The 72,089-nt window shown below is 41.2% G+C and overlaps 1 long non-coding RNA gene across 1 annotated transcript; it reads left to right on the top strand.

Annotated features, from left to right (window-relative positions):
* The first annotated feature begins 30,562 nt into the window (after window positions 1–30,562).
* LOC130453757 (uncharacterized) lies at window positions 30,563–46,911 on the top strand. Its single transcript, XR_008911296.1, has 2 exons — window positions 30,563–30,992; window positions 44,780–46,911. It is a non-coding gene; the product is annotated as an uncharacterized LOC130453757 (long non-coding RNA).
* Window positions 46,912–72,089: the final 25,178 nt, after the last annotated feature.

Genomic DNA, 72,089 nt, shown 5'->3' with positions numbered 1-72,089 from the left:
TTTTTTTTAATCCTCTCTTTGGCATTAATAAGCCCTTGACAATCTGTCTCCAGTGTGTCTTTCCTGGATGATCACACATTACTGCAATAAAATGAGATAATATTAGCAAAGCACTTAGCATAGTGCCTGGCACATAGTGGGCACTTAAAGCTTATTCTTTCCATTACTCCCCAAATAGACCCAGGGATTATCTTCTCCAGCAGAGGTGGAATATTTACTATTCCCCTTTATGTGGTACATCTCCCACTACCAAGCCTTTGTACTCATTGTTCCTTTTATCTAAAATGTTCTCACTTCAATTTTCCCTACTGGAAGTTCTATTTGCCTTAGAGGTTCAGGTAAAATGCCGTCTCCTTCAACTGTCCTTTCCTTGATGCCTCCCGACCTCTCAGTTGCTAAGGGGCTCTGGAACTAGAATTAACTTTTCACTCATTTTGAATATATTTTATATTTACTTATTTATGAACACATATTTTGCCTTTAGAATATATGCTCCATGAAGACAGGGAGTTTTACATTTGTGTGTTTTTCTCTACCTCTTACACAGTGGTAAGCAATTACTATTATTATTTTTTAAACCCTTACCTTCTGTCTTAGAATCAATACTGTGTATTGGTTCCAAGGCAGAAGAGTGGTAAGGGCTAGGCAATGGGGGTGAAGTGACTTGCCCAGGGTCACACAGCTAGGAAGTGTCTGAGGCCAGATTTGAACCTAGAACCTCCTGTCTCTAGGCCTGGCTCTCAATCCAAAGAGCCACAAGCTGCCCCCATAAGCAGTTATTAAACATCTTATAAATACCTCCTAATTGATTGTTTGAAAAGAACTGTGGTTACTAAATATCTAACCCAATGGAATCTCCTGTCAAATCCAGGAGGGGGGAGGGAAGAGGGAAAGGAGACAATATGAATCATGTAAATTGGAAATTTAAGTATCAATTTGTTATTGTAATAAAATAAAGACAAAATATAATCAAAAGAACTATATTGTCATCCATATATGCTTGTGTGGATATAGTGGGATAGTTCCAGGCCAACATGGATCCTGGTCCTTTCAGTATCTGAGTAACTAGAGATATGAATTCCCCAGGCAAGGTGGGTAAAAATGTGATCAGGTTATCACATAATGAGCAACTATCTGACTATGCTCATCAGTGCACTTAGTTAGCCAAGATGGTGCTTGAAATGACCACCACCAAAGCCTTTCATCTTAGAAGGATAGACCAAAGCTTGCAATCTCCCAGCGTAGCCTTCAAGAATTAAGGGTAATATCCATATCCAAATGGAATTGTCAACTGGGAATCTGGAGACCCCACATTTGGTCAGCTTGAAAGCTGGAGACCCCAAGTTTACCCTTTGTCCCAAGAGATATCTTCTGCAGGGAGGTCTCAGACTTAGCCACTTCAGACTGAATAATAGACCTTAAAGTAATTGATGATCAATTTAGGTAGAGCTAGCAGACCTAATTAAATGTTAAGTACCCTCTTATTTAGTTTCTTCCATTGTATCAAGGTCCTTTCCTGGATAGCCCAGTCCATGGCTAGGCCCTTTCCTTTTATCCATTGTAAAGCTTCAGCCTCTCCATGATAAGACTGCCTTCCTTGTAACCACAGTAATGTCAATCAATCATACTTCCCTTTCCTTATTTCCCCAAAAGGTATGTAAATTCCCCAAATTCTATTGTTCTTTGGAGGATAATCTAGTGTGGTTATCCTCTCAGAGATGCTGTTGCCAGAGTGCCAGAAACTTGACTCTGGGTGGTTGCCAAATATTGAACACTATCTCTTTCCTGATTAAAGACTTCTTGTTTCTGACTACTTTAGTAGTTCTGTGTTTTTCCCCTTAACACAGTATTAGAGGAGTACTATAGTGAAGAAATAATATTCAAAGTGAGAATTCATGTTTTATCTCACTTGAAGTACTACTGAAGCTTTCCTCACAAACTTGTGAGATTGTCAGAGCTCAGGTATCATTGTTATTATTGTCGTTGCTGTTGTCATTATGCCATTCCTTTTGGGTTTGATTAAGTTGCATCAGGGTCACTGGTGGCTGCTAAGTATCTGAACCACTACTTGATGTGCCTGTTGCCTCTCCAACTAGAATGTATAATTCAATATATCAACTTGAATATATCACATGCCTTCTATATGCTATGCACTTGCAAGACACTAGCAATATAAAGATGAAAATGAAATTTTCCTTGCCTTCAAGTTTATATCTTAGGCAAAAAACCTGAGTATATGTAAATATATGGAGAATGTATACAAAATCAACATGAAGGAGTTTGGGGTGGGGAGGGGTACCTTAAGGGCAGGGAATGTTTTCTTTTGTCCTTCTGTTCTTAGAATACAGGTCCTCGCCTAAAGTAGCTGTTTATTTATTAAGTGCTAATTGTTTGATTTCCCACATTAATAAAACAAGATTTTGAGAGACCTGGAACTTGTTTTTTCTACTAATTATGAGAGTGTTTTCACAAGAGGTAGCTAGGTATCTCAGTGGAAAGAGTTCTAGGCTTGGAGTCATGAGGACGTGAATTCAAGTCTGGACTTAGATACTGCCTTGTGGTATGACCTTTGGCAATTCACTTAACCTTCGATTGTCTGACAAAATGATCCACTATAGAAGGAAATGGCAAACAGACTCCCGTATCCCCATAAAAACCCCATGGATAGCTGTGATCCACAGATTCACCAAGAGTTGGATATTGTAACTGTGAAAAATGTGGGTTTCAAGACTGTGAATTGCCAAAACTGTAAAGATAATTTTTAGTGTCCTGATTTTAGTCAAAAAAATAAGTGGTTGCCATGGGAAAAATTCCCAAATATGAAAATACCCAAGTCAGCTGGGTTTTATGGATATTTTAATTAATACAATTGAAGGAATTAAGGAAAGGGAGAGAGAGAATAAGAGGAAATAGTATGAAGGGCCTAAGCCAAATGGCCTAGGCCTGAGCCTTAAGAAAGACTAGTCAGTCTTTAATCACTCACCACAAGATCGTCCTAAAGCAAAACTCCAGTCCTTCACTGAAATCTTCAACTACTGAACTGAGTTCAGAGACCCAGCTCCTCCAACTAACTCCAAACTCCAACTGACTTCAGAGACCCAGCTCCTCCAACTAACTCCAAATTCCCACTAAGTTCAGAGAGCCAGCTCCTTTTAAAGAAAAATTTCTCTTATGTCACCTCCCCTAAATTTTGACATCTACTAATCACAGTAGACGTTTTCCCCAGGACTGGCCATTCTTAGTTCACACCTTCTTTTGTTCTCACTTTCTTTGAATAGACTAAAACTTCACACCTCTTGCCTTTTATAAGTTGCTTAACCTTTTTAGCGATTAATTTAATCTTTATAGGTACTTAGCACCCTTTTGTATTAGATCTAAAAATAGACCAACTAGCTTAGGGTTTTTGCTTCATTATAAGTATGAGTTGGCGACTTTTCAATGTTCAGTAAGGAGTTTACAACTTTATCTTCCCCTAAGGCACTGTCTGAGCAGGGTGGAGTAATTTTAAAATTCCCAATACATTCCTGATCAAGTACCTTCATTTGTTACAATAAGGGAATAGCCTTAACCAAATTTTCTAAGGTAGAGTCTGAGCAGTTTTTAAGATTCACAATATGACTAATCAATAGCAATAAGCTTTTCAATTCTGCTAGATCTCCTCTCAGGGTGTATGGAATAAAACTAGGAATTCAGATGTGAGGGCTAATTGAGTCCTTTTCAGAGCCACTTTCCTCCTTTGAGATCTACCTGCCACCCAACTTGTGGCTCCAAGAAGATGTAATACACACAATGGCCACACTCCAGTAAACCAACTCACCAGGTGGGCTAAACTACATTGAGGGGGCCAACAAGTCTCAATCCATTGGTGAGTTAAGCAGTTTCTACCCCACACATGTAAGGACTTAAGCTGGAAGAATTGGCAAATGAGAATAATTTATTCCAACAGCCATAAAGGAGGGGAAAACAGGAGTCTTCAAGAGTTAGAGACTGGTCAGACATCAGAAGACACCAAGGTCATCCACTGCATCACAGGGCTTCTCCAGTCATCCTGACTTTTCTTTTGCCACTGGACTTTGATAATTTCAGAAGAGAGCGAGGCTAATAATTCTGTGTACCTCTGCCTCACTTAATTTCAATTTATGCATGAGTCTAAAGACATCACCCATTAATGTCATTTTGATCATTAAATATGAAGAACAAGCAATATTTCCTTATAAGTATAAAGGATTTGAAATAACAAAGAGTATCAGATAAGTGCCTTCTGTGTGTAGAGCACTAGCCTTGGTACTGAATACTCAGGAATTCATAGGTATTCTTTGAAAAAGGGTTTTTGTTCTCTCCCCATCCCCCAAATTTCTCTGCAATACAGAGACTCTAATTTTAATCTATTGAGGCAAAACTCAGAAATGCATGGTTTACTTTCTACCTGTGCAACATGGCCAAATAATATACAGACACCAAACTGGTAATTTATCCCTGCTGTGTTTTCAGCAAGAACTCAAAGAAGCTTGCAGAAAATATAAAATTTCACCACTTCTTTTATTACAGAAAAGAGCTTTACTCAGCTAGATTGGATTTAACAAAACAAGGAGAATTTAAAGGTACATGTTGTCATTGTATATCCTAATTCATAAGAAAAAATTGAGTCACTTCAGAATTGTCCTCTCTCTATAATATTAACTGGATTTCACAGAACAAGAATTGTATATGATCATAGATTTCAGTGTTGGAGAACTCAGAGGTTGTCTTGTTCAATTCTATCACCCTGTTTTGTTTTGTTTTTAAATTGAATTTCTAAGAGAGGAAAGGACTTGTACAAGATGTCAAACATTATAAATGAATAATCTCAGGATTTGAGAGTAGCATTTTTTTACACTCAATCCAATATCTGTTATATCACATTAAAAAAAATCAACCAGCAAGCATTTAAGTGCTTCCTGTGTGTATTTTACTATGCTCTGGTTATAAAAACAATTAAACACTGGGGAAAAAAACTGGTGAAGCAATCCCTTCTATCTACTCACATTCTACTAAGAACCTATTTTTTACTAAACTGAACACACTATGCAAAATAGAAATAAGGTAATGGGGGAGGTGGTGCTGTCTCCTTGGGAGAGGAAACCAGGAAAATCCTGGTTTGAGCTGAATCTCACAAAGTAACCAAGAATAAGAGGTAAGGTCAGAATGCATTAAAAGCATTGAAAATTGCCAGGACAAAAACATGAAGAGGAGAAGTCGTAGTTCAAATATGAGGGACACAAAGGTTATTTTAGCTGGACCTTTGGAGGAGGTGGAGCTTTAGAACAAATTTGATTTTTCTAACATAATATATCTTTTCAAATATTGATATGCCCTCACCCACTCACTCAAGCCTTCCATTCTACAGGCTGTAATTCTATAGAGAATTCTACTCATAATCTTCATATTTCTCTGGTTTCAAAATTAACTTGTCAGGGGGCAGCTGGGTAGCTCAGTGTGTTGAGAGCTAGGCCTAGAGATGGGAGGTCCTAGGTTCAAATTTGACTTCAGCCACTTCCCAGCTGTGTGACCCTGGGCAAGTCACTTGACCCCCATTGCCTAGCCCTTACCACTCTTCTGCCTTGGAGCCAATACACAGTATTGACTCCAAGACGGAAGGTAAGGGTTTAAAAAAAAATTAACTTGTCAATCTTAAATTTAATGATTTCTTCAATCTGCACCAATGCTTTTTCCATCCTTACTTTACAACAACCTTAATTTTACAGAACTCCTCCCTTTCCTCAGGAATCAAAACAGTTGCCACTTGCTGCATGAACTCTTCCAAGATTCCCATAGCTCTTGGTATTCTCTCTATCATCAAATGTAGAAAGAACAATCAGACATCTCTTTTTTTTTCCTCCCACATCATTTTCAGCCAAAATTTACACTGAGTCTTGCTTTGGGGAAATTAATAGTATTGATAATATTTTAGCATCCTCTATATTATAAAAAATGAGTTTATATGATAATCTCTTACAACTCCTGACTTCCATATCATTCTGCTTGGTGATAGTTTACTGCCTAATTCTTTTCCAGCCCTCACATTTACCTTAGTGTGGCAAATGATTTATCAGTTAAACTTCCCCAGAGAACAATGATATTCTTTCTTGATGTCTGCTCTTTTATCCTTTTCTTATTTTTTCAACACGATTAACTCAATTCAATAGACACATCATATCTATTCATTGTTATCCTTTCTTTTCATTTGATATTGATTTTGATCATTTTCCTATGAAGTTGAAAGGCAGACTGAATATATAGAGGACCATTTCAGGAATGAATTTCACAGTGACAGTGAGTCATTGAAGTCATTAAGCATGGTATTACATAATCATTTGTATCATTTAAAGGATCTTCCCAAATTATTCATAAAGTTTTCCATTTCCTATTCCTGCGGAACAGATATATCATAAATGCATTTAATACAATCCAAACCAGAATAAAATGCATATGAGAGGGCAGCTAGGTGGCTCAGTAGATGGACAGCTACGTCCAGAAATGGGAGTTCTTGGGCTCCCATTTGACCTCAAACACTTCTGCCTTATGTGACCCTAGGCAATTCACTTAGCCCCCATTTTCTAGCCCTTACTACCTTTCTTCTTTGTAACTAGTACACACTATCAGTTCTAGAATGGAAGGTAAGAGTTAAATAAGTATAATTGAGAAATACTTAACAAAATAAATGAAAATACAATAGAACATAGACAATGTTTATATATGGTTTTTTAAGTTAATGTGTGAAAAACAGGAATCCTTATTTATGATTTAGTGGTCCTGTTTCTGCTCTAGAGTACCCATTGGCAAGAAAGCTGAGATTATGCCCATGATGATCTTATAAGCACTTATCGTTAATTATTTCATGGGAGATGTGTCCAAGGAAATGTTTCTTCTTGAATTAGGACACATTAAAAAAAATAATCTGCCAATCCAGGCAAATGAGACATCCTTACATCAAACCATAGCTTCCTTTGTTTACATTTATAATGAAAACATCAACAGAAATGTGACATAGATAGAAGAGTTCTCAGAAACAAACTAACCTCACCTTCTTATAATATGTACAAGGAAACAGAGAACCAAGGATGTTAAGTGATTTTCTGAAGGTAGCACAGATAGTGTCAAAGTTATTATTTCTGACTGTCAAGGAATTATTCTTTTTCATTCTTAAGCAGTTCTTCTAATAGTAGGTCAACTCACTCAGAGTTGGATTTTATAGTTGGGAATACTAGAAGCCAAGTTCACATGTATAGATAATCTTTAAATTAACTTTTTTTAGCACTTTCCTGCTCTCCTAATAACCATAGTTATGAATTTAGATCTCAAAGGGACCTTAGAAGCTATCTAGGCTAACTCCCTCTTTTTCAAGTTAAGGAAACAGAAGCCAAAGGGGTCCAGTTGTCCAAGAATACAAAGCCAATAAGTGGCTGATTTGGAATTTGAACTTAGGGTTTTGATACTAAATTCATTGTGGATATTTTCAATGTTATTGTTGTTCTGCTTTGTTTTTCAAGGAAGATTCCTTTTTAAATGTTCATTCTATGGATCCAGATAGGATTCTGTAGCCAATGCCTCTAGTTTTCCTCATTTGAATTATTCATTTTGTTCTTCCAGAAGTTTTATCTGGGAAAGCTTCCCATCCTTCTGAGTTAATTCCCTTGAAGGCTTTTATACCAAGATTTTATAACTAGGTTTGCAAGTGGTTCCTTGCAAATATTTTCCTCCAACCCCCTGGAAAATAGCTATTCATGAATCTAGATGGTATCTTGACTATATACAGATTTCTTACTCTCTATAACTACAATAAAATGTCCTTTCTCTAAACTCAAAGCTTCCAATTCTATCATTCCACTAGTTTCTCTCTGCAAGGCAAAATCAAATCTAGCACAACAGTCCCAGTGTATGGTATCTTCATTTTTTAAAGATTAAATTATCATTAGGAAAATTTAAGCTACTATATATTATTCTTAACTCTAAATAGAGCTTTTGTCTGTAATTAGATTACCTATGCTCATAAATGCAGCATTTCCACTTAGTAATTATGTGACCTTGGGTAAGTCACTTATCCTTTCAGGTTCATAATCTTCTCATCTTTCTAAAATTAATGTTTTCTACTAGGTAATTTCCTAGCTTAAACAGTTCATGTCCTATATTCTTTGGGCCTATCCAGTTCTTGATTCTATGATTGATCCTAGGATATCTCAAGATCAATATGAGCCAGGAGAACATCAGCTATAATATATCTAATGTCAAGAGAACTCAGTACAAAACAGGCCATGATGGTGGTAGGGAGACTGGTACTCAGTAGATGATATGAGAATAGCAGGTGAGGGATAATTAAAGCTTTGAAATGAAGATTCCCATGAGTTTAGATTTGGACATGGTAGCTCTTCCAATCCCCCAATAACTCCTTTTTTTGTTTTCTCTCTGGGTGAGTGAACTAAAACTGGAAAGAAAATCAAAAGATTGGAAATCGAAATCAAATGAATGACACTCAGGGGATCCAGGAACTGTGCTGTTCAAACCAGAAAGCTAATTTTAAAAGAATCGTGAGTCATTCGATCAGATCCTTTGCCTCTAAAGCAGCAAAAATAGAAAGAGGCATCATGGATCATAGGTAGTCAAGGTACCTGGGTAATCCCTTTGTTTACATTGGGTTCCATCCCCACTTAAGTATGCGTGTATGTAATAGAAAGAGAGGGATCGTTTTTAAAATTGTGAATTAATGAGAAATAAAACATTGCTGGATAACACCAAAGCACCAAAGGGCCCCCAGCTAGAGATATAACATTTCCATCAAGGACAAAAACTAGTTTGGATATATATATAATATCATGATGATGAAAATGAGTGATTGAACAAACATTGATGAAGTGCCCAGTATTAAGGCTAAGACTACAAATAAGCCGTGGAGGTCCTGCTCTCTGGGAGCTTATATTCTACTCAAGGAGATGCACTTCCTGAGATGTGGTGGGCAGGGAAGGATATTTTGCCCAATCCCACAGCTGAGGAATACAGCCACAGGGTTGCAAAATAACATACCTTTCTAGAACTCGTCCTTTCTATTTCAGGAGACTGAAATTTCTGTTTTGGGAGCTAGGATTAGAAACAGAGAGTGGTCTCAGAGAGAGGGAGAGAGAGAGAGAGAGAGAGAGAGAGAGAGAGAGAGAGAGAGAGAGAGAGAGAGGGAGAAGAGAGAGAGAGAGAGAGAGAGAGAGAGAGAGAGAGAGAGAGAGAGAGAGAGAGAGGGAGAGGGAGAGAGACAGAGAGAGAGAGAGAGGGAGAGAGAGAGAGAGAGAGAGAGAGAGAGAGAGAGAGAGAGAGAGAGAGAGAGAGAGAGGAGATATAAAGAAGGAGGAAAGAAAGAGAGAGAGAGAGAGTGAGAGAGAGAGAGAGAGAGAGAGAGAGAGAGAGAGAGAGGAGATATAAAGAAGGAGGAAAGAAAGACAGAGAGAGAGAGAGTGAGAGAGAGAGAGAGAGAGAGAGAGAGAGAGAGAGAGAGAGAGAGAGAGAGAGCAAAGCACTGTTCACCATAGGTACATCTTATTGAGAGAAGATATATGTGTCCCCCTCTGAAAGCAGAAGACCTTGCTTCCTTGTTCTGTCATAGGGTCTTTCCAAACAGAAGCTCCATTTGGTTGAGGACCAGACGGGCTTTGTTCTCCTCACTAACTTGGATCTGAACCACTCACCCAGGTTGGAACCTGGGGCAAAGTCTCTGCCAATCTTCCCTAATCTCAGCTCTTACCTCAGCTTCTACCAGTTGCCAACAGCTCTACAGTAGAAACAGCCTTTTCTGAAGCCATGGAAAGCACACAAGGCTTTTGTTGTTGTTGTTGTTTCAGTGGCTCTCCTGGATGCTTTCCTCCAGTTTGCATTTCAGCCAGTGATGTTTTTCCTCCACACAAGGGAGTGGACGGAAGGAATGTTGGGTTGTCATTTTTGGACTGTGAAGAATTTACATTTGTCGGGCCTTTTTCAATCTCACATTTATTTTTATTTATAACTTCAGGAATTCGATCTTCTCTTGTCTACTGGACAGAAATTTGTGGCAAACTGACTAGGTGAAGAGCCCTGGGGGCTCAGGAGGGACCCCGAGTGAGAAAAATGAGGCAAAGTACCTGCTCTCAGGGAGCTTACTCTACCTAGGGTTGGTTTTTGCTTGTTGGTGAGTAGGTGGGTATGAAGCTGGAGGGCCGTGGCAGGGAGCTCAGTGTTAAGAAGACTCCTTAGAATCAAAGGACTTAGTTTCAAATCTCAATTTTTGCACTTACTATAGATTGATCTTAGTCAAGTCTATGGGAGGCAGAGTAAAGATGGCAGTTTAGATGCAGCAAAAGTCCAGATGTCTCTGGAAATCCTTCTATACCAATCAAAAACAAAGTGATTTGAGGGGACAGAAAACCAAATTTAACAATAGGACAGAGGTGAGGGACCCTCCTGCTGGATTCAACTTAAAAGCTATGCTAAAAAAAAAGCCTGAATTCTTGAATTCTCAGGTTCAAGGGAAAGGAAGAAGGAAAGTCCTAGGACCCCTCCCTCACCTACTGTGCTGAGTCTCTAGGGGTCACTGAATTATCTGTGTGGGCAAGGGATCTAGTCCAGAGGGAGTGCCTTGCTGGCACAGCTGTGCCAGGCTCAGGGTGTTGAACAAGGGCAACAGGGAGGCACATGGAGGAGAAGCACAGAGAGGGCAGCCTAGACACGGCCAAAATGCTCCATCTTGCCCTCTCCCACTTTCTCAAGGATTTGAACTGTAAAGATTAAAATTTAGGGGATACTGATAGAGGTAATAATTAGTTTCTCTCTGCAAGGAGTATTATATTTTTAGAGGTTTATTAAAGGTTAAGGATTAAAGAAAATACAAGCAAGAGAAGCACATGTTAGGGGAGCCATGAGGCCCACCCAAATTTCACTCACATCATGAGACACATCTGTTTGCCAGTGGAGACAGGAAGAGAAGAGACCCTGCTGTGGGTGGAGACCCTTTAAATAATGATTTGCTCTTGGCCCAGGTGAGAATTCAGTGAGATTACAAAGCATTTTGGGGAAGTGGAGCAAGGACTTCTGAGGATTGAAGTCCTGGATTCAAGTGTCCATTTTTTACAGGCCTCAGGGCATATCCAGCTCAGCAAATCAACTTCGCCCTGGCTTAATCTTATCGATAGGGCAGTTAAAAAACATTCAGAGGCCAGGGAAGCTCAAGCTCCAATACTCCTTCCCTATAGACTGCCCTAAGAGTAACTGTAAGAATCCAGGTGACTCATATCCCAGGGCAAAGACTGAAAGAATATCTTGGTAACAGGGCTGGAAACATAGTTCCCTTCAGCCTCCAAACCTTCACCTACACCTTCAGCTTCTCCTGCTAGCTAGGGAAGATCTGAACACAAGGCTCATTAATACCATCAGCCTAATCTAGTCAATCAGCAGAGCAGAGAAGAAGCCCCTTAAGGACAGAATAACCTAAACCTACAGGTCCAGAAAATAAACAGACGAGCAAGATTACACCCATTGACGGGGGAGGGGGGTAAGGAAAAAAAATATGAGTACACCACAGAAAAAGAAAAGAGAATTTAAAGCAACAGCCTCTATAGAGATAATGGACAAAGAACAAATGCAACAGTGGAGAAACAAGTAACACCGAGCAAAAACACAGGAACTCCAGCAAATTGAACACAGGTTTTGTAAGACCTCAAAACACAATTCAAAAAACAATTAAAAGAGGCTGAAGACAATTGGGAAAATCATTTAGAAAGCAAAATAAGTCATATGGAAACAGAAGCACTTAAACTAAAACAAGAAAATAAGTTTTGAAAGCCAGAATTGATCAGCTTAAAAATGAGGCAAAGAAAGTGAAAGATGACCTACAAAGAAAAGCAAACCAGAAGGAGAAGGATGACAAAAAATCTAGGGATGAAATTCAGTCTTTAAAAATTAGACTCCAACAATTAGAAGCAAATGACTTCACAAGGCAGCAAGAATCTATAAAACAAAATCAAAAGAATGAAAAATGGAGGAAAATATGAAATACCTCATTGACAAAACCACAGACCTCAAAAACAGATCCAGGAGAGACAATTTAAGAATTATTGGACTACCAAAAGATCATGACAAAAGAAAAAGCTTGGGCATCATTCTACAGGAAATTATCCAAGAAAACTGCCTGGACATTCTAGAACAAGAGGGCAAAGTGGAGATTGAAAAATTCCACAGATCACCTCCTGTACTTAATCCCCAACAGACAACACCCAGGAATGTTATAGCCAAATTCAAGAACTACCAGACCAAGGAAAAATACTACAAGCTGCTAAGAAGAAGTCATTCAGATACCATGGAACCATTGTTAGGATAACACAGGATCTGACTGTATCTACACGGAAGGACCAGAAGGTATGGAATATGATATTCTGGAAAGCAAGCCAGTGATGCTAGAGAGAAGAATATTATTCACAAATGGGTGGATGACCTCCAAGAGATCTCTTTCAGGTCTGAGATGTTATCCATGAATGCCTCTGTGATTCAGGTAACTTCTGCCTGGGCTTCTTGGATCCCTTTTGGGGATCATATGAGCTTGGTCCACAAGCTCATATGGGTCCTACTCCCTGCTCTGCCAAAAATGTTGTGACCAATGGTGAATAATGAATGCCCGTCGCTAGGTCTCAATTACTCCCTTTTGAAAAATGAGGGGCCTAGCTTGGGTCTAATGTCAATCCTTTCCATTGTTTAGATTAGGAGATTGTACAGCTCTCAGGGGAGGTGGTGAGGACAAAAGTAGTCCCAAAAGGACAGTATCAGATGGGATAAGGAAGAGGAAGGAGCCCTTTACTGGGTAATTTCAGAAGACATTGGGGCACACACAGTGGTTGAGAACCCACAGACACTCCAGCTAATCCTACTTTAGGCAGAAATGCAGTCCCCCACCCCCCAACCCTAGCTGTTTTGTTTTTTTTTTCAGATCTTCTACTTGACCAATGAATAATGCCAGTCCATCTGTCTGACCCCTGGAAAGGAACCTTAGATGTAATCTGATGTGGCCTCCTTATTTACATCACAGGAAAGGAATTCTTAGAGATGGGAAAGAACTTTCTCTGAGCAACCTGGCATGATCTAATTTAAGACTGGGGGAAAAATCCTTATTGTATCAGGTGTATCACTTGGGTCCCCAAGCCTGGGACTTTAACTGCAATGTCCTTACCAAGCATACCAAGATCATAGAATTACTGAATGGCTGTGGTCAAAAGAACCCAAGGGGGAATTTATTCCAGAACAAAAATCCCCCTTCAACAAGGAATCAATAGCCTCTGACTGGAGACCAGCATTGGTGGGGACTCCAGAGCCACCTGAGGAAGCCCTTGTGCCAAATTGGTGGGCAGACAGAGAGATAACTATATCAGACAGACAGACAGACAGACAGACAGAGACACAGAGAGAGAAAGAATGACAGAGAGACACAGATTCAGAGACAGAGACTGAGAGTGACAAAGACAGAGACAGAAACAGAGACAGAAAAAGACAGGGAAGCAGAGACAGAGATCTTTTTAATAAATTGCTTACCATGTGCCATCCATTATGATAGTTCTCTGGAGAGACAAATACAGGCTCTAAGATTGTCTTAGGAACAAGAGACTTACATTGGAATGAAGGAAGGGCTCCATGTCAGAGGAGCAGAAGTAGAAGGGACGTAGTTATTGCCCAGGATATAAGAAAGTACAGCCAGAAGTGAATTAAAACATGGCAGAAATAAAACATGTTTACATAGGCACACAGTGCAGCTAAGTGCCTCAGTGGTTAGAGTGCCAGGCCTCAAGTCAGAGAGACCTATCATCTTTCTGAATTCAAATGCATCAAACACTTTCTGTCTGCGTGACCCTGGACAAGTCACTTCAGTCTGTTTACCTCAGCTTGTTCATCTATCCATTGAGTTTGAAAAGGAAATAGCAAACCACCTTAATATTTCTGCCAAGAAAACCCCAAATGGGTCGGGAGGAGTTGAACATGACTGAAAATGGCCAAACAACACCGCATAGCAAGAGAAGGTCAGAACAAGAATTTGAACCCACACCTTGTGTTTTCTGGAATAGAGTTTTCTGTTGTTTGAATTGAACTCAACTGGAAAGGGATAAAAAGCCATTTTGGGTCACATTATCATTATCAAGTCAATATGGTTGTAGAAAAGGGCATGGACTGTATTCACATTCAGAAGAATCCTGGGTTCAGATCCTGACTCTCACCCTCTCTGGACTTGCAACAATGAGTGCAGACATTTTCAAAATTGATTTGCTCCTTCATAAGTTAAGGAATCTTCCATCCTTCTGACTTACTTAGAGAAACTGATGGAGAGAGGACTGGCCTTGGCCTCAGGAAGATCCAGGATTGATTCCTCCCTCTATGCACACAAGCCATGATTCTCTTGATGCTAAGCCAGTGAAGACAGTGTGGTGGGGAACTCAGTGATTTGAACCCAGGGAGGGGCTTTCTATAGTCAGGAGCATCTCACAGAGATGAAATCTGGGAGGTGAATTCCAGTCCCCTCCATGCCCCAACTTAGCTCACGAGAGTTTTGGGAGGATGGAAAGTGACCATTTGCAAGAAGTCCATGGAAACCCTTAATGTGTTATCTGCTCATCAGCTCTTTTTAGCAGCTACACAGGGTCACAGATTTAGAGCTAGGAGGGAACCAAGAGTCCAACCATCTGCTTTAGAAATGGAGCCTTGGAGGAGGTGACCAAAGAAATACTGGGAATAAGTCATCAGTGTGGGAATCACGGGATCACGTTCAATCCATAATTCAATCAATAAACACAAAACTTCCTTGAAATGGACACCAGGCTGAGTGTGGGGGATACAAAGAAAGAGGAAAACACTTGTCTCCTACGGAGAATGAAGGAACCTCCCCAGTGAGGAAACTGAGGCCCAGGGGAGCAATGTCACTTAGGTAATGAGTATCTGCAGAGAGAACAGAACCCAGGGCTGCTGACCCCAAGGTCCCAGAATCCTATTCTCTATGGCACAAATGCAATGTATAGTTTCGAAAACATTTGCTCCACTTCGCATAATGCTGTGAAGAAGGTAGGGCCTGGGTCCCATTTGCTGAGTGTCCCCCAGGACAGTGATTGTTTCATTGCTCAGATTCTAGCCTCTAAATAGGGTGTGGACCACCCATTTTGGTGGTGTAGACAACCCACTGGTGAGAACCGTCTCTCGGCCAGAGATGCCTTCTCTGCAATTGATGGTCTTGGTTTCTAGAGTCCTGGGAGGGTTCAATGACCCACCCAGGATCAGCCAGCCACATGGGGCCCAGGAGAGACTTAAGCCCAGTTGGGAGCATGGCCACGCCGTGTCACCTCAATTTAGAAGGGAGAAAAGAAGAGCGGCTGAACTGAATAAGGCAAACAGCATCGTCTCCCATTCACAGATGAAGACACGATTGTCGTTCAGCATCGTACCTTTGGTCCACACGGCCAGCGAGCCTTGGAGTCTGGCCTTTGCACTGCAGCGGCACCCCATCAGTGCCTCTTATAGCACATCCCTGTGAATCGGGCTACCCCGTAGCCGGCTGCCCACCGTGTCCAGAAGTTTCCTCTCCAGGGCTGCTCTCCATCCCTGCTCCCTGGCTGACTTGTCCTCTTTGTGCCGGGCCAGAGTTCCTGCACATGCATCCCCCCATGAAGAAGAGATCTCTGGGCTGGGCCGGGATGGGAGGTCAGAAGCGAAGCCCCTGGAGCTCCTTTCCAAGGAGAAGGCAAAAGAAGGCCGAGGGAATCCACAACAGGAACGTGCTGCCCTCCTGGAAGCCTGGTGATGTCACTGGTAGGAAATGCGAGGCAGCAGAAGGAGGATGGGTGGGCTCCTTTCCTAGAATTCCAGCAGGAACAGAAGAGGCTTAATGAATATTTCAGAGCCGAGCCCGACTTATTATTTATTCACAAGACAAGGAGCGATGGGGCCTTGCAGCAGCACAGCAGAGAAACTCCATGAGCCTCCCATGCAGCCTCCCGAGCCCCTTCCTTGGAGTCAGAGCATTTCTTCAGCCCTTCCACTCCGTGTCAGGCACCAAAAGAAAAAAGCAGCAGCTCCTGCCTTCAAAGAGCTTCCAGTCCATCAGGTGTCCGTTGGGCATCTCTTCTTCTCTGTGCCTGTCCCCCACCTCATCTAGCCTCTTTGAAGGCAGATCACTACACGGCAGGAACAGGGGTCCTTGATTAAAGGGGATTGGGGCTCACAATGGCTAGATTTAACATTGGGCTGGTAGCCAGGCTAAGTTTGAGTTCAGCTCCTACCTCAGACACGTTCTAGCTGTGCAAGTCATAGAACTTTTACCAGCCTCATTTTCCCCTTCTGTAGAATGGGATGGTTGAATTGGTGAGCATCTGAACTCCTCTCCAGCCTTTCATGCAAGACCCTATGTTTACTGCTGGCCATTCTATGCACAGGCCCAGCTCAGAACAAACATTTTATGTGGGTTCCACTCGAATTTCTAAGTCATTTAATGTAGACAAAGCATTCTTCCCCAAATAACTCTGCTAAGTATGTAATACCTCTTGCTGTTCCCCCTTTGCAGGTGAGGGAAGGGAGAATCTAAAGGTAGGAAAAGTCCCAAAATCCAAAATCCCAAAGCAGAGGGACTTGTCTAGTAAAGGCCAGCCTGGAATTCGAATCCTCTCGCCTGCTTCCTAGCCCATTGGTCTTCTTCATTCAAAGCACGAGCAATATTGGGTCAAAGAGAAGGACAATGAGACAGCATGGGGTCCTGGAAAGGGCACTCAGCCTGGCTCAGAGTCCTAGATTTGCCAGAATGTTCTTTGTGACCTTTGGAAAGTCATTTCCTCTTGGTGGATCCCAATTTCCTCCTTTGTAAAATCAAGTCTTGTAGAAGGTGAAGGAAGTGGGGGATTTACAATGGCACAAATCACTGCCAGTTTCAGCATCCTACAACATCTAAATGAGGTTTGGGAGGGCTGATCATTTCTGTTGGGAGCAAAAAAGAAAAGGCTGGCTTTGGGAGCGAAGGGGTACTGGAGGAAGGGAAGAGCTCGACCTGGGAGAATCTTAAGATCAATTCTGTGTTCCTGCAGCAATATAAGCCAGGAAAACACACACACACACACACACACACACACACACACACACACACACACACACACAGAAAATGGCACCAGAAGACACTTGGAGAAGGAGCTTGGGAAGGGCAGCCCTTCTTTCAGGGAGGAATTGCCTCCTTTTCCTCTAGGTTTGACTTTTTTGTTCTAAGGCCCCTTCCAGAGGGGACATTGCGTTGGCCTTTCAAGTCATTCTAAGTCCCAGATTCCACAGCAAGTTCCCTGATTTCCTCCAACTCTTAATGGCTCCCTCAAGGAATTACCTTGTATTAAATATATGAGCCCATACAGACAGACACAGCATTTATCTGTATATATAGTGTTGATATATATTCATCTATATATACTTTTCTAAGTACATCTCATTTTCCCAGACAGAATGCAGATCCCCTTAAGATAGGCAGGAGCCCTTTCACTGATTCCTTTCTCCCCCCAGCATCTATCACAGTGTCCAGCACATAGTAGGTCAACAAGAGATGCTCATTGTTTGATCACCTACATAGCTGAGGTCTATCTTGTCTAGAATCTTCTCTACTCCATTTTCTAAATGAAACTCAATCTGATTGATTGAACATCTGTTCAATGTTCTAAAGTCCCTCCCAGCTCTGACATTCCCTATTCTTTTTTTAAATAATTTTAACCTCCTACTTTTAAACTCCTACTGTGTATTGATTCCAAAGCAGAAGAGCAGTAAGGGCTAGGTGATGGGGGTTAGGTGACTAGTCCAGGGTCACACAACTAGGACACATATGAGGCCATATTTGAACCCAGGGTCTCCCATTTCTAGGCCTGGCTCTCAATCCACTGAGCCACCCAGTCATCCCCAACAATCCCTATTCTCTGGTCCCTCCCAGCCCTGACATTCCATTATTTCAAAGAGCCAGTTGCCAAATCTCTAGCATCTGGGCACCATCCGCTCCCCTCTGCCAATGGTGAATGCTACCCCTTGATTCCAAGATAAACTTAGATTTGTTGAATCACAGATGATTACTGTGGGGTTGTTTTAACCACAACATCCTCTCTGAGAAGAACACCCATATCCGAAGTGCTGGAAGCAAATAGACTTGGGAGTCCTCCTAGAAGATGCTCCTTCCGGGGTGGGGAATGGCCTCTGGACCATCATTCTTCTCTGCTTCTCTCTGGCTATAGCAGAGGCAGGCCACTGAGGTTAACCTTTCTATTTGAAAGTATACCCAAGACACGTTAGGTCTATGGGAGAAAAGGAGCAAAACCACAACTTCCCTTGCGGTGGGAATGTCTAGGGAGCTCCAGATGAGATGGGCGACCAAATGAGTCAAGATGCAATCAGCCCACAAGCACACATGCCAGCAGAATGAAGTCTTTTTTTCAAAATAAACAGACAAGCAATGCTTATAGAGTGCTTCCAAAATGGCCATTGATAAAAAGGTTGAGCACCTTGAGTTGATGTGGTCCTGTCTAAGCCCCTGTCTAGACCTGGGACTTCAGGAGAATAATTTCCCTCCTGTGGGGAATGAATGACAGGAAAGGGGCAGCTACTTCCTAGTCAGGAACCTTTTGGTTTTTTTCATTATTTTTTTCATCAAGTGTATGACCTTAGCCAAATCACTTCCCTTGGCCTCAAGTTCTTCATCCATTAAACAAGAAGATGGGGCTGAGGTCCTTTTCTCCTTGAGTCAGTTTCATAAGAACAAGGTGGAGGAGACAGAGTGAGAAACCATTTCCTCCAGGGCAAAAATTAGCTGAAGATTTTAGTGGACTCCAAGAGAGAATGAGCTGATATGACTGCCTGCCCAAGCTCAGGTCTTCACGAGATGCATTGAGAAGAAAAGTGACTATGAATAAGGTTTTTTTTTTTAATTTTATTAGACTTTGGCCAGTCTATCTCTACAGAGGATGAGGACATCATAAAGGACAGTGGATATCATTGATGCTGACCCCAGAAAGGTCATGTGATTTGCTCAGGCATACACTAGAAAGTGGCTGGGCTTTGAATTCAGGTCCTTGGACTCCAAATCTAATGCTTGTTCTTCTGAACCACAGTTCTAGAAAATATCATTTAGGATGGAGATTAGAAAACTTGAGTTTCCAGAGAACAACAACAACAAAAAATAGTAGTGGGATTTTAGTTTATGGCATGTAAGGATGGGTAGAAGGAACTATGGGTAACAGTGTGCAGCAACACAGTGGATAGAGCACTAGATATGAAGATAGGAAAACTTTTCTTTCTGAGTTCAAATTCAGTCTCAGATACTTTCTAGTTGTGGGGACCTCGGCAAGTCCCTTAACCCTGCCTACTTCAGTTTCCTCATCTATAAAATGAACTGGAGAAGAAAATAGTAAACCACTCCAGAATCTTTGCCAAGAAAAACTCCAAATGAGGTCATGAAGAGTCAGACATGACTGAAAAACAACCAAGCAACAAAAAGAGCTGAGGCTAGGAGAGGAAAAATCTTTGGGATGGGGGGAAAGATAGATAACTATCTCCAAATATGTACAAGGCCAAAATATGGAAGAGGAAGAGGAGAGAGGGAGAAGAATTATTTCCCCCCTTTTTAGTAGAAGAGGGCAGAGCAAGAAGTAGTGTGTATAAGTCACATAAAGTTTGAATTAGTCTTGGTATCAGGACAGTCTAAGGTGGGCTCCCCTTCAGGGATGGTCTTCAGAAAGAAGTTTCTGGGTAAATTGCAAAAGGATTTCTTATTTTGATTAAGTGGAAAGGCATGACTCTGAGGTCCCTTCCTACCTTAGGTTTCTATTATCTTGAGATTCTCACCTCTTAATCCCATGATCCTCTATATGAGATGATCATCCCATTCCTCATGAGGAGTTGAGTTGCTTTGTGAACGAACTGGCAAGTAAGGATTCTACATAAATAATTCAATGAAGTTTTTTTCTTCAGAGCAAACCCCAAAATCTGAAAGGGTTTAGAAAGAATCTCATCAGATCATTTTATAGAGAAAGGAACCTTGACAAAGGAATAATACCATCTTTTTCATTCTGGAAGGTAGACATTTTATAGAATTTAGGCAAAGGAACCTGAATGTAAACCCCCTGTCTGCAGTTAAATGATTTTGTCAAGTGAGCTATTTGAAAGCAAAGTAGATTGAGATGGATGTCAATAAACATATAAGCATTCAATATTATAGCTTAAGTCAAAATGACTTTTAGTGGCTTATTTACAAATAGGTAGAAAGAGTGAAAGTGGAAAAATGTAGATAAAGAAACAGATTCTAATAAGCCTACCAGCCATTTTCCTAAGGAGCCAGGCTCAACCCCAGCAGGGCTTCCCCAAGACTGTCTCCATTTGCATTTCCTGTTAATTCTAAACCAGAAGTCCCAGTGATGATTTCAGCCAAGGTTCCACCAATGCAGCCTCCTCCAAAACCAAAGCAGGAATCCCAGCCACTCAGCCAGCAAGCTGATGCAGGAACCAGGGAAAAGGTCTCTTTGAAGCTCAGAAAGGAATCTCTGGAACTAATTAATCTCTCTAAACATCAGGAAGGGAATGAATCTCCAGAACCAATCTCTCCAGAAGCCAGGAAATGAAAGCATGCTAGATCATGTTGGTCTCTTTTTATATCCCTTTTTTCCATGTCACTTTCTGTCATTGCTTATCACTCTTCTTTTTCACAGAAACCAATGGCAGTCTTTCTATTTGCTTAGCACTGCGCAAGGTGGGGGCAGGGGGCAATGGTCTTTATAGTTATCACTTATTCTAGTAAGTAACTTGTGAATTCTCATACTTAATGGTAAATAGGTGTACTTTAAGCTCTTGATTTGATTAGCTAAAAATAGACAAGGGAAAAGTTAATCCTATCTTCACAGAGGGCAAAGCCAAAACACAAGGGAACCCCAAACACAAGTCTGGGTGGAACCAAAAAGACGGGGCTGAGGGGATCCAACACAAGAATGGTTCAGATGGATCAAGAACCTGAGAGAATTCAAAATTCCTTTTAGCCATCTCTGGCATTCCTAAAGAAGTACTGAGGTCATGATGGCATTCAGGGTTCAAACAATCTCTAGTCAAAGACAATTATATTCAAACAATAATTAATCATTGACAAAAGGGAGCTAGCCATTTCATGGGGTCAACAAAAGGACTCCAGATAGAAAATAACACAGCTATTCTAGTGTAGTTTGAAGGTGATAGAGGACTTTCCTCAAAACTACTCCTGAAGCACGTTGAACAATGCTTTTCATCCTCATTTTTCAATTATGGAAAGAGATCCGAATTGGGTGTTTAGGCTGGAGCCACACAGATAGGTGATTAGATATCAAGATGAGACACTGAAAAGTTGGCTTCCAGAAGTCAAGTATGACACTGATACAGGAACTGCTTAGAAGTCAGTCACATACCTCACCTCCAACTGACCCAAAGAAAGGATCAGGGCTCTGTATTCAGGTGTGGTACCCCTTGGTGTTGAGTAACTCCCTGGGCTTGTCTGGAGAGTTGGACAAAAGGGTGGTTTTTGAAATAAGAATCATTGGGATAAGAATATAAACTGATTTGGGCCTCAGAGTTTCCATTGAAGTCAGTTACCTTACAGGAGCTCTAAAACTGGTAGGCCCAGTGTCAAATCCAGGAGGGTCTACTGAGCTCAACTCATGGGTGCTAGCTGCTTATCTCAAGTAATAGATATTATCTGAAGATTTGTGGGACTTTTCTCCTTGGAGGAGAGTCCTCCAACCTTCCTTCTGTAGCTTCCTGGCCCCCAATATTCTCCCAAAGGCTAATTGGGGGGAGGAAGGAGGAGTCATGTAGCAACCCTTGTACAGATTATGATCATTAGGTCTCTGTGGTCACTGGGAAACTCTCTTCTGTCCTTATGGTTTCAGTTGTTCTCAGGACAAACTATAAAGCTGTTTGGAGCTAAGATAACTGACCCATGTGAGCTGCCCTTTCCAGAAGATGATTTATGAAACTATCTCAGATAACAAGTGTCTGTAGGTCTAGGACGTCTCCAGAATCTATCACTGATGTAGGGTAATTGATGCTCTAGCCCATGGTGCCAACATGTTCACGGGCACTCAAAGACATTTCGTTTTTTTTCAGAGGCATTGAAGCATGTCTCTGGAATGGCCATCTAATGTGGGAATCAACCAGAGAGCATGTACTTCCCTCCATGGCTATATCCCAGTGGAGCTTGTCTTCTTCTTCCTATTGCCCCTGAAATCTCTCCATGAATGGTTCCAGAATGTTCCCACCACCACCCTCTGTATTCAACTGCACCAAAGGCATATTCCAGCCATGGGGATGGACAAACCCATTGCTAAATATGGCTGATACTGCCTCTGATCCGTATCTTATTTCCAAATTTAACTCCTTCTTCAAGACCCATCTCAAATGTTGTTTCCTCTGTGGACAACATGGTTTGGTGAAAGAAGCCCTTGTCTTTGCAAAGTTGGATGCAGGTCTCCTTGCTTTGCCTCTGACTAGTTAGGAGAGCTTGGGGAAGTCACTAGATTTAGTCAGAGAGCCCAAGTTTGAATTGCAGCTCAGTCGCTTAAGGGATCTTGGGCAAATCACTCTCCTCTATCAGTTTACTAACCTGTATAATGGAAGAGTTGGATTAAAAGGGTTCTAGGACCTCTTCCAGCTAATAAGATCCCCTTAACCAGGCCCCATAGGGAGTTATTACCCCTAAAGGGTTTCCACATATTGGAGATCTTTAAGAGAATCCAGAGTAGAACCTTCATTTTACATAGGTGGAAACTGAGAATCAGAGAGGGAAAGTAATTTGTCTAGAGTCACACAGCTATAAGTTTCTGAGGAAGCCTAAGGGTTATAGATTTGGACCTGAAAGGGAGACCAAAGAACATCTCATCCACCCCTTATGTTACATGTCGGGCAGACCTGAGAATCAGAGAAGGGAAATGACTTCCTCAGGATCATACAATCAGTATAATTCCAGAGCTGACTTAGACTCTGTGTTTGCTGCCTTATAGTCTGGCAGGGTCTTTGCCTCTGTCTCTCACAGGCTCTCTGACCTTGTGCTTAAAACCAAAGAATAACAAGACCAAACCACTGGCCACAGATTCCTCCCTCACCATCTCTGTGAGAGTGGACTGAAGCCCTTGGGGCTCAGTAGTCTGCCACTGGCCCTTGAAGGAAGGATGAGGCAGCACTGCCATCAGCCACAATCTCTGCTGCTGGGCAGCCCTTTTTATGTTAATCTACCCTGTCCAGTGGCAAATGGATGGGCAGCCCTGAAACAGGGACCCTTTCAGGCATGTCCAGGGCCTGCAATGGCTGGTTGTGCTTGGCATTCAGCTCTGGAAGAGAATGGGACTGGAGGGCACTGCTCTGCCACCTCTTGGAGCCTCACTGGCCCTAGGGAAGGATCCGAGGCCCTTGTGGCTATGTCTCTCCAAAGGGAGGCATGGGACAGTGAGAGGGCACAGTGGATAAAGTCTCCAGACTCGGAGTCAGGAAGACTCAACATTATGCGTCCAAATCCAGTCTCACACCTTTCTCTCTGTCACTGTAATTCTCTCTGTATCTTTCAGTCTTTCTGCCTTCATCTCTTTCTCTGTCTATCTCTCACTCTGTTTCTCTGTCTCCTTCCCACCCCCTTCTCCCTTCTGCCTTTAATAACTGGCACTCACTGTTTCCAGAGTAGCTGTGCTTGGCCATTGGTATAGTGCTGACATCATTTCAGAGGGAACCACGGCAGTCTCCATGACCTCCCAGAAACTCTAAGGACCCTGGGGTCCAAGAGCAGGCCATTTGGTCAAGGAGGAGAACCAGATACCTACCACATTCTGGAGACTGGAAGAACCACACACAAGTACATCCCTTCTTAGCCTTCTTCAGAAAATACTATTTTTGAAATACTCCACTTAGAGGGAAAAGAGAAAAAAATGTAAAAGAAAAAACAACTTCCATATTAAAATCATTACTATAGATTGGTTTCAAGGCAAAAGGGTGGTAAGGGATGGGCAATGGGTTTAAGTGACTTGCCCAAGGCCACATTCCAAGGAAATGGCGAAGGCAAAATTTGAACCCAGGGCCTTCCATCTCTATTCCTGGCTCTCTATCCACTGAGCCACCTAGCTACACACAAGATAGTAATTTTTGCTGTCCACATCCTTAGTATCACAGAGCTGGAGCTTTAAGGGGTTGCAGAGGTCACCTGGTGCAACCTTTTCATTTTACAGAGAAGGAAACTGTTGCCTGGAGGTTAAGTAAGTAGCCCAAAGTCAGAAGTGGCAGTGATGGGACCCTATCTGTCCATAGATAATGCCTCTTCCTCTGTGTCTCATTGTACTTCTAAATAAATTTGCTATAGGGATTATCTGGGCCTGTGGAGAAGCAGAAAATGGCTGAGGTCCAAAGTGAAAAGGAAGAATATGATTCTGATCTAACCTTATTATTTGAGTAGATGAAACTTGGTCCTGAGTACCTGGAGTGAGAGATTATCAAGAGCATTAATGCAGTGATCCTGCTTTCACAAACTAGCATTTCAAGAGAAAGAGAAGACAGGAATGTAGATTCCTAAAATTGGAAGAGTCAGTGGAGCCCCAACAAGGGCATCACCTGAGGATTCCTGGAAGAGATGACATTAGAGGGAGTCTTGAAAGGATGAGATCCAAAAGGCAAAAGAGGAGAGGAAGAGCATAGTAGGTATAGGAAATCAGGAGCAAAGACTGTAGGACCTCCAGACAAGATTTAGAGCTGGCTAAAGCTCTAGCACTCATTGAGTCTAACCACCTCATTTTTAAATGTATTTTTATTTAGTTCCATTTTTCCCTTTTTTTTCACTTCTGTCATTTCCAGATTCACTCCCACCTCTAACCCCAATCCTCTTGTAACAACAGACAAAAATAAAGTGCTTAGAGAAAACCAGCAGACAAAATGGAAGTAACTGTACAGACCATTCCATATCCATAGTTCTGTAGCTCTCCAGCAAAAGGTGAGTGAAAGAGTTTCTCATTTTCCCCAGAGGCACCAGATTGGTAATCATCATCACATCTCCTCCAGTTCCATTGGATTGTTCTTGTGTTTACTTCTATCACTGTTTATGTTACATTGGTTTATTAATCAACTTGCCCTATAGTCAATGCAAATATTTCCATCATTTCTACATATTTTATTTGGAATCACTTGACATATGACATGTCTGCTCCTGTTTCCCCAAACTCTTTATATTTTCCACTTCTTTCGCCCAATAATATTTTACCAAATTCTTACACTAATTTGTTTAGACCTTTCCCAAAAGATGGACCCAATATTGCTTCTAAATCTTGACTGCCACAAAAAGAATGTTATGAATGTGAGCATAGACAGGACCTTTGTTCCTGTCTAACCTCATTGGGGTAGGGGTCTGTCTAATGAACTCTCTGGGTCAAAGGGTATGAAAAGTTTAGTGGCCTCCTAATAGTTCTTCCTTCCTCAAGTGTTTTCCCACTCCAGTCATCCTTCATGGAGCTGCCAAAGGGACTGAAGACATCTGACAATGAAAATTATCTATTCTAGTACTCTAATAACTTCCTATTACCTGTTGATCAACTAAAAATTATTCTATTTGTCTTTTAAAGCCCTTAACACCCTGGCCCCAATCAAGTCTTCCAGGATAATTTTCTATTTCTCCCCTGCCTGAATTCAATGATGCAGTCATACTGAGTTTCTTACTCTTCCTAAAATATGTTACTTCATTTCCAGAGCTTGTGCCTTGATACTGGCCATCCTACATGCCTGGAGTGCCCTCCTCTCTACCTTATGGAATCCCTCTCTTCCTTTAAGATACTGTAGCTCATATCTGAAGACTTTCAAGATGGGATAAATGAGCATGTTTGTAGGCAATCGAAAATGAGTCAGAGATAGGAAAGGTTGGAAATAAGTAAAGTGAAAATGACAGAGAAGGGAGTCTGTTGAATGAGACAGGATGGAATAGGATCATTTGAGCTAGTAGAGAGGTTAGTCTTGGTAAGAGTAAAGCCATCATTTCAGGTGAGATGGGAGAGAAGGAATAGTAGCAGAAGAAATCTTAATAATAGGAGATGAAGGTGAGAGGAGAAGAAGCACATTATCTTGAATTACCTCAGATTATTTTTCTGAAAAATGAGGGAAGTTTCACAGACAAGAGGGTGGAGGGAGGGTGAACCATGGAAGGATGAACATTTATAGAAGAGATAAGAGAGAGAGAGAGAGAGAGAGAGAGAGAGAGAGAGAGAGAGAGAGAGAGAGAGAGAATATGAGAGAGAGAGAGAATATGAGAGAGAGAGAGAGAGAGAGAGAGAGAGAGAGAGAGAGAGAGAGAGAGAGAGAGAGATAAGAGAGGTATAGTAGCATTGCCTAGGAGTAGTGAGAGCCATGTTAAGGTTGGGTAGCATGAATTTGGAGTAGACCCACTCACAATAGTTTCATGATTTTTCCACTGTTGAGTGAGTATAAGTTTTAATATTACAAATGGTAGAAGTGATTGAAGAATGTGGCTTGACAGGGCGCAATTAATATATTAATGGTGATTAGAAATGCAAGAAAAGAGGATAGTGTCAAGTTGAATTGTCTTTGGGTAAGAATGGAGAAAAAAGAAAGAAGACAGTGGCTAGTGCAAGGGAGAAGTCCTAGGAGGTAAATGAGGAGTCAAGAGATTAAAGGTCACAGGGCTGATGAAGAATATGGTACAGTAAGGGAAAGTAGAGGAAGCAGTGAAAAATCAATAGACAATGGTAAAATAAGGGGATTTCAAAATATTGAATATTAAGATGGTACAAATGTGAGAGATGCCAATATCAAAGATATGGCTATCTCTCTATGTGACTGAAATTGAGTAGAGAAGTCATTCTTGGGAAAAAAAGTAAGTGGACAAACCAAGTATTTAGATTGTTTGAGGGAGTCAATATATTTGTTCAAGTTTGTTGACATGAGAGCTGGATTTGAGGAAAAGAGGAAAACAAAGTCATGTATCAAAGTCATTGAGGAAGGAAAGGGCATAAGAAAGATCTGTAGATAATAGCTACCAGGATTTTAACTGAGTGATAGATGACAACAGTATGAACTTCAAAGGAGGGGAGGTTACTGAGTGATAGAGGCAAGAAGAGGAAATGGAAGTGATAAAGGGGAGAAGGAAATATTCTAATTCCCCTGCCTCAGACAGTGACCTGAAAGGAATGAGTGAATATACAGCTAGTACTGTAAAAGGTGGCCAAAGAGACTGTGTAGTCAGCTTTCAATAATAGCTCATTGAATGGAAAGAGTGGGAGAAGAAAAGATTTGAGATGAAGGGAAATGTGTTGCTTTTGGAAGAGGTATTTCATAGGGTACAGTGAAAGGGGGTAGACTTGATTGAAACTCCAGGATAGGAAGGTTGAGGAGGAAGGGAACAAGAAATTATTGGTAAGGATGGAAAATGGGATTGGGATAATGGTCTACAGACATCCAGAATCACTGAGATATGAAAGATTGAACCAGGTATAAGAATGTTCATCATTGAATGGAGGACATCATTCCTCAAGGAATTGGGAAATTGAGCTGGAAACAAGTGCAGTATGATGTTCATCAAGTTTGGTGTCTATCTGCTCAGTTCTCATGTGTGGCTCCAAGAAACTGAAGGAGCCACAAGATCAAATGGTCAGATAGAAGGCCCACTTCAGTACTCCTTTTACCTTCACGGAGTGGAGATTAGAAAAGAAATGGTACATTAGATGATGAAAATTAAGCCAGCACAGCAGTTGAAGGTAGTCTGGTTTCCTAATGACTTTCCTCTTCCCAAGTACAGCAAGAGATGGAAGGCTCCTGAAGTCAAAGGGAAGGTTGCTCCTATTTGCATGAGATGTTTTCCACATCTCTGTTGGGAGTTCAGATTAGCAGCAAGAGGTAGAAGTTGCTTTCTGCAGGTATGGATACATGCTATCACTTTAAGAGCAGAAGGAAGATGCCCAGTTTGGCCCCTTGCACCTTCTCTCAAGGGATGCATTGTGTAGCAGGAGAAGGAAGTGTAAAGATTGAATTTGGCTTTCCCCTGATTGTAACAATGAAGGTACTTAGCTCTTCCCTGATTGTGAAGATTTAAATTGTAACTCATATCTATTTTTAGATTTTAATCCCCATAAGTGTACATACCCTACTTAAAAGTAAAATATGGAGACGTGCCTATTTTTAGATTCAATCAAAAAAGTGCAAACACAGTACTTAAAAGTTAAGCGTGAAGATCTGCCCATTTAGATCTAATCACCAAAAGTACAAATATCGCACTTATCCATGAAGTGGGAGGTCTGTGACCCACATGTGCAATAGTGGGTAATGAATCAGAATCCATTAACTGTCTTCTGGGCAGTCTTAGAGCAGAGCATCAGCTGTGTTTGGTAGATGTGGAATTAGGGGAAATGACACAAGAGAAAATGCCTTTAAAAGAGAGAGTTCTACACAGAGTTTGGAGATTCTTGGAGCGGAGTTCAACTTGGACTTCTACTTCTGTTGGATGCAATTCTTCATGCTTTTGAGTTGAGGATATGGTGAAGAGGGGCAGAAGGATCTGCTGACTGGACTGACACTTGGTGAGTGAAAAGCTGACTCTTAACTACTGGATTTTCTGAAGAGACTTCCTCGGCTTTGCCGAGGCCAGGTAAAACTAATTCTCCCTGCCTGGAGGGGTCAGGAGTAAATTACTTAGTGCTCAGGCTAGATATCTTACCTTATCCTTTCTCTGATTTCTTGCTTTACTCTTTCTACATTTTGTAAATAAAATGCAAATAAAATCTCTTTAGAATTAATTAAATTTCTGGTGACCAAATTCTTAAATAATCAAGCCTAACCCTTTTAAAATTAACCCTTTTTCCCCCTTAGAGAAGTCACCAGGTCAATGGTCAGAAAAAGGTTTGGCTCTTCCTTTCAAATGAGGCTTGGATTTAAGGTGGCAGCCTGAAGTGATAGACCCCAGGCTTATCATTTCATTCTGTACCTGTATGGTTCATAAAAAACATGTTAGCTGATTGATGATTTTGTTAAAAAAAAGTTTTTTTTTCTGGAATTACTGAAAAATTCACAAATCCAAAAAGTATATATGCCTTTCCAAAGTGTTTATTTCTATGTTTTCTATTTCTTATTCTTTAATTGCTCTTTGAGGAAAACTTCTGTTTTTCTTTTTATTTGAATTTCTCAGTCATTAGTGATTTGAAGCTCTCTTTTATGAGATTGCCAAGAGTTTGCTATTTTTCTTTTGAGAATTGTTTGATCATATCCTTCAATCATTTCTGCATAAGGATTTGATCATCATGGGAAAGAGGACTAGCTCCTGTGGTGTAAAGGCTTACGTGGCCCTTTCCAGGGATGTTCATCAAGTTTGGTGTCTATCTGCTCAGTTCTCATGTGTGGCTCCAAGAAACTTGATCAGTGGCCTTATACCCTGGTGAACTTCTTCTAAATTGAGTTAAGGTTAACTGACAGGCCTCGAACCCATTGGTTAGTTAGAGGAATATTTACTCCAAGTAAGTAAAGGAACCGACTTATTCTAATGGTCATGAAAGTGGCTGAAGCAGTCACCATGGAATACTGAAAGATTGGTCAGACATTAAAGATGCCAAGGTGGTCCACCATATCCAAGGCCATTGCCAGTCATCCTGACTTTTTTCTTTCCTTTGGACTTGGATGACTGAGTCATCAATGGTGAGGCTGATGACTTTGCACGCATAACTCTGCTTCACTTAAACCCAATTCACCCACAAGACAAGGCATGACCCTATGATGTCCTCATTGTAAACAAAGGACAAACAGCAAAAACAATAACAGCAGCCTCCCCAAATCGACTACATGCTCATAGATTATATTCATTCATTCATGAAAAGTGTAGAAATATCTACATGAACTGATGAAGAACAAAGTCAGCAGAGCCAAGAAAACAATATGCATAATGACTGCCATCAGGAAAATAGAAAGAACAAGAATATTCCTAAAAATTCAAGAGGATGTTAGAAAGTTACAAAAATGGCCATGGCTGTGTATTCATCAGGTCGACTTGATTTATTTTTTCTCTTTTTTTTTCTTCCTTCTCTTCAAAATATTATTACATAGGATGGTAGGATGGCATTCTGGGTAGAAGATGCTAAAGAATCCTCGACAAAATTCTGATGACAAAAGATATTGCATATAAAGTACTTTCCCAAACATCAATCACTGCATAAATATAGTGCTAGAAGGTACTTTAGAGGTCACTTGACCTATTCTCTTCATTTTCAGATGAGGAAACTGAGGCAAGAGTTGGAATGACATTAATAGTCACAGGGCAAACTCAGAAGCCCAGTTCATTTGGCTCCATCTCAAGCTTTCTTTCCTTTTCCATTCAATTATGCTGCTGATGATGATTATCTAAGAGTAAGCAGGACTTGGGAGGCCCTGAAGAAAGGCAACAGGGACAACATTCAAGAAGCAAGAATAAAATAAGTAAACTTAAGAATTTTTTTTCTATTATGATTAAATATTTGAATGGTAAAAAATGCCAGCCTGGAGGCTGAGTTATGTGAGAGTGACTGTGCTCCCCTCCAGACCTAAACTGGAATTTCATCTCTGCCACTTGCTGTCTCACAAGCCTCTCCACTTCTCCAAGTCCCTGTTTCCTCTTCTGTGAAAGGAGGATTGCCAGAGACAATGTTTTTGAAAGGATGACACCTGCAGTTCTCAAAGCCACCACAAGGTGTCAGTACAAAGGGGGAAGCCAGGGATAGAGTAACCCAGACCTCACTAAGAGTACTACAGGGAAGGGGCAATATGGTGAGATGGGGAAGCCTGGACCAGATCCCGCTTCCTTAATGTCTGGAGGAATCAGGGCTCAGATGATACACTCATTGCTTTCCACTGAATGCGTCTATCTTGGCTGACCCAGGACATAGAATCCATGGAGGGGAAGCCAGCTCACCTTCGTTTAAAGCTCGGCTCAAGCCCAAGTTTTGTGATTTGAGGTAAGACTATCCCCCTCTCTGTGCCCTCATCAAGAAGATGATGGGCTGGACGGAAGCTTTGGGGGATGGAGAGAAATGAGTCAGGCGATCTCTAAGGTCTCTGCCTCTAAATTCTATATCCGGAAGAGTTCATTAAATCTCTCTCTCTCTCTCTCTCTCTCTCTCTCTCTCTCTCTCTCTCTCTCTCTCTCTCTCTCTCTCTCTCTCTCTCTCTCTCTCTCTGTATATATATATATATATATATATATATATATATATATAAGACATAGATATAGATATAGATATAGATACAGACATAGACATAGATATAGATATAGATTTCTATGTGTATTTGTGTGTGTGTACATACCCACCAATACACACAATGTAGATTTAGAGTCAAATAATCTGCACTCAAATCCTTGGTTTACTTCCTACCCACTATATCATTTTGGCCAAGATATGTTACTCTCCTGGTCTCTGGATGTTCTAAGTGAAAGGTAGGGGGAAAAGGGGACAAGCTTTTGTTAAGGACCTGTCCTAATGCTTTACAAATCTTATCATGTTTTCCTCCCATTAGCCCTGGGAGGTAGATGCCATTATCATCCCTTTTTTGTACTTGAGGAAACTGAGGCAAGCAGAGGTTAAGTGACTTGCCCAGGGACACACTAAATTTCTGATGAAGAATATGAACTAACTCCATGCCTCTCTGAAGTCTATTCGTGGTGCCCCTTTGTTAACTAAAAGAGAGAGTCAGGGCTAGATTCAAATAACTACTTATTAACCTTTATTTTGTTTTGTCATTTACCCCATGCACAGGCTGCTAAAGTCTATCAGCCCCTTCCTAGAATCTTGTGGTTAAGTGCATAATATATAGGATTGCAAAAGAAAACATTTATAATGAAATAGTTATATATTAAAAAGAAATAAATGAATAAAAGACCAGGGAACAGAAGTTACCATGAAAGTACAGACAATCTGAGCATAAAATGATGATGACAAACCTCCCAGGATTCCTGTTTTTCTTCAAGATTCAGCTCCAACACAGCCTTCCAAGGAAAACTTTGCCTATTCTCCCCACTCTCAGCATCTCCTGACTTTCTTCCCCAGAATGTCTTGTAACTTGATCATATCCTACCATTAATGGGGGCATATTAAATGTCCATTGGGTTAGTTATTTGAGAGTTGGCTCTCTCTCACTGAGAATCTTCAAACAAAGCCAGGGGATTTATGGAGTAGACCAGTTCCCTTTGAACTCAAAGATCCCAGCAGTCCTTGGAACTTGGCATCCCAGTTCTTTCATGAATTAGTTGTAAGACCTAATTGGGTACGTCATTCAACTTACTGTTTCCTTCATAAAGGGAGGGGAGATGTTTACAAAATCCATGTCTAAAATGATGATGATGATGATGATGATGATGATGATGGTGATGATAATGATGGTGATGATGATGGTGATGATGATGATGATGATGGTGATGATGGTGATGATGATGGTGATGATGGTGATGATGATGGTGATGATGGTGATGGTGATGATGGTGATGATGATGGCGGTGATGATGAAAATCTTCCTTCACAGTTCCAAAAGTAAGGTAAGTTACTTTATGAAATATTGAGTGTATCATCCCTGGAGGTCTTCAAGTTGCAAATGGGTAACCACTTGTTGGGGATATTGTTGAGATGATTCTTGTTTAAGCTAAATGCCTTTGATATGACATTCTATGAAGCCAAGAGAATTCCTCTTCTGACACTCATCATTTGTATGATCTCGAGTGAACCAGTTTACTCTCTCTAGGGGACAAGTTCTTCCTTGAAATATGGAAACAAGCAATATTGAGGTTCCTCAGGAGCTCTGACATTCTATGATTTCGTCTGGGAAGTGCCTTTTTATGTGTTTATTCTTCATATTTTTTAGACCTCAAATTCTTCCTGTGGAAAATAAAGATGTTAAATCAGGTGAACTCCAAAGACCTTAGATTCTTTTAATTTTTTTTCAACCCTGACCTTCCACTTTAGAATCAATACTGTGTATTGGTTCCAAGATAGAAGAGGGGTCAGGGCTGGGCAATGGGGGTTTTAGATTCCTTTTCTGATAACAGGGAAGGAGTGACATGAAATCCTGAAATGGTTACCCCAACCCTAAGCCCAAGCCCCAGAGAAAGATGAGGGTATGGCTCCTTTCCCTGGAGCTTCGAGATGATCTTTTTCGTCACCTGCACTTTCTATGGCTGATCCCCAACTCTCCAGGGGTCTCATAGGACAGTTTAGTTCATCTCTACTTTGAATAAATGTCTCTGTGACATTGATTTTAACTGTATTTAAAAAAAAATTAAATACCTTCTCTAAAAGCTAGTAAAATCCGACTGGTCATTACTGCATAAAACATTTGTGGGGGCTCCTAAGGGACAATAGTAGACAATCTCAGTGACTTTGGGTTACACCTACATCCCTGAGGAAAGGAGGGGTGAGTCCAGCACAGTAGTGGGAGTGAGGAAAGTAACCTCAGAATAGGGGTTACATCAGCAATGGGTCCCTCTTCTCCCCCCACCCCAAGCAGGAAGGAGGTCTCTGTTTCTGGAACAGAGAGGATCATCCCTTTAAGAGGCCAGCTGAGCTGAGAATCCGTTGTTAAAGGGCACAAAGGAAGGATATGGATGTTCTTGTCTCTTTGGTTTCCTGTGGGCTTTATATAACTTACAAATGCAGGGGGGCTTGTTCTATAAAAATGTCCCCAGTCAGTTTCTCATGTTCCTTAATGACTTTTGCTAACCTCCTTTGTTGTCATTGGTGGCTTTGGGAAACCATTAGGCTTCCTGCTTCTCTCTTCCTCAAAATAGCTTGGGTGAACAGTGCCAGGGCTGGAAGGGAGCTCTCCCCAGAGAGCAGTCATTCTCCAGGAATCTGAGGAAATTACCCCAGATTGGGGAGGGTCTATCCCCGAGAGATCAGCTCCCCACTCTCCTGGCAGGTCTCGGACCCAGAACACCACAGGCTGGAGAGGACACCTCATTTAGAGCGAAGGTGCTAAGAGCCCAACTAGGCAGAGAAAGCCAGATTCTTAGAACTCAAAGGCATTCCTGGAGAAGTCATCTAAGCCTTATCCCTCTACTGACAACCTCTATAACATTCTCAACGGTTGTGTATCCAGCCTTTGCTCACAGACCTCCAATGAAAGGAGATTCCTTTCCTCCCAATCCCATCCTCCCAATATAACAGATCTTAATGGGAGCTCTCATGTCACTCTTTGTCCACTTTTGCAGATGAAGAAAATGAGGCCTTTCCATGGGAAATCACTTAGCAATGAACATTTAAGTAGTAGGGGCCCGCTAGATAGCTCAGTGGATAAAGAGTAAACCTAAAGTTCTGGATTCAAATATGACCTCAGATACTTCTGAGCTGTGTGACCCTGGGCCAGTCATTTACTCCCTATGACAGAGCCCTTACCAACTTTTGCCTTGGAAGCAATATAGAGTAATGATTAGATGGAAAGTAAGAATTTTTTTAAATAATATAAGTAGTGAGCAATAAAGTCAAGAAAGACCATCACCCTCATGCATATACTTTATCATTTTTGACAGTTATGATTTTACTGTTTTTTAATTTGAAATTTTTTATTTAATTAGTTTAGACAATTTTTCCATGGTTCCATGATTCATGTCCGTTCCCTCCCCTCCTCCCACCCCCTCCCATAGCCAATGAGCAGTTCCACTGGGTTTTACATGTGTCGTTGGCTTTAGCGTCTTTCAAGCCTACAAGAATGCATCAGGAAGACTTGGAATAGCGTTGCTTGGCCCAACTTGGTCCATTTCACATATACACTTGTGATTCCATTGAAAGAAATCCATTAAGCCCATTCAGTCTTTGGTGTTTATTTCTGGGGTGAGAAGCTAGCCTTTCCCTACCTGGAAACAAAATAGTATCGAGTGTGGGAGGGCCATAGTTCAGGGGCATTGATTAGCTGGACCAAGATGGTGAGACAGGTTCAGACCATGACATCCAAGGATCAGGGGAAGGAACTGGGCATCTCCAGGCTGTAGAGGAAAAGCTCCAAAGTACGCTAGCAAGCTGGCTTCCCGTTTGTTGTGGAGAGGAGAGAAGAGATTGTTGTTTTGTCCTAGAAGGCAGAACCAGAAACAATAATGGAACTTGAAAAGGAACACTTTTTCTCAGTCTCAGGAAAAAAACTTCCTAAGAACTAAAACTTGTCCCCAGTGGAAAGGATTACTTGGGGAAGTCTATAGAGCTCCCAGCAGAACTGAATGGCCCTTGGTAAGAGATGGCTTTTATAAAAGATTCTTCTCCAGGTCAATTAGAAGCTTCTCATAAGTAGGAGCTGTTCTTGGCTTCTTAGCCTTGAATACAGGGCCTGGTATGGAGTAGAGGTATAATAAATAAATAAAGTAAAGAATATAAAAGAAAAATAAATAAATGTAATAAATGTTCATGGATTAGGTTAATTGATTGACTGACTGGATGGTCACAGAGGTCCCTTGCAGCTCTGAGGTTCTCTGAGAATATGAAATATGCAGAATTGAATTTTTTTCTTCCCTTTTTTGAGGAAAGAAATAGATATATTTTGGATTTAGTGGAAAGATCACTACATTTGCATTTAGAGAATCTGTGTTCAAACCCTGACTATAACTTTCTATTCTTTTAACCTTGAATAAGTGACCACTCACCCTCACTGAGCCTCAGTTTCCTTTTCTGTAAAATGGAGGTCACAGCTATGGCACCACCTAGAAACCTCTTTATCCATCTTACAACTGCAGATAAATGACAGCTCTTATTGGGAAATAAAGCTGTTGGCTTAAAGATTCTCTAAGACCATTTTCAGCTCTGAATCTATTTAAGGCAAAGGTTTCTCTTTTGATGGTTATTCTGTTGTTGGCTTGAAAAGATAGTTTGGAAAAGGGTTACCTTGGCTGGACAATAGGGAAAGTGCAACCTCCTGCAATAGTTGTGTGTGATCTGACTCTCATGAAGAATGAAGATAAAGTGGGGGGAGAAACCCCTCTCTTTCCCCTCGGTCTCCCTGCCTCTGCAGCCCCCCTTCTCATGGAGTCTGCATCTGGGGAGCTAAATCCTGCTCACAGCTGTGCTTTGCAGCCTCCCCTTTTTCCATCTGTGTGTTTGTTTTTCTTGGTTTTATTTTTCAGTCTGCTATTTTGTATAAGCAAAATTATCTTTTCATGTCTTCTTCATCTCTGTTATTTCTTCTGGATATTGTAAATGGCAGCATCTGTGGGGTTTGTGTCCTAATTAGATTTCAAGTGGCCTAATAGGTAGGGTGAGCAGGCAGGCACGTGGAAAGCCATCAAGGAGCCTTTAGGCACCAGAGATGCTACGGAGCAGTGGGAAAAGTGATGGTGTGGGAGTGGGGGGAAGTTCTGACTCCATTGCTCAAAAGGTGTAGGACTTTCACATTCTCAGGCCTTAGTTCCTTCCCCTGTCAAAGGTGAGGCCTGGACTCAGTGATCTCAGTGTCTGCCTCTCCCTCTGCCATTCTAGGTTCTCCTGGATTCCTGGCAATCTGACCATTGCAGGCTTCCAGAAATCCTCCGAGGAGGGCAAGAAGTCCTGAAGTTAATATCCAATATTATCCAATATAATAATCCATGCCCATTTTTAAAATGGAAGGAGTCTATGCACATTTGGGGATGCATTGGAACTGGGTGGTAGTGGGTGGACCTATTATAAGGGATCCTTGCCCAGAACATGAAGTGCATTTGGTCATGTGGAAAGTTCTATTGTTGAAATAAGAATTGGGGAGTGACCTGATGGGATACAGCTTATTGAGAGACCAATGAAAATTCTTGCTCTCAGGAGCATTGATGCTGGTGCATGTGGCATCTTCTGGGAAGGACTTTGATAAACCAGAAGATATTTGGAGGAAAGCAGATAGGAGGGCACTGAGATCCAGTCATAGGAGGATGTCCAGCCTGAAGAGAAGACTTTGAGTCCAAAGGATTGTAAAGCTTCATGGGGAAGAAGAATTCACCGGATCATGCCTGTCCTCAGGGGACAAAGATGGATGCTAGTTGGGAAGAGGCAGATTTAAGCTTGTTATTGGAGGAGAAAGGGGATTATAGGAAAACCTTCCTAATCACTCCATTTGACTCTACATGAGATGGGTCACCAGGATGTATCAGGTGCTCTCAGAGAAGGTGATACATACAAGCTCCACTCACAACCCAACAGCCACTTCATTCAATTTCCAGTTCAATATTGAGATAAAATGAGGCTCCCTTGTGAGTCACTGGATATTCCACAAAAGAGGAGGCTTGCTTTACCCCAAAACAGCAAGGCTATGCAACAAAGAGAGAGGCATTTAGCATCTCAGGATATGTCTTTCCTCCTCCACTTATCTCTATCTGGATTGGGTTTGGCAGTATGTTTTCAAGATCTCTTCTAGTCTCAGGTACCCACCAACTCTGGAGAGGCCCCACCTATAATACTGACTTTTCTGATTGCACCCCATTCAGCTAGAGGAACCTGACAGGACCAGGAAGTTGACTGAGGGAAGTTGTGGTCAATCAGGGAGCATGGGGGAAGGAAGCTGTTTCAGGGACCTATTAGAGATTGGCTTCATGCCAGTGCCAAATAATGACTTACTGAGTATTTTATATTGGAAGTTTCATTTTATTTGGATGCATTTTTTTCTTCATTTTTTAACACATTAGACTAAATGAAAATTAAGATCCATTTCAATTCTAAAATTCAGTGATCATATGTTACCTGTTACCAATTATATAATGAAAAAGGACAGGGAAGGAAGGAAGGAAGGAAGGAAGGAAGGAAGGAAGGAAGGAAGGAAGGAAGGAAGGAAGAAAGAAAGAAAGAAAGAAAGAAAGAAAGAAAGAAAGAAAGAAAGAAAGAAAGAAAGAAAGAAAGAAAGAAAGAAAGAAAGAAAGAAAGAAAGAAAGAAAGAAAGAAAGAAAGAAAGAAAGAAAGAAAGAAAGAAAGAAAGAAAGAAAGAAAGAAAGAGAAAAGAAATTAAAGTATTTGTAAACAATTGAAGGTTAACAAAGCACTTTTATCATATTGAAATGAGTGCTGGATGAGACACCATAGGATCTCAGGTAAAATGCTAGTTCTGATGTTATTTAACTAAGTGATATTGAATGAATGGCTTAACTTAAGCCATTCATATGGAATTGGAGATGAAGTAGAATTTTAAACTTGCTGATTTCTGGGACCTTATCCCACTGGAACATTTGAAGATTCTAATATAAAGGGATACTGTGGTTCTTAGATATCTAATCTTGTGGCCAGAAAACCCTGAGTTCAAATCCAGTCTCTGACATATCCTTGTCATATGACCTTGGTCCAGTGACTTCCTCTCTAAAAGCTTTAGGCATGTGAAAAATGCTCCGGTCTCTAAAACTTTATAAAGCAGAAAAGAAACTTTCTCTTACAATGGTAGGGAGAGTATTCTCTGCTGAGAGTTCCGTATATCCATAATATAATAGCTCCAGTTCTTAAAGTCTCTCCCTATCATACATTATCTTTCCTTGGCACCCCTACAATGTCAGGAGAAAGGGAAGGATGTTCCTACTATATCAGATAATCTTTCATGTGCAGAATTAAGGGAGAACACAGAAGAAACTTGCCCAGGATGATGAGGTATGAATGGGCTGTGATCTGCCTCCATAAAGGTTCCTATGAGATTCCAGATCCTTTGATGTACTTTAGGACTGGGAATAAAATAGTCCTGGATGTTGGGGTCTCTCACTCTTTGATTACCTACACAAAGGATCTCAAATCCATATCTGAATTCCTGACTCTGACCCAGAAATAGAAATGGAGAGAGGGGAGGAGTTGCCTTTTCCCCTTGGATGGACTCCTTTGCTTACATATTTTGATGAAATTCTAACCCAGCAAAGCCTCAGGTTCTATTGACTCTGAATGTTTACTAAAGGAGCACATCCCTTCTCCTCCAGGATCATTCTCTATGAAAAGAGCTATAAATCCTGCCTGACCAGAAACCAGACCCTGGGATGCTTTCTCTTTCACAACTTTCCAAACCCCCCACATTCCCACAATGTGCAAGTTTGTAACAAAGACAAATAAACTGGATCCATATGAGGATGGAGCAGGGTGGGGGTGGGGGATGACAGGCAGACAGAAGCATCAGGACTGAGGTAAAGTGTTGAAGTATGGATTGGGGAAGAGAAAAGTGGAAAGAGACAAAGACAGAGACAGGAAGAAGAGATAAAAAGAAAAAGGGTGGGAGAGAGAAGCCAAAAATGCAACCAGTTGGTGCAGAGGATGGAGTAATGACCAGAGATGGTCAGGGAGACCTGAGAGGAAATTCTGCTTCAGTCACTTAGTAGTAGCTGGGTTGTTCTCTACAAGTCACTTAAACTTTCTGATCCTCATTTTCCTCATCTATAAGACAGAGATGATTATGGCACCTTTTCCAAAGCGTTGTCATGGGATCAAATGACATGATATGGAAAATACTTCACAAACCTTAGAGTGCTGTAGGAATTTGAGTTATGATGCATCAGGAGAAGAAGGAATTGGAAAGGGAGGAAGGGGGGAGGAAGAAGGAGAGGAGAAAAAAGAAAGAGAGGAGGACAAGAATCAGGAGGAAGAAATAGCATAGGGGAGAGTGTAAACCTTGAAATTTCTTAGACTTGTGAATGTTGGAAATTTCAAGGTTTACAAGAGAAAGAAACAATGATGGGAGATCTCCCTCCTTAATATAATAGGGAAAAGGGGGAGGCAGTGAGAAAAAAGAACAATAAAAATATGCTTCCAAATGGACAAAGGAGAGAAAAAATTAGAGATAGTCAGCTAAGACTGGGTTCTAGATTAAGCAGAGAACCAACCTTGATTGGTCAATTGGGTGTTGTCTTATTTCTCTGTCTTCAGATCCAGGTGTGAATCTTGAATCCCCATGTTGCTGAAGAATTTCATCTAAAGTAGGATTCCTAGTTTTACTAAAAGACTTGGGCTTTCACTTGTTGCTAATATCTAAGCATCCTGGACACTGATTGCCCATTTACCCTGAAGTATGGGGATGAATAATGTCCTGGATATCAGAAAATATTGACCACGGAGTCACTTCTGCAGTTGACTGAGGTGCAAGCATATCTTAGAATGTTCAGAGATTTCTAATGATTTAAATTTTAAAAATCTTCATTCAGGGAGCAAGAGAGGAAGTTGTGGAAGTGCCATTATCCCAGTTTGACAGATGAGCAAAGAGACACAAAAAGATGGAGTGATTTTCAAACTGGGGAGTCTGGTAGCTGAGATTCAAACCCATCTTTTCATTCTAAGTCCCCCATTTCACTCTACTTTTCTAGAACTCAAACATCTAATTTAAGAATAGGAATGGAATTAGAGAAAGATCATATTGAAGCTAGAAGGAGCCAACTGAGAAAATAATTAAAAACCAAGTCCCCATGCAAAGGCATCATGTATGAAAAGAAGAGCATCCTTGGATATGCATATCCAGTCCTCCACCCATTTACCAAGTTGATATTTCTAAAACATAGATCAGACATAGATCACTTTTCCCTGGAGCCAATAATCTTCAGTGGATTTTTAATAATAAGATGATTAAAACCAGAGTTTATTGAGCAGGGGAATAACATGGTCATACCTGCCCTTTGGGAAAGATTCTATGAAAGAGAGATGGAAGTAGATTGGAGAAGAGAGATGGAAGAGAAGAGGATGATGTAATATCTGTGGTAAGATTTGAGGGCTTGAACTAAAGTACTGGTTGTATTAATAGAAAGAAGAGGAAAGGCACAGTAGAGATGGGGAAGGAATTTGGTTACTAACCGGATACTTAGGGAGAGATTGAGGAATTGAGCATGCTGCTAAGATTGTGAACATATGTGAGAGGAATGGCAATAATAGAAAGTTCAAACAAGAAATGGGAATAGAGGAAAATAAGTTCTTTTTTGGTCATATTGTTTCATATACCTTTGGTTCATTGGTTTGCAATGTTTGCACAAGGACCATGGAGAAGCAGGACTGAACTTGAGAAGGGAGACCAAGGCTGAGGCAGAGATCTGTACATGGCCTCCATAGAGATGGGATTTGAACATATGGGAGTTGTTGATGTCAGTAAGTAAGAGTATAGAAAGTCATTGGGATCCCAGAACAGAATATTACAATCTCTCTTGAATCTACGATTCCAAACCCTATAAAAGATGACAACTTAAAAAAATGATTTCAGGGCTGATTTAACCAGCATTTCTGTATAGAGAATGGATAGATATCCACTTAGCCCATTAGATTTTTCTTGTTAATATTGTAGATTTCACAGGTGCCATTTTAAATAATATTTTCATATCATTGAAAACAGTAGCTTTTAGAATCAAGGACTGTGGTCTTCTCTGATGATCTCAAATTTGGTTTCTAGACAAATGATATCTTTTACATTCAACAGATCAAGCTTCTCTCCAAACGTCTGAAAAGCGTAGCTCCCAGATGGAACACTACTGACTGCTGCTTTCAATCATCAAGAGAGACCACATGGGGAAAGGGATGATCAAAACAGGGGCCTCATCAGAGGCAATCTCTAAATCAGCCAGTGAGAGGAAACCACAGCTGGATCAAGTCACTTCCATGTCCTCTCCTCTTCCTCTGGAGTTTCACATTCTTCTTCCTAGCATCATCTGTCTCCATTCCCCTTCCACCCCAAATGTTACCCTCTTGTTATAAAGTGTTCCAATGGATTCTATCACCAGGATTCAATTCAGCCTCAGAAGCATTTCCTGAGAGCCTGCAATACGTAAAGTCTAGTGCTCAGAACTGGAGAATCCAAAATCAGGGGAATATGGGAAAATGACTCTCAAGGATCTTAATCTTTTTTTTTTTTAATTTAGACAATTTAGACTATTTTTCCATGGTTACTGGTTACAGGAGTCATATTCTTTCCCTCCTCTCCTCCCAACCCCTCCTGTAGCCAACACACAATTTCACTGGGTTTTACATGTGTTCTAGGACCTTAATCTTAGAGTACTGCTCCTTGAATTTGTTTGGAAGCAGTAATAGTGATATAGTAATTATTTTAGGAGCAGTGAAAGATGTTGTAGCACTATATATAACATTATTATATATTATATATATATGTACATATATACATACACAATTGTGTATAATGTTTGTAGAATGCCAAAGTAGAGAGAGAACTGGTTTTAAAGCCAGGAAGACTTGAGTTCAAGTCCCACCTCTGACATCTACAAGTTATGTGTCCCTTGGCAAATCATTAAACCTTCAAGACCTCCAGGGTGCCCTCTAAAATTCCTAGTTGGAAAGAAGGTGCTGATATGAATTGGTAAGAAGAATTTATTCTCCTGGGAAGTCTGTGTACCAATGCAATGAGAGGTCAAGCCCTTTCACTATAATATTGGGTATAAAAATAATCATAATGAAAGGCAGAAGTTTGTGATTCTTTCCAAAAAAACATTTATTAGGAACCTAGACTGCTATTCATAAGCTCTGTGGCAAAACTAGAGAGACAAAGACATGTATAACAATAGCCTCTTTAGAGTAAGGGAGTCTTGGGTTCAAGTACTGTCCTTTCCACATGCTGCTGTGGGACCCTGACAAATCATTTAACTTCTTAGTTCACCATAGCCTCTCATACTCAAAGCTTAGGGGGAATTCTGATCTCTATCTATACAATGAGTTCCCAACATAATAAAGTAACATGTCTGGACTCCACCCCTAAATAGTAATAATCATAATCTAATAATAATAGCTATTCATGTATCATTTTAAGGTTTGGTAAATGCTATATCTATTATGTCACTGAAGTCTCCCAGTAACCAGATGATGTAGGTATTGAAGGAATTTTCACCCCATTTTACAGATGAGGAAAACAAGGCTTAAGCCTAAACAAGGTTTAAGGACTTTGACCAGGGCTACCAGACCAGAAGCAGAACTGGAATACAGATCTTATGGAGAAAAATTTGTTTCCTAGATTAAAACCAATGCAGTCCCTACTCTTTAAGAGTGTATGGTCATAGGATCTAGAATGAGATCCCCAAACCAAACAGCATAGCAACTACAATAAAGACAACAAACAAGCCCTTAGAGATCATCCAGTCATCTTAAAGATGAGAAAAGTGACTCTCCTGAGATCTCTTGGCAGAGCCACTATTTGAACCCATATCCTCCAAATCAGGATCTCTGTTAGAGGAGATGAATAAGAGAGGTAGACAATAACCTGTGAGAGCTCAAAAAGTCACAGAAGAATGAAGCCCATGGGAGAAGAGAAGAGCAGCTTGAAAGACTAGAGTCAGGCAAAGTTGCCTTTGTCATCAGAGGAGGTGATGGCGGGAAGAGAAATGAAGAGGGCCCTGGAGGGCTGGGTGTGCCAAAAGGCATGATTAATAAGCTTCCATTCAACAAGGGTCTTTTAAGCATCTACTGGTATTTAGGAGAACCTGGTAATACTTAAGTGGCAAAACCTGACCCCACTGGTCTAGGCCAAGGAACACCATGTTTGAGCTAAATACACAAGCATAAGAGACTTAGCTCTGTTTAGCCCAGGGCTCAGACAACCAAGTTAAGCTTGGAGCTTCCATGATCAATGTCTTCTACACTTAGATCAGACTGATGTACAGAGCAGAAGTCTTTGTCCTCTGGTAGGTTGAAATACTCATGGCTGTTGGTGTTCAAGTTCATAAGGAAAAGCAAAAACTTGATTTTTAAAATGAAGAAAAATAAAGAAACACAATTGTCCTTCCTTCAAGGAGCTTAGATTCTTGGATGTGACTGGGAACACAGACAAGTAAATGTATAATAGCAACCGAAAACACACAGAGTGATTTCTGGGGTTGGAGGAAGTTTTGAGGGAGCTCCTTTCTGGTAGCCAAGTGGAGTCCCAACAGATAGAGACCTGGACCTGGAGCCAGGAACACTTCAGCTCAAATCTAGCTCCAGATACTCAGTAACTGGGTGTCCCTGGGCAAGTCACTGTCTTAGTTTCCTCAACTAAGGATGCTAAGAAAGAGGCAATAATAGCACCTACAAACCAAGGTGGTAGGGAAGTCCAGATCTCTCACTGTCTTGCTGCATTTGAATGTAAGGTCCTTGACTACAGGAACCATTCTCCTTTCCTTTATCTCAGAACTGACCAGAGATCGGGGTACAAAATAAACAGTTAATTGAGTATCTCTGTCTACTAACCAGCTATCTTTTCTATACATCATCTATTTATCTGTCTACTTAGCCATTTTTGTCTAATAATTAATAATAATAATAGTCACTTATATAACATTTTGTAGTTGAGAATATTATATATGCACATATCACATACATATATGCCTATACATGCATACACACATACACACTCACACATACACACAAACACACTCCCTTTTGGCAATTTGTCCAAGATGCCCTCATGGGGGTCCTTTGGTGTATATGGGCCAGAGGCGATGGCCACTGAGGTACCTTTACCTCCAAAATTCTGTGACTTGAGGATCTGGTCCTCTAAGACTGTCAGGATTTACCTCCAACACACCAACATCATAAGACCCAAGTAAACTCAAATGAAGAGTATTTCCCATACATCCAGTTTCCTCTTCCTTGAGATGCTTTTGGTGAGACAATTGTTGCTTTCTGAGTCAAGCAGAAATTGTGTGGCCTCCTCTACTGGACCCTTCCAAAGAAATAAGAACAAAGAGATTTAAAGTGATTTATTTAAACCCTCTTCTCTTGGCCCTCTGGCCCTTGGTTTGCTAAATGCTAATAAATGCAATATTCCCAGAGATCTGGACTCTCATTGGCATAATTGAAGCCCTGGGTGATGAGCTTCTCTGTCTTGCTCTTTGCAGGTTCCAGGGGCAGCTGACTATAGTCAGTTGTTGGCATGGTCTCCAAAGGCTTCCCAGAATGGCAGATTGTTCCAAGGTTCCTTCTCTGCTTCCAGAGGCTGATGGAGACCAGGATCACCTCCCCCAACCCACCCACCATGTTGCGCCTGTAGGGGAGGACGTGTGTGCAAATCCGAAATTTTAAAAATTAAAAATAACCGAATTGGAAGAAAATCAAAGAAACCTTTAAAAAAATGTGGTCTCTCTCTGAGGATCTCTCTGACTAATATGTACTTGACACTGAAATGGTTTCTTTGTACAATCTCATAATTACATACAATGAATATATTTCACGTAACCCTATACTCATTACCCGCCTGCTTTTCTTCCATGAAATGCTTTTGCTCCCAAAGTCAAACGCAGGCTTTGAAATCGGCAGTCGACTCGCCAAAGGGGTAATTTTGCTGGGCCTCAAATACTTCCGATAAAGGGACCTGACTTGAATGCACACTGCCAGAAGATTAATAGTCTTGGTTCTGAACTCTCCCTTTAATCCACCTCATTGAGAGAGAGGGAGGGAGAGGGAAGGAGAGAGGAAGAGAGAGAAAGAGAGACAGAGATAGAGACAGACAGGGACAGAGAAATAGAGACAGAGACAAAAAAAAGAGAGAGAAGGAGAATAAAGAGGAGGAGGAGGGAGAGGACAGACAGAGAAGAAAAGATATGGAGAAAGAGAGAGAAAAAAGAAGGTAGAGGCAGAAGAGAGTGAAAGAATGAAAAGATAGAGAGGGAAAGAAAGGGGAGAAGAGAGGGAAAGAGAGGAAGAAAGAAAGAGATGGGAAAAGAGAGAGGAAGAGAACTAGAAAGAAGAAAGTAGGAAAAGAGAGACAAAAAAAGAGAGAGAAGGAGAAGAAAGAGGAGGAGGAGAGAGAGGACAGACAGAGAAGAAAAGATATGGAGAAAAAGAGAAAAAAGAAGGTAGAGACAGAAGAGAGTGAAAGATAGAAAAGATAGAGAGGGAAAGAAAGGGGAGAAGAGAGGGAAAGAGAGGAAGAAAGAAAGAGATGGGAAAAGAGAGAGGAAGAGAACTAGAAAGAAGAAAGTAGGAAAAGACAGACATAGGGAGAAGAGAGGAGAAAGGGGGGTGAAAGAGAGGGAGAGACAGAGAGAGAGAGAGACAGGACAGAGACAGACAGAAAGAGAGAGAGAGAGAGACAGAGACAGAGAGAGAGAGAGAAAGAGAGAGAGAGAGAGACAGAGACAGAGAGAGAGAGAGAGAGAGAGAGAGAGAGAGAGAGAGAGAGAGAGAGAGAGAGAGAGAGAGAGAGAGAGAGAATACAGTTTTCATGATGAAAGCTTCTAAAGCCATGTGTGGAGCTATAAGCATCTGGCCAAGGATCCCCCCCAGTGGATACCCCAGCAGTAAACAGGTCTTTTTCCCCCAGAAGCCCCCATTGAGATAAGAATACTCAGTCTGAATGTCCCCTCCCCATCAGGGAGGAAAAGCAGTGCCATCCTCAAAGTTTCTTTTCTATGAAAGAAACACACCTTGAAACAAATGGAGCAGACGCAGGCTGAGGGCCTGTAAGTTACTGGACTGGAACAGAGTGAGGCATTCCTATTCTGTAAGATGGATAAATATGAAGAATTCAGAGAAATGTGGGACTGTCCATGTCAAGTCTTACTGGTGGAGATGGGCATGAACAGATCTAGAAGAACACCTGCAGTGACCACTGCAATGGGAAGCAAACAACCCTAAAAGACTTCAGCTGAGTGCACAGACCTGACTCCAGATGTAAGATGAAACGGAGCTCCTCTCCCATTATTTCAGCAGAGTTGGGAGACCAAGGGTATCAAATGAAATGTGCTTTCAGACGTGGTCAATGTGTGTAGGTCAGTTTGGTTTGTTCAGCGATTCTTTGCTTAGAGGAAGTGTTTTGGGTTTCAGGATTTGATGCCTTCATCAACAAATGTTTGTGCTGCCAAAAGGGAAGAAAAAAGAAAAGGCATCAGTAAAACTAAAGCTAGAAAAAATGTAAAAAGCATAGAAGGAGAACAGGCCTCCCACAATGCATTATATCTCCATTTCTGCCTTTTAAAGTTTAACTCAGAGCTCCCTGTTCAATGAAGCCATCTCGGTTCCCCAAAATAAAGTGGAGTCACTCCTTTTTCTTCTTCTCTTGGGTCTCAGTCTCTCTCTCTCTCCATTTATCTCATTTTAGGATCCAGGTACTTCTCACAGGAATTATCTAATAGTCTCCTAACTGCCCTCAGTGACTCAGAGTTTTCCTATCTCCGATCCATTCTCCCCTCATCTACCTAAAGGATTTTGTTCAGGCTCGGAATAGCTCCTTCATTCCCCTGCTCAATAATTTTGGATGGCTCCTCATTTCTTACAGGGAAGAAGATTTTTAAAAAAATCATAGTCTTGCCTTTGATGCATTACAAAATTAGCCTCCAGCCTTCCTTATCATCTGTTTTTCCTTCTAATCACAGTCCCTTCTATTCTAACCAAACTGGCCTTGGTTGTTCTGCCATTTCTTTTTTCATTCACCTTTTCAGCTAAGTCCAGCAAGACAAACCCCAGGGCTGGAAGACCCTCCCCCCATCTATCTGATCTTCCATCCATTCAAGTAACCAAGTCCCTTGGTAATTGAATTGAACTCGGGAAATTTTCATTAATCACTCTCAGGGTCGCTCAGTCTTGCACTGGGTTTGGCCCTGGAAAGGCAGAGATTAAAAATGATAACCTTTACCCTCAGGACACTTAAAAATCAACCCAGATCCTCTCTGCCCCATCAGATTTGCCCCAACAATTTCTGTGGACCAATCATTTGTCTGCACCCCTGCCACCATTCCATTTCCTCAAGTTAGATAGAGGTAGAAAGGTAGATAGATAGATAGATAGATAGATAGATAGATAGATAGATAGATAGATAGATAGATAGATAGATAGATAGATAGATAAATAGATAGATAGATGGATGGATGGATGGATGGATAGATGGATGGATGGATGGATAGATAGATAGATAGATAGATAGATAGATAGATAGATAGATAGATAGATAGATAGATAGATGAATGGGTGGATGGATAGATAGATGGATGGATGGATAGATAGATAGATAGATAGATAGATAGATAGATAGATAGATAGATAGATAGAAATACTGGGTACAGTGGATAGAGTGTGGGGCCTGAGGGCAAGAAGACCAATCTTCCTGAGTTCAAATCTAGCCTCACAAACTTACCAGCCATGTGATTCTGTGCATGTAACATCAACCTATTTGTTTCAGTTCCTAACATCTGAAAAAGGAGCTGGGGAAGGAAATGGCCAGCCACTCTAGGATCTTTTTCAAGAAACACCTCATATGAGACACAACTGAAATGACCAATAGATGTGCTGGTGTGCATTCCCTCTGCCCTGTCCCCATGTAGCGGTTAAGTGATCTCTCTGTATTTCAGTCTCCTGGTTCTATGAAATGATGTGGTTGGAATGGATGCCTTCCAAAGTCCCTTCTAAATCTAAATCTATGATCTTCTGAAGTCACAAAAGATGAACTTGAGATCATTCAAAGAAAAACTCATTAATATTTGTCCCACTACCCCAAAGTGGAAGGAGCTGCCTCTAGAAGTTGTGGGATCCACCTCATGATGGAGATATGATTGAGAGTTATTTGTTCAAGTCCCTGTTGGACCAGATAACCTCATAGGTTTCTCACCTGAATAAGAAGTTCTCATCCCAACCTTCCCCATTCCAATACATTTCCTCAATGTTCTCAACATCCATCATGCTGGTCTCTTGCCAGTCCTAGGAACATAGTGTATCCATTCTTATTCCCATAGCATCTTTCATGTTGTTCCTCCCATTTGTACCCTCTTCTGGAAGATCCGCTTCTTTCTTCTCTCCTATGCCATATGGTGGCACTTATTTTTCATGGCTCAGCTTCAGTCCTACCTTCCTCTAAATTCTTTTATCCAGATTTTTCTAGCCTTTGAATATCTTGGAGCACTTACTGCTATTCATTATTTCCATGGGTTGAACTAGGTGATTTCTGACATTACTCATAATAATAATAATGATATATAGCACAGATCCTGCTGGGATCCTGGAGCTCAAGCTCCAGATCTAGAACTTGACAGAAACTTTGTGATGATCAAATATAGCTCACCCATTTTATGGATAATGAAACTGAGGGTCCAGGAGGGAGAATTATTTGTGCTAACACACAGAGAAAAGAGACTTCAGAATCCAGATGGAAGCCGGGCACTCTGATTCTAAACCCGCTACCTTTTTCACTCTCCCATTCTGCTCTCCCTCCTTCAGAATTTATCGTTCCTAGATGTAACTGACATTTTTAGACACTTGTAGTTAAAATGACAAGAAAAATTCCCCTAGAGGAAAAGATATGTTTCTGATATTAAAAGTATTTAAATCACTACTTCCCCTGGAGAATATGAACTGGGAGGCAGAAGGAAAAGACATCGTTCTCCTACTGAGGTCTGGAAGAAGGAATGGAGGAGACGAGTAGTGCTTTACATGGGGCTATTTTTATATTGTCAAGTTCAAATCATTAAACAGTGTACCTGAGATACTGTCAAAGCCACCATCTCTTCTTGTCATGCAACTGGAAGAGCCCCAGCAGTCTTCCCAAATTGAAATGCTTTTAATTCCTTGAGGCAGAAACCTACTTTCTCTGTAATGAAAGAAGAGGATGACTCTGGCAGGTGGGAGAATCATTTATGTTTGAGGAAATTGGGGCAATAACATGCCATTTGTTGTGAACATTCATTGTTTGAGAAGATAACAGATGCGAAACATCACCAAAAAGCCCAACATTCTATGCTCCCAACATTTCCTTTGTCTTTGTCTTTCCTGAGATATCGAATGGCCTTTGGTTTGCAGCATCACTTTTCAAGTTGACAGTAATACGAAGTTGAAGGGATGGCAAATACACTGAACAGCAAACTTGGGATTCAGGGAAGTTTTGGCAGGCTATGTAGAAAGGGGCCAAATAGTTTTAAAAAGGGGTTCAATTAATTCAAAATCTTACACTTGGGCATAAAAATTAACTTCCAAATTCCCATGGCCCTGTTGGGTGTTTTTATGGCAAAGATACCAGAGTGGCTTGCCATTTACTTCTCCCGTGGATTAAGGCAAACAGGTTCAGCTATTTAAGTGTCTGAGGCTGGATTTGAACTTAGATCTTCCTGCCTCCAGGCTCAGCACTCTATCCACTGTGCCACATGGCTCCCTATATAGCCTCTAGTCAAACTCATTACACAAAAAGACACTGAAGTCACCGGGCTTTCAAGATGGTTGCTAGCTACAGTGACAAGCGGTGAGACCCTGAGCAAATGCACAAATCTCCCCAAGCTTCAGTTTCCTCGACTGCTGTGGTGTCTGAACTGCTCACTCTTCTGTCCAATCCAGTTAATTCAGCAGCAAAGGACCCATTTAGAAACAGCATTTTTTTCCATACAAAATTCCAGAACCAAATCACCACTTTTCTATTCTGGGCCTGATGAGGTTCTGAGGGGGAGAGGAGCTGGCATTCTCATCAAAGTTATTGCCAAGAGATGTACAATTCCTGTCAACAAACCAATTTCCTTGTCCTCCTGATCAATGGAGTAACAACTCAGGTGTCACCCACCATAAAGTCCGCCATGATGCCTCTGCTAGAAGGGCTTCTGGAATAGTTCATGAAATCCTGGTGACTGTTTCAGTATTTGGCCTCATTTTCTTGGTTTCCTGTATAGGTCCTGATGTACTTGTCGTATCTTCCCTAGTAGAATAGCCTTCATGAGAATTCCTCATGAGCATTTCTTCCAGGCTCACTGTCCCACAGGTCAGGGAGCTTTGATAATCAGAGGGTGTGAGACCATGATACTTGACCCTGGAAAGAAGAGAAGGATGCTAGCAAAAAAAGACAAAAATTTTATTGTTTTGTTTTGGGATGTAGGCTTTTTAATTTTCATATTTTTGTCTCCAAGATCCACCAGGGGAAGCTAGGTGGTCCCAGGTGACAGGGCACTGGATTGGAATCCAGACCTTAAATACCTGTGATCATGAGCAAGACACTTCACAACCACATGCCTCAGTTTTGTCATTTGGAAAACAGAGGTGGATGTACCACTTACTATAGTGTCATGTCAAGGAAAAAAATGAATAACATTCATAGAATAATTTGTAAACCTTAAAACCCACAAAAATGCTGGCTATTGTTATAGCCACTCCAGCTATGGGATTCTGATTGTGTGTGCTTTGAGGTCACAGAAAGACAGAATCAGAGGGAATCTATCCCTAACCAAAAGGCAACTCCACTCTCCCACTCTAGATGAGTCTTCATCCAACAGCTGTTTGAAGATAACCAATGAAAAGGAGCATTTGAATGGAGAAAAAAAAATCTTTGAGTCAATATTTCTCTGATAAGGGATTGATGACCAAAAATATATAGAAAACTAGCAGAGACATAAAAGACCCAGAACAATTTTCTAATAAAGAAATGGGAGAGGGAAGTTATAATCAACTTATGCTCTAGCACTTCAACTTCTACCTCCAATTAAATCCTCCAGTGGCTACCCTGGCTTCCTGGCTCTGACTACTGATACTTAACTATTTCTCTGTTGACCTGGACCCATCTCTCTTGCTTCATGGCAATCTTTTGCTCTCCTTTATACCCAATTCCTCCTGATTTCTATCTCTAAACCCTTGAATAATCAATATCCATATCAATAATCAATATTGATCATCAATAATCAATGTAGATAATCAAATCAACACCACTATGATTTCTCTCACATTTCCTCTGACCTCCCTAACCAAAACCTTCTTCCCTGCTCACCATTCTCCAAAATATGTTATTTTGCCCTAGTAGGATGTAAGTTCTTTGAGGTCAGAGACTGTCTTCTTTTGTTGTTGTTTGTTTGTTTTTGTTTTTTGTATCCCAGGCTTACTACAGTGTCTGTCATAAAATAAACACTCAGCAAATTCTTCATTCCTTCCTTCTTTCATTCCAAACAGCAAATAAGCGTTCTACACAAAACCACAGCTTTGCTCTCTTTGAATGTTACTAATGGCTCCAAAGTTTATTACCTTCCCAGTTGGAAAGATCCCTCTGCTAGGTGCTTGGGACAGTACAGAGATAGTTCATATGTGATTCTTCTCCTTAGAGTTCATTATCTATCAGAGCAGATCCAAACATGCAATGTGATGTCAGTCTGTCGTGACCTCATAATAACATCTAACAGTTTTAGAATTCTTACTATGTACCAAGAATTGTACTAAATGCATTATAATTATGATCTCATTTATCTAGGGAGGTAAGTGCTATTATTATTATTTTCCTCATTTTACAGATGAAGAAACTAAGACAAAGGGAGGGTAAGTGACTTGTCCCTGGTCACACAGTCAGTAAATGTCTGAAGCTTAATTTGAACTCGGAGCTTTCCACATCCAGGACTGGTGCTCTATCCACAGTGCTATCAGATGCTCCTGAGTTAGGATTCTGACATTCTCCTGTTGCTATCTGTTCTTTCTCTTTGTAATCTTTATTTCATTTTCTAAATGTTCACTAACATTTCTTTAGAAACAAATTCTAGAATAAATGTTAAATGAATTGAATTGGATGGTTATTGATTAGGTTATTCACTTAAAATGGCTCAATTTCCTAGTATTCAACAATCGAACAGACATTTTTTTATTCTGTTCCTATAACTTTCAGTGCAATGGGTAAGCAGTTATTTCCCATAGATGATGATGATGAAGAGAAAAATAATTCTCTTCTAATAGAATCATGAAACCAGAAATCATGAACCAAGCAGGCACACTGGAAGAAGGATGGCTGGGCCTTCCACTCTTTCTATTTTAGTCCTTTCCTGCTTCAGTCATATGACTCTGTCTATGGCCATCATTACTTCAAGAGTTGTGATTTCATCTTCGTGGGCATCCCTCCAAATGATGTAGACAGCAAGTCCTTCCATGAGTTGTTGCCAGAAACAACAACAACAGAACCATTGAGCTCCTGGTGGCCATCTCTCTGAGGATGAGCCTCTCTGTAAATGGAGCCAGGCTGGTCATCGTGTTGAGACTTGACCCGCCATTGGCCCCACGTTTGGAGCTCTGCCCACTTGGTATTGGAACTCAGTCTGCTGACGTTTTTTCCAGGAGCCTGAGGTCCTGTTCATGCCACAAGGAAGCACAGAGTGGGATCAGAGCAGAGAACCAGCATAAATATGAATTCTCTGAAATTGCCAAGTTCTGGGATGACAGAGAACTGACTTGCTCTTCGACAAAGTATGAAAAGAAGCTGTCCTTTGCATCTTAAGATTCATGTGAGTAAAGACAACCAATTGCCTTCATTGAAAAACAGATGAAGATGGCCCACTACTCTTGGCTGGGAGACTACCTAGGCTGTGTAAAGCAGGTATAGCCCTATGGAAATGATGGAGGGACTTTTGGTGTCATTTCCATTGCCGGAAATAGTCAGTCCAGTGATGAACCCAGTGCCTAGACCCAAATGTGCTGTTAACAAGCCCTGTGATGATCAACATATTCTAAGAGAAAGGTTGCAGGATCTTGGTATGTTATCAAACGATCAATATTTATTAAGTGCCTTCTGCTTGCCCAGACACCATGGTAAGAGCCTCAGAGGCAAAAAGAGGCAAAAGACAGTCATACAAGGAGCTTTCTGTCTAATGCGGGAGTCAACATGCAAAAGTATGGATATTTTTAAAGCAAGTTATAAACAGGAGGCCCTAAAAATAAAAGAGGTCCCTATAAGAAAATGAGGTTTTATTTGGGACTTAAAGAAGGCCAGGGAAATAAGTAGGCAAAATTGAGAAGGAAGAGCATTCAGGAGTGGAGGACAGCCAAAAATGCAGTGCCACATCAATGGAACTTCCAGGACGCTAGTGTCAATGGATTGAAAAGCATTTATTGAGGAAAGAGACTGGGAGGAACAATGAATTTTGTTTTGGACTTGTGTTTTAAAATCTCTACCGGACACCCAGTTTGTGGTGTCCTAAAGGCAGTGGGAGATGAGAAATTAAATGTTAGTAGAGTGTCTAGGACAGGAAAGGTACATTTGACAGTCCTCAATAGAGATGGTCATTAAATCTGTGGGAGCTGATGAGATTACTAAGGGAAGTAGTGTAGAGGGAGCAGAGAAAAAGGACTAGGACAGAGCCCTGAGGGAAACCAATGGTTAGAGAGTATGACCTGGATAAGGATGCAGCAAAGGAGACAGAGGAGGAGCTGTCAGATACCTAGGAGGAGAACCAAGAGAGAGTGACATCTCAAAAAACTTGGAAAGAAAAGAATATCAAGAAAAGGACCATCAACCATGCCCAAGGCTGCAGAGAGAGCAAGAAGAATGAGGATGGTCTAAAGGCCATTGAATCTGGCCACTAAAAATTCTTTGGGGACTTCACAGAGAGAAGTTCTGGTGGAATATCGAGTTCAAAAGCCAGATGATAAAAGGTTGACCTGGGAGGGAGAGGAAAAAGAGTCGAGGCATGTATTGTAAATGGTCCTTTCAAGTTGTTTAGCCACAAGGGGCAGAAGAGCTGAGGACAACACTGAACAGGGATGAAGAGATCAAGTCAGGGTTTTTGATTTGTTTGTTTATTTGTTTGTTTGTTTTTTCAGGATGAGGGAGACTCAGACTCTTGTGGGTGAGGGAAGGAGCCAGTAAAGAGAAAGAGAGAGATCAAAGATAAGTGAAAGAATGAAGAGAACAGAGAAGCTAGTCAAACATTAATATGTCTCTCTGTCATCTGCAAGTCTTCTGCTTTGGAGTCTTCCCATCCATTTTAGCTCTATATTTGCTATGTATTTATAGCTATATGAGAAATATTTCATGGTTCTTTCCTGACTCCTTATCTGGCATGCTCCAGGAAAGAAATAATAATTATTACAACTCCTACAGGATGACTAAATTATTCTCTCATAATCCAGATTACAGGAAGAAGAATTGTATTAGCTGTTCTATAGTCAACTGAATTAGGCAACTAAGTAGCATAATGGATAGAGTGCTGAGTCTAGCCTTGTTGGCCTCAATTTCCTTATCTGAAAATGAGTCAAAGAAGGAAATGGAAAAATGATTCTGGTATCTTTGCTGAGAAAACCATTCCAAATGGGATCATAAGAAGTCAGACATAACTGAAATGATTGAACAACAAATAGGAATAAAGTGGACAAATTCAAAGAAGCTATGTAGATAGATTCTCAAGGCAAAGGAAGATGGTCTCAGCTTTTAAGAAAACAAAAGTACGCAATAGACATTCTCTGTAAACAACGATACAAATCACTTATCATTTGAGAGGTATTATATTAAATCCTAGGGACATGAAGACAAAAAAAAAGATTTCCATTGTTTAATCACAATAAATTATTATTGTTGATTAAAGAAGTTTGATAAATAGATGATAGATGACAGATATAGAATGATTGCTAGTTGATAGTTAGGTAAATGTATGATAAATAAAAGTAATAGAGGGATGATGAATAGATTGGATGATTGATAATAGATTAAAACGCACACAAATGTGTAAATATATTAGTGTATACATACATACCTACACAGAAGAAGCAGATCTTTTTAATATAGACTGATTTTAGTGGGGAACCTTTTTAATCTGAAGCTTTTCCAACACACTATACCAATGGAGACATCCAAGAGTTTCCTGATTCATTCATATTAAAAATCTTTCATCAATTACACGACTTAAGTGATAATTCACCTAAATTTAAAAAGAATCAGCAACATCAATGAGCCCAAACCCACCTACACTTTGATTATTAAAACTTGTGCCTATTGCTAAAATTGACACCAAATGTCCAAACCAAAATTGGTGGGCATAACACCATTTAAATAAAGCCAAATGATGTTGCAATTATTATTTTTTTGTCTAACATAAATGTTTTTGGAAGTAGATCAGAGGTTTGTTTCTTTCAAACAATGAAAGCTGTCCCTAAGTTAAAGGAAGGATTTGAGTGAGGGGAAGTTACAGCTTCCCTATCTTTGGAAGTCTTCAATCAATAAATGAGGTAATAAACAATTATTAAGCACCTACTATGTGCCAGGCACTGTACTATGCTCTGGATATATCCAGAGACTAGATAACTCCTTGTGGGGTGGGATAAAAAGAGATTCTTGTTCTAGGATGAGTTGAATTAAATGGCTTCTTGGATTCTTTGTATTGATTATGAATCTATGTTTATCTACCTTTTGTATTTCATGTGATTATTAATAAAATTCATGGAAAATAAGAACTTGAAGATATTAATTTTAAGGAAATTTAAATTTAAGGAAATGGAGAATTCAAAAAGAGAAATATGGCTGAAAATTCTCAGTGTAGGAGAAGATGTAGCCCAGACTGTGGGAAAGTGTGGACTGGGTACATATATTGGCCAAAAATCCACTTTGGTGGGAGTGAAAGGTATATAAATAATCCTGTGACAAGTGACCTATAGAATGGAGTTCAAAGGACCTGGTTTCAAATTCTGTTGGAGATTTTGACTTGGCAGTGTGATCTTTCATAAGTCACAACCTCTCTGTGGCTTATTTTCTTCATCTATAAAATGAGGGGTTTTAAATCAATGGCCTCAAAGGACCCTTTCAGTTGGAAATCTATTATCCTATGATCTACATTAGGCTGGAGCAGTGGGTTGGTTCCAGATTTTTAATGGCCTTGAATGTCAAGCTAAAGTTCAAGATGAAAGACAACAGAGAAATAGATGATTATCTGCTTCTGCTAGAAAGTACTCAGAAATCTAATAGATGGGGCCATGAGGGAGATGAGAGTAGAGCCCAAATGGAACCAATTATCTAATTAATGAGATTTACAGTTAGCAGATTTTATTGTATAGAAGTAGCATAAGTCTGCAGTTTGCTTGCAAATTAATTACCCAAGCAAAACAAAGCCAGCAGGTGTCTTCAGGGTTCCCAATATATTTCTAAAGCCTGTTCTATCTGATGCTGAAGTAGTGTAACCGCAGATGGCCCAGCTTTCTCCGGGGGAGACTGGAAGTGTGAGTTCATGCAACCAAGTCTCCATCCCAATTTTTAAGCTGATCCCTTAAACCTGAATCCTTCAGGAACCCAGAACAAGCCCATGTTGGAAGATCAGCCTGAATCTTGGATCCTAACTCAAACATCCTCAAAGAAGAGGGGTGCAAAACAATGGTGGTCCTCTAGTGGGAAAAGCCTCTGGGAGCCTAAATCCATCTCCATTTGCTGTTGTTGTTCATCCTTTAGTACAGACTCTGAATTTGTCCCCCGCCAGGAGAGGACATAGAAAAGAAATGAGTTTCTATGTATTAACTGTGGGGATGGGGGTGGTAAATTCTATCTCACCCATAACCTATTGGGCTCCAAATGGCTCATTTCCTAATTACATTGATAATGATGACGATAATAGCATTTATATATAATGCTTTCCAAGTTTTGCAAAGTGCTATAAAAATAATATCCCATTTCATCCTTACAGCAACACTGGAGAGGAGGTACTGTTGTTACCCCCATCTTTCAGATGAAGAAACTAAGGCAGACAGAGGTTAAAAGACTTGCCTAGGGTCCTACATCCAGGGAAAATCAAAGACTTGATTTGAACTCAGGTCTTCATGACTACAGGCCCAATAATCTATCCACTTCCTAGCTTAGCCTAAAGATGTATACTACTCTCTGTTCCATGTTCTAGGCATCTTAGGTTCTATGGGTTCCCTCACTCCAGTTCTAATATTTGATGATAAACGTTCTAATGTTCTCTCCTTGCTCTGACATTGTCTATTCTGTGTTTCAAGTTCCCTGTCCTCTCAGTTTCCATTCACACTCATTTATTATATGACTTGCTCATGCTAAATCCCGGAGATGCAGAAATTTTAAAAAAGGATAATAATGAATTATTTCTCCTCTAGAGAGCTTATGTGGGGTGGGGTGGGGTGGGGGAATCATATAAACATGTAAGGAAATGGGAAATAGATACAAAATAAATGGGAAATTGTTTCTGGGGTGGGGCAGGTAGGAAAGACTATTGGGGGGACTGAGGAAAAGTGCTTTGTACAGTGCAGGGCACATAGTAGGTGCTTAATATATTCATGAGGACTGACTGCCTTGTGGAAAAGCCTCTTCAGTGAGCTGAGCCTTAAAGGCAGTCAGGACACCTAAAAGCAAATGTGGGGAGACCCTGCTTCTGATTCTTGCAGCTGGGAGATGGGGGGATCTTAGATAGGGAACAGAAACTTGTCTACTTTAACTATAATAATTATTATAATGACAACAAGAGCACTTGTAGAGGCTTTAAAGTTTGCCTAATTCTTATAAATATAATCTCATTTCATCCTCACAACCACCCTAAGAGGTAGGGGCTATTATTATCCTCATTTGACCCATGAGGAAACTGAGGCAGGTAGAGATAGAATGATTTACCAAGGTGACATAGCTAGTAAATTCCAAATCTAGATCTGAACTCAGGGCCTCCTGACTCTGGTCCAGGGTTCTATCTCCTGCAACAATTACTGTATTAATAGAATGTAAAATACATAAGGGGTGGTGATGCACAACCTGGAGCTACAGATTGGAGCCAGATGGAAAAGGGCTTTAAAGGATAAACAAAGGATCTTTTCTTCTATGTTTTAATCTAGAGGTCTTAGGGATCCTCGGGAACTTCTTGAGCAGGAGAGTAACCAGATTAGCATTGTGAGCATGTAGAGGGGGAAGTGGGATCATGCAAAGAGCTCACAACTAAGTACTATTCTAAGATTTCCAAAGTGCTTTTAACACAATAATTCTTTGGGTCCTCATAACCATCTCCATGAGGTAGATATCACAGATATTATTCCTAGAAGAGGCAACTGAACCTCAGGGAACATGTGCTTCCTTCTTATATGATGGAGAACATCAGAGAGACAAGTCTTCAGGGCTTCAGGTCCCAAGAAATATCTCCCTGACTTTCTCTATTCTAGAGGCAGCTAGAGGGTCCAATGGATAGAGTTCTGGGCCTAGAGTTAGGAATACCTAAGTCAAAATCCTGTCTCACTAAGACACTTACTGGCTATGTAATTCTGGACAAGAAAGTAAGGAATGAAGGAAGGAAAGAGGAAAGAAAGGAAGGAAGGAGTATAGGAAAGGAGGGAAGAAAGGAGGAAGGAAGGAAGGAATAGGGAAGAAGAAGGGAAGGAGTAAAGGAGGAAATGAAGGAAGGAGGGAAGGAAAGAAAAGGGAAGGAAGTGGGGAGGGAGGAAGGAAAAGAGGAAATGAAGGAGGGAAGAAGCAGGGAGGGAGGGAGTTAAGATTAGAGAGGGGGAAAGGAGAAAAAGGAGAAAGGGAAGAGAGAGATTAAGAGAAGAAAGTGAAGGATGAGAGAGATGGAGGGAGAGGTGGGGAAGGTAGGGAGGGAGAGAGAGAGGGAGATAGACAGAGACAAAGAGAGACAGAGACAAAAAGATAGAGAGAGACAGGAAAAACTGAGAGAGAGAGAAGGAGAAGGGAAAGAGAGAGACAGAAAAAGAGACAGAGAAAGGGAGAGGGAGAGAGATAGAGACAGACAGAAGAGAGAGAGAGAGAGAGAGAGAGAGAGAGAGAGAGAGAGAGAGAGAGAGAAACAGAGAGAGAGAGAGAGAGAGAGAGAGAGAGAGAGAGAGAGAGAGAGAGAGTTCATTGCCATTCCATGAACCTCTGAGCTTGGGCACAGTGAAATACAAGCCAGCTACATTTCCACCTGACAACACTGGCTTCGTGACTGTTTCTCTTCCTCCTTCACTTTTGCCCATTGCAGTGTTCATGTGTAGCTAAAGCTCTGATCAGTCTCCTTCCTTGCTAACAAGAGCCAGCATTGCATAATTCTCTAAAGAAAATGTCATTTTGGTGCAAACATGTTCCAGATTTTCCAAGAAATTTATGTAAGATCCATGGAGTTCACACTCCCCTACCCCTTTCATCTCTTCCCTGTTTCCTGGGGAGAGGATGCCATTTTCTTGGTCCTTGGTTGTTGCAGCTAGTTTGCTCCCCCATCCCCATCCACACAAAAGAGTTCTAGGTGACAGAAGTCTGAGTATCCACTTCCCCCTCAAATGAGGTCTGAGTTTCAGAAACAGTCTGGACATTTCCTGAGACAGGGACAAGTTTTAGCTGGGCAGCTGTCCATCTTCTGGAACAGAGCCATATACACACCCACAGATAGGGGGATCAGCCCTTTAAGGAGCTCTTCGGTTGAGTGCAAATTGCAGGCTGGGAGGGGAAAAAGGAAAGTAATATGAAGCTCGTTTCTCTGATTTGAAGAATTCTGGGTAGTAGGCAGCATCCCTTTAGCCTTCAGGACATCCAAACTTATAGCAGCCATCCAGGTTGGTAAGATGGCAGCCCCTGGTGATTCTATGCAAAGAACAGGAGTTAATGCTCTAACAGTGGCTGAGGTGGGATTGGGGAGGAAATGGGAAAGGAAGAATATGGAGACACTGACAGGAAAGAAATGACGGGACATCCTAGATCACCTAAGAGTCCTTGAATCATCACTTGGAAGACCACAGCAAGACAGACTGAATTGTCCTTGGAAATTGGAGTTTTCTGGAGAATTCATCCCCTGCTTAAGATTAATGAAGAATTTAGTCATTTCTAAAGACAATGATCGGTTTCTGGTTTTTAAAAAGAGGAGGTAAAATGCCAATTTTTAGACGAGGAGAAGAAAGCAGTCAGACTGGGCAGATTAGAGCAGTTTGTTCCAACGGATGTGCAGGCCAACGAGGAGGCCCTTCAGCTTGGTCAGCCCTCAAAGACACCAGGTCTCCCCTTGCATCTGGGGCCATCATCTGTCATCATGACTTTCATCCTGCCACTAGACTCGGTTGACTCTGGGAGAGGGAAGTGGATGGCTTTGGGCAACACCTTGGCCTCAAGCTCAAGTGAGAAACCATCAGCCAATGATGCCATTTTGGCCCTCTTCCAGTAGGAAGGAGAACAAGCACCCAACTGTTTGCCTTTTCTAAGAAGTCTTCCCCTTCCTCTAGTGACTTCTAAATGTCATTCATTTATCCATCCTGTTTGGACGTGGTTATTTGTGTGTTGTCTCTTTCCTTACCTCCATTACATTGTATGGCCCTCTGGAGCAAGAACTTCTTTCAGCTTTCTTAGTATCCCCAGGACTTAGGTATTTGTGCCTGGCACATAGTAGGCACTTAGTGAATGTTTACTGACTGTTGAGTAACCAGTGGAAGTTGTAGGATCCCTCTCCATTTTGTGTTCTCCAGCACCCCAGAACAACTGAGTCACGAGTTCAGAAGAATCTGGTTCTCTAAATGTTCCCTGAAAGTAGTTTGAGTGAAGGGGAGCCTCTCCGAGACACAGTGTCATGGCTGTTGTCATGACCCAAGACTCCAACATTGGATTGAAATGAGGGATAAGTGTTTTTTTCTGAATTATTAACATAAGAGAGTTATTGTCTCCACCTCTACAAACACACACAATGGCAGACACAGTGATGAAATTCATTTTACAGAAAAGGAAACTGAGGTCCGCACAGAAGGCATTTTCCCAACCTCCAACATCTGGTGAAGTGCAGAAGCTGGAGGCAAACCCAGGGCTTTTGACCTCAGACTCATTCTCTTCCCCAATCCTCTTTAGTGACCTTTTTTGCTGGAACCTTTCCTTCCCCACCACTGGCCCCCATTTCCCTGTAAGGAATGCTATGAATTCCCACTAATCATTCCCTTGAGAAAACCCTCTTTGAAGCTGGGAAGGTGTCACAGAAGCTCAGTCCCAAGGGCTGGGGCTGTGAATGGAGATTCCCAAAGATATCATTTGGAACGTTTGCCTGGCCTCGGTTTGGTGGGAATTCTGCCATGCTCTGGGTGCTGCTGCCATGTTTGGATGGAGAGAACATGTCCCCTTTCACAAGGTCACTTATTAGTCTTGTGGCAGAAGTCTCAGTTTGCTCATCTGGAAATGGACAAAATGACCCTCTTCTTCCCTCGTAGATTTTATTTCTTTACTTTTTGTGTGTTTGCTTTTGAGGAAAGGATAGGAATAAAGACTAGATGTGATTCCATTAAATACAACGAATACCCGTAGGGCATTCCCTCATTCCCTCTATCAGTATCAGCACCTTCTCAGTCACCTAAAGCCTTAAAGAGCCCCAGAGAGGCTTGAGAGAGTCCATGGGCTGTCTGGAGTTGTACCACCAGTATATGTAAGAAATGGGTCTGAGGGGCAGCTGGGTAGCTCAGTGGATTGAGATCTAAGCCTAGAGATGAAAGGTCTTAGGTTCAAATCTGGCCTCAGATTCTTCCCAGCTGTGTGACCTTGGGCTAGTCACTTGACCCCCATTGCCTAGCCCTTACCACTCTTCTGCCTTGGAGCCAGTACACAGTATTGACTCTAAGACAAAAGATAAGGATATAATTTTTTTCTTAAAAAGAAAGAGAAGGGCCTTAAACTCAGGTTTTTCTCACTGTAAGCCTGGATTTATTTTGACCATGTAGTCTTTGTTTCTGTCAATTTTTTAAAATCTGCCTTTCTATCTTAGCATCAATACTGTGTATTGGTTCCAAGGCAGAAGAGTGGTAAGAGCCAGGCAATGGGGGTTAAGTGACTTGCACCCAGGACCTCTCATCTCCAGCCCTGGCTCTCTATCCACTGAGCCCCTTTGCTGCCCCTTGGTTTTTTTTTAGAAAAGCACTTTTTAAATGGTAAAGTTAAAAGCTTTTTTTAAATGTTCAGTCCCACAGATCCTTGGTCTGGTAAGGTTTCACCCCTATTTGGATCTTTCTTAAGTCCTGGTCTCTGCAAAGGAAAAAGCTGTTTGTGTTTGTTTGTATGCTTGTTTTTCCTTGCAAAGTATTTCTCCTGTGTGCATCTGCTTCCTCGGTTTATAGTTCTGGGCATTTGACCTAAAGCTTTTATTCTAGACCAGCTTTCTTGCTAGAGATCCTGGGTATTCTAAAAGACAAAATAATAAATACTGTCCAAGCCTGAAGAAAAGACAGCAACGTCTCTGAGGTCTTCTAGAGACTCTGTAACATCAGAAGGGAGGGAGGTCAGCGCAAATGGGAGGGGGTCTGAGACACAGCACACTGGGCCAGCCCCCATCAGTCTGCAGAAAGAACGAAGATGCTGGCATCAGAGCCTTGGTTTAATGGCTTGTCTCTGTGGTTCAATCGTTCTATGGCTTTGTTATTTTTTACCTGCCCCAGCCTCAGGTTCCACACTGAAGTTCATCCTAAATCTTCTGTGATTGTTTGGGAGAGAAATCTTTTGGGAAGCAGCCATATGGAGAAGGAAGAGCTCTTAGTATGGGAAGGACCAGAGACATGAGACCACGGGCTCTCGGAAAGAGGTGGGGGGTTCCCTAGGACAGAGAACAGAGTCGAGCGGTCTGGAAAAGACATTAGAACAGAAATCAGAGAATGGGAAAGCAGGAGGAGACCTCAGAACAGAACTTCTCTGATCTGGAGATGTCCTGAAAGGCATCAGAAGGGAGCTGGAAGCTTGGAATGTCAGCGTTGGAAAGATCTTAGAAATGGGATGATGTGGGAGAGGAGGCAGGACCTTGGAGACAGAGAAGGTAAGAGTTGGGGGAGATAATAGCACTGAGGGGGAAAAAAGAGTGCTGGGGCTAGAGAGGATATTGGATATAGACAGAAGAGGGACTCGAATACAAGGCTTTCTGATTTTAAGGTTGGCACAAGAATGGCAGAGCTGGAGAGTGGGGAGGGGCTTTAGAACATAGATTCAGAAGGCCTCACCCACAAGAGATTGTAGAATAAAATAATAAAATATCATAGCTGGAAGGAGCCTGAGAGGGAAGACCAGCCGGTCTGGCTCCCTTACTTGGACTGGAAAAGAAACAAAGGCCCCAGGAAGGGCTGAGGAGGAGAGACTGGCTTACGGCCACACAAAGAATTGTAGCTCCAAGAAAAGAATCTGGTCATTGGTACAGAGAACTGCCAGGTGAGGAAATTCCTACTACAGGTCAATAGGGGTGCTACAACCAAATGTCTGAGAATTATCTGAGGCACAGGGAGGACCCTTAAATTACCCAGGGTACACAGCCACTGGAGATCAGGCAGGACTTCAACCTGGGGTCTTCCTGCCTCCAACATTGACTCTACATTGACACTACTATACCACATTGCCTTTATATGTGCATATATATGTATACAGACAGTTATAATATATGTATGAGTTATAGATAGATGATAGATGGATATATAGGAGAGATGGATAGATAGATCTAGAGAGATGATAGATAGATAGATAGATAGATAGATAGATAGATAGATAGATAGATAGATAGATAGATAGATAAATGGGTAGGTAGAGAGAGATGGATAATAGAGAAGTTAAGAGAAAGAGAGGAGATAGAGAGAGAGAGATGGAGAGAGAGACAAGTGAGACACAGAGAGGTAGAGACAGAGAGAAAGGGAGGAAGGGAGAAAAAGAAAGAAAGACAGGGAGAAGAAGAGAGGGAAAGCAAAAGAGAAGGAGATAGAGAGCAAGAGACAGATAGACAGAGAAAGAAAGAAAGAAACAAACAAATGAACAAATGAACAAACGAAGGAAGGAAGGAAGGAAGGAAGGAAGGAAGGAAGGAAAGAAGGAAGGGAGGAAGGAAGGAAGGAAGGGAGGAAGGAAGGAAGGAAGGAAGGAAGGAAGGAAGGAAGGAAGGAAGGAAGGGAGGAAGGAAGGAAGGAAGGAAGGAAGGAACAAAGAAACAAAGAGAGACAGAGAGAAAGAGAGAGGAGGGAGAAAGAGAGAGAGAGGGAGAAGAAGAGAGGGAAAGCAAAAGAGAAAATGGAGAGAGAGAGAGAGAAAGAGAGAGAGAGAGAGAGAGAGAGAGAGAGAGAGAGCGCAAGCTTTATTTTGAAATAAGGTGATGAACTCCAGAACTCTGAAAATGCTCTGTACTATAGACTCCTCATTTTATTCCTTACTTTGAACTGGCCTCCAATTCAGGGTCCCCAGACTTCAAGCTTAATTTTGGAAACTCTTGTACAGCACTCTCAGTTGTCCCCTGGGAAGCCGGGCGGGCCCTGTCTTCTCAGACCTGCTTGTAAAACTGTGAATCTTGGCCCAAAATCAAAGAAGCCTGAGACAGAGAAAATCTATGAAGTCATGTAGCTCATCTTCCTGCCAGTTGAGTATGACTCCCCATGGTCTTTTCCACCAGAGCTTCGAATTCTCCAACACAAGGAAACCATTAATTCCTGAGGCGAGGATACTTTCAGGTTCTGATAGATTCCATGTGAATGGAAGAGGAGGACAGTCCCAGTGGGAGCCCTCACCAGAACTGGCTGAGATATGGTAGGTGGTGCTGAGGCAGGTGGAAGATTTGGCAGGATATCTAAGCCTCGTCTGATGACATCCATCTGACAGTCTGACCTGCAATTTGGAGAAACTTCTTGGCTTTCATTCCCCTTACTCATCCCTCATTTTTAAACCCCTACAGCTCATCTTTGGTCCTGTGGGCCCTTCTGCAGTGAATGTCTCCCCTTCCCTATGCCCATCAACCTTTACCTGTGGAAATCTTGCCCACTATTCAAAAACCACCTCCTTTATGAACTTGACCCTTATTACTACAAACAGAAGGTAGTTTTTTCTGAACACAGCACTGCATTCATATCTTTTTATAGCATTTTTTGCATTTTCAATTTATGAAATATTTACTAAGTTCTAATTGTAGAGGGACTGGATATGATAGATAGGAGTAGAGGCTAGTACAGTCCTTTAGAGTATAAACTCACTGAAGACAGTCTTTCTTTCTTGTTTCTGATCTATTTGTGTGTATCCCATGGCTCTCAGCACAGGATTTGAATGCTTTATATTTCAATGAACCAACAGATCCCAATAGAAATCATCAATTAAGAAGAAAGGAAGGAAGGAAGGAAGGAAGGAAGGAAGGAAGGAAGGAAGGAAGGAAGGAAGGAAGGAAGGAAGGAAGAGAGGGAAGGAAGGAAGGAAGGAAGGAAGGAAGGAAGGAAGGAAGGAAGGAAGGAAGGAAGGAAGGAAGGAAGGAAGGAAGGAAGGAAGGGAGGGAGGGAGGGAGGAAGGAAGGAGGAAGGGAAGGAAAGAGGGAGGGAGGAATGAAGAGAGGGAGAAAGTACAGTGGGACAAATAATATTAGTAATATCTAGCTTTTACATAGTACCTACTATGCTCCAGGCACTATATTAAATACTTTTAAAATATAATTTCTTTTGATGCTCATAACATCACCTTTATCCACTTTAACACCTAACCCTTTAGACATAGACACTGTACCTTTCGTAATGTAGCTTAAGATTATATTGGCTATCTTGACTGACATATCATACTATAGAGACATTGAGATAGACAGAGACAAAGAAAGAAACAGGGGAGGGAGAGAGAAAGAGAGAGAGAGAGAGAGAGAGAGAGAGAGAGAGAGAGAGAGAGAGAGAGAGAGAGAGAGAGAGAGAGAGAGAGAGAGAGAGAGAGAGAGAGAGAGAGAGAGAGAGAGAGAGAGAGAGAGAGAGAGAGAGAGAGAGAGAGAGAGAGGGAGAGAGAGAGAGAAGAGAGAGAGACAGAGAGACAGAGAGAGACAGAGAGAGACAGAGAGACAGAGAGACAGAGACAGACAGACAGACAGACAGAGAGATGTAGGAAGCTAGGTAGATATGTAAATATAGCCTTTATTAACTGTTTACACTGTGCCAAATATTGTGTTATGTACTAGGGATCAAAATACAAGAAAGCAATATAGTATCATTCTAATGAAAGAAGACAACACATGAAGCCAGTTGAGCTGGATATGGAGATGCAGATGCAGCAGTATGGTATAGACATGGTTAGCAAATATTGAAGAGGTCTAATTCTAAGCAAGCTAAGTAAAAAGTTCACCTGCAAGACCTGGAGGACACAGAAGTGGAGTCCAAGGTACTGAAAAGAAAGTGCAGATTTTTTTCTTACTTACAGTCATATTTTTATTGTATTTTTTTCCAAATTACCTTTAGAAAAAATTTTAACATTTATTTTGTGACATTATGATCCAAACTTTCTCCCTCATTCCCCTCCTCTCTCTCCCCAGTTGATAAGAAATTTGATACAGTTTATTCATGTGTTATCGTGCAGCACATATTTCCATATTCATTATGTTGTGGAAGAAGACATATATCACACCTACCAAAAGGAAAAAAATGAAGAAAAAGAAATTAAAAAATGCTTTGATCTGAATTCAGAGTCCATCAGTTCTTTCTGTGACAGTGGAGGGTATTTTTCATCGGAGTCCTTTGGAGCTGTCTTGGATCCTTGCATGGCTGATAATAGCTACCCTTCATAGTTGACTATATACAAGTTTGTTTTTGCTTTGTGCAGTCTTCTTCTGGTCTGTCCACTTCATTTTGCAACAGTCCATTTAAGTCTTTCCAGGTTTTTCTGAAACTGTCCTCACCATCATTTCTGATGGCACAATAGCATTGTGTTACAATCACATAACCCAACTTGTTTAGCCATTTTATCACCATGAACTTTTTTGGTATAAATAAGTCTTTTCCCCTTTCTTTGATCTCTTTGGGATCCAGACCTAGTCGTGGTATTGCTGAATCAAAGGGTTTGCACAATTTTCTAACCCTTGGCATGTATTTCCAAACTGCTCTCCAGAATGAGTGGATCAGTTCACCATTCCACTAACACGGTACTAGTGTCCCAATTTTGCAACATCCCCTCCAACATCTACCATTTTCTTTTTTGTCACATTAGTCCAGCTGAGAAATGTGAGGTGGTGCATCAGAACTGTTCTAGTTTGCATTTCTCCAGTCAATAGTAATTGAGGGCACGTTTTTAACGACTATAGATAGCGCTGATCTTTTCAACTGAAAACTACCCATTCGTGTCCTTTGATACAGAGAGGTTTTAACAGAAATTTCATGGTGTGGTAGACCACTGAAACCTGCAGATCTTTGTTCCAAAGTTCTGCTATCTAGCTCTGTCCCTTCCCCTCCCAACCAGATTATTTTCTGAACCCACATGTAAGAGTTTGTCATTTATCACTACTGAATTTCATCCTACCGAGTTGAGTCCAGTGTACAAGCTGGAAAGCCAGACTTTTCTAACAAAGAATTAAAAATAGCACAGTCTGAAGAGACCTTAAAATATGGAAAGTCAGCTTTCTGAAGGGCCCTAAAATGATGAATTTGGAGCATTAGACATGGAAGGGAGTTTAGAACCGAGACATTTGAGTTAAGACATTGATTAAGCCTTGGAATATGAGAAGTATTTTGCTAGGCAAGGGGAGGGGTGTGTGTGGGGTGATGACAAAAGACTTAATTAAGATATACTCACTGCCATTATGAAGCTTATATTGTAGGAAGGAATTAAAAGTTAAAAAAAAATTCAAGGAGATTTCGAGCTGGAAGGGGTTTCAGAAATCATCAAGCCCAAACCAATACAAAATAAGAAACTGAGGCTTAGAGAGGAAATGACATGTTAAAGGTGATGCAGTCGATCACAATCCTGGGACCAAAATGCTTGTCCTCTGATTCTAATTTTGGAACTATTTCTGTGACCCCACACATATACCCTGCCAGACTCGATGAGGTCAGAGAGATGAATTTTCCACAATAAATATTCCACACTCACTCCTCAGAATTCTGGCCTGTAGTACTTGGCCACCCATATTTCACTGAAACAAAAGCAACTTTGAGTACTTCCTCTCTCCTGGTCACCACCAGCTCTCCTTTTCCCACCGCTGGACCCTCAGAAAAGTTGGTGGGATGGTCTAGGAATTGGGAAGGGAGCCAATGCCAGATAAAAGAGTAGGTTCATGAGGCCTGGGAAGGAGAAGGTTTGGTCAGATTACATTAACCAGTACCCTCAACTTCCAATTGAAACAGGGACCACCAAACCTGCCTGAAGGTAGCATGTCAGGTTAGAAAATGGCGTCTTCACATTCTCTCTACTCTGATATTTTTATTTATTTTGTTCATTATGTCCCAATTATATTTTAATATGGTTTGTCACATAAAGGGAGTGCTGCGGGTCACACTTGGACAGAAGACTGTGTTTTCCACACCTCTGCTCTAGGCATTTATTTAGGAATGTGAGCTGTAGAGAAGGTGCCAACGTTCATTAATAGGTGGAAATTCCTCATGCAGGAGTTCCCTTTATCAGCACCGTATCTGTTCAAATCACAAGTTCAGTTCCTGAGCCCTATCTCTTGATCTTCCTGGCACTATGCTAAGTCCCTGGATACAAAGGCAAAGCACAAAAGACCCTACCACAAGGAACTGGCATTGTACGGGGAAAGGGGAGCATGATCATACTTGGATATTCTGTAAAGAATGGACGCAAAAGAATTTAAAAGGAAGGGATTGGCACCTACCAGACTAGAAGAGGACTCATTCAGAAGATGGCACTGGAGCCAAGTTGTAAAGAAAACTGAGGATGCTAAGATACAAGGATGAGTGACAAAAGCAGGCCACACAGGAGAGACAACCAGTGACAAAGGCATGGAAATAAGAAGTGAGTGTTGTGTCTGAGGAACTTGGCCATCTTACCTGTGTGAGAAAGAAGTATGAGTGATAAACTTAGAAATAAAACTAGTTGAGGCTAAATTATGAAGGACATTGAATGTCACACTAAGGATTTTTGTTTATTTTTCTGTTTAATAGATAACAGCAGTGAAGAGGGCAGCTAGGTGGTACAGTGGATAAATCACCATGTCTAGAGTCTGAATGACCAGAGTTCAAATCTAGCCTCTGACACATACTATTTGAACCTTGCCTCAGTTTGCTCATCTGTAAAATGAACTAGAGTAGGAAATGGAAAAACCACTCCATTATCTCTGCCAAGAAACTCTAAACAGGGTCACAAAGAGTCAGGATAGAAACGACTGAATAGCAACAAAAAATGGTGAAGAGAGTCAGTGGAGACTACTGAGTGTAGGGAGTGGTGACCCGGTCAAACTGTGTTGACATCAGAAGAAATCATGTTGACAGCTTAGTGGATGATGGATGGAGGAAGGAGACCACTGCAATTGTGTAGGAGGTTGGTGATCAAAATCTGCCCTAGATAGTGATGAAGTGAAAGGAGAGATGGGAATGGATGTGAAGAATGTCATGGAGTTAGAAACAGAAGATTTGGTTGTGGATTGATTATGTGCAGTGCCTGAAAAGGAGGAGTTGAGTATGGTGCTGGGTCCAGGGTTCTGTATGACTGAGAGGAGGGTCATAGCTTAGCAGTCATGGTGACAGAGAAGAGTTTGGAAGAAGGGGTCCATGATGAGTTCTGTGATGGACACATGATGAGTATGAGATGCCTACGGAACATCCAGTTTAAAATATCTGATAGGTAGCTGGCCATCCTTTTATATAACCTTAGAACCTAGCTAAGTCTGACTTATACTTAGTTTAATCAATTAATCAATGCCCATTGACTAACTATGAGAGCTCATGGGAATCACAAAGGAAGATAGTCTACAGGAATAAGAGGAAAGGAATAGGCATTTTATAAATATTATTTCTTTTGATCTTCCCAACTATCCTTTGAGATAAATGTTATTTTAGGATTTCCATTTTATTGTAGATGAAACTGAGGCAGACAGAGATTAAGTTACTTACCCAGGGTCACACACTTAACAATAAATGCCCTAGATTGGATTTGATTCAGCTCTTCCTGATCCCAGGCCTACAGCTTTAGCCAGAGTACATAATTGCCTTTGAAGAATGAAGACCTGGGGAACAGCCATGGTTTGTAAGCATCATATATTGAGAAGACACCTTTCCTGATTCAAATATTTCCTGTGGCTCAATCTTTTATGCTAGAACATTATCTTGGGTTCCCAAACACATTGTACTTGGGGAAGCACAGCTATTTATCTTGATACTATTCACCTACAGAATCACAGAACCTTAAAGATGAGATTTCAGAAATCATCAACTTCAAAGCTCATCTGGATGGGTATCCCTCTTTTTACTGGCAGGCTTCTAGGGAGGGGAAATGCACTGCTTCTAGAGACAAGTGATCCCATTGGGAAAGAGATCTGTTAGGAAGGGTTTCTGGATGTCAAGCCTAAACTTGCATCTCTGCACCTTTCAGCTGCCAGCCTTGCAGGAATTGTCCATTCTAGAGTCAAGGAGGCTAATTCCAATACATACTCTGCCCAAGACAGCTGTTCAGATAATGGAAGATAACTATCACATCTCCTACTCTTCTCTAGAAGAGAGCTCTGCTTTAATCTGTCTGGAGGGGAATTCCCTCTCCTATCTCTCATCCTTATCCAAACTCCTCCCAACTTTAAAGATTTTCCTCTTTCAGGTAACCTGCAGAGATGAAGTCAGTCCCTGTGGTCCCCTCTGCCTCCAGTAGTATCATGGGAGGGATTCACATTGGACTAAAACTGATGAGCTTGGGAGCCTGACTTACTTCCCATCAAGGCAATATTGAGCAAAATTCTCCCCAGGAGGCCTAATTTCAATATGTCAAATGGAGAAGTAGGACTAGATGGCCACTGCAGTTTGATGTAATTGTTACTCTGGTCCAGAGTTTCAGGCCCCTCTCCACTCTGATATTCCTTGTTCTATGTACTAAGGGGTCTCCCAACTTTTTTCCTTTGTTTTTTTCATTACAGTCGAGAGGGTCCTTAGAACATAGAACATAACCTGTTCTATGTTCTAAGGACCCTCTCGACTGTAATGTTCTCTATTTCAGGAGTTCTTAACCTGGGGAAAAGATGTCAGGGGCTTTACAAACATAGATGAAAAAAGTTGCATTTTGCACTAAACTCTAACTGAAATTTATCATTTCTTTCCATTTTTTAAAGAAATGCTGTACTGGAAAAAGGCCTGTGGGTTCCACCATACTGTCAAAGGCATTCATAACATACAAAAATCACTTCAGAATCCTAGTTTTATTACATGTTCTAAGGTCCCTCCCGATTGGATATTTAATGTTTTATTTCTCTGGCTTCCCCATCCCTCCTCCCCAGCTCTGACATTCAAGTGTTTGGTAATTGTCTATTATGTGATGGGTTATGGTGTTGGAGGTAAAAAGATCAAGTAATACTACAATCCTCCCTCTTCTGAGCTCTCAAATTTTGTGTCTCAAGACACTTTTCTTTTCTGAATTCTATGGCATCCACTGTGTGTCTGCCAGAGGATTTGTTGTTATCTCATAGAATTTGCTATTATTTCAAACAAGTTAGTTGGGTTTTTTTTTGCTATTTTTTGTCTATACCTTTTTAGTAACAACTCTAAGACAGAAGAGCAAGAACAAGGCAAAAGGGGTTGAATGACTTGGCCAGAGTCACACAGCTAGAAAATATCTGGGGCTAGATTTGAAATCATTCCTTCCAACTCCAGGTCTTTCATCCACTGGGTCAT

Source organism: Monodelphis domestica, chromosome 1 (genome assembly GCF_027887165.1).
Source record: "Monodelphis domestica isolate mMonDom1 chromosome 1, mMonDom1.pri, whole genome shotgun sequence".
Classification (NCBI taxonomy): Eukaryota; Metazoa; Chordata; class Mammalia; order Didelphimorphia; family Didelphidae; genus Monodelphis; species Monodelphis domestica.
The sequence above is the reverse complement of the archived record's forward strand: the minus strand, read 5'-3'. Positions and strand labels throughout refer to the sequence as shown.